This window comes from Musca domestica, unplaced genomic scaffold (genome assembly GCF_030504385.1).
Source record: "Musca domestica strain aabys unplaced genomic scaffold, Musca_domestica.polishedcontigs.V.1.1 9, whole genome shotgun sequence".
Taxonomy (NCBI): Eukaryota; Metazoa; Arthropoda; class Insecta; order Diptera; family Muscidae; genus Musca; species Musca domestica.
This window is the reverse complement of record NW_026712435.1, coordinates 6,780,217-6,852,305: the sequence shown is the minus strand read 5'-3', so window position 1 is coordinate 6,852,305 and position 72,089 is coordinate 6,780,217. Positions and strand designations below refer to the sequence as shown.

Below are 72,089 nucleotides of genomic sequence, written 5' to 3'. Positions count from 1 at the left end.
CGGTATTTTGATGATTTTACCCACATTTTTTCAACGGAATTGTCTGAAAATCCACACAAGGAGTTCCTTGTGGGTACTTTATACCTCGGCAGAGAATTGTCCATATAGGTCCACGATATCGTATAGCCCCCATGTAACGGAACCCCCCGATATTCGGTATTTTGATGATTTTACCCACATTTTTCAACGGAATTGTCTGAAAATCCACACAAGGAGTTCCTTGTGGGTACTTTATACCTCGGCGGAGAATTATCTATATAGGTCCACAATATCGTATGGCCCCCATATAACGGTACCCCCCGATATTCGGTATTTTGATGATTTTACCCACATTTTTCAACGGAATTGTCTGAAAATCCACACAAAGAGTTCCTTGTGGGTACTTTATACCTCGGCAGAGAATTATCTATAAAGGTCCACAATATCGTATAGCCCCCATATAACGGTACCCCCCGACAGTCGGTATTTTGATGATTTACCCACATTTTTGAACGGATTTGTCTGAAAATCCAAACAAGATGTTCCTTGTGGGTACTTTATACCTCGGCAGAGAATTATCTATAAAGGTCCACAATATCGTATAGCCCCCATGTAACGGTACCCCCCGATATTCGGTATTTTGATGATTTTACCCACATTTTTCAACGGAATTGTCTGAAAATCCACACAAGGAGTTCCTTGTGGGTACTTTATACCTCGGCAGAGAATTATCTATATAGGTCCACAATATCGTATAGCCCCCATATAACGGTACCCCCGATATTCGGTATACCTCGGCAGAGAATTATCTATATAGGTCCACAATATCGTATAGCCCCCATATAACGGTACCCCCCCGATATTCGGTATACCTCGGCAGAGAATTATCTATATAGGTCCACAATATCGTATAGCCCCCATATAACGGTACCCCCCGATATTCGGTATTTTGATGATTTTACCCACATTTGTCAACGGAATTGTCTGAAAATCCACAAAAGGAGTCCCGTGTGGGTACTTTATACCTCGGCAGAGAATTATCTATATAGGTCCACGATATCGTATATCCCCCATATAACTGTAACCTCCGATATTCGGTATATTGATGATGTTAGCCACGCTTTTCAATGGAATTGTCTTAAAATCAACACAAGTAGTTCCTTGTGAGTACTTCACCCCCTGAGAGAGAATTGTCTATACAGGTCCACGATATCGTATATCCCCCATATAACGGTACCCCCCCGATATTCGGTATTTTATGATTTGACCCACATTTTTCATCGGAATTGTCTGAAAATCCACACAAGGAGTTCCTTGTGGGTACTTTATACCTCGGTAGAGAATTATCTATATAGATCCACGATATTGTATAGCCCTCATATAACGGTACCCCCGATATTCGGTATTTTAATGTTTTTAGCCATATTTTTCAACGGAATGGTCACAAGGGGTTCTTTGTACACAAGGGGTTCTTTGTGAGCACTTTACCCACCGACAGAGAATTCTCTATATAGGTTAACGATAACGTATAGCTCCCATATGACGGTACCCCGCCATATTCGGTATTTTGATGATTTTAGCCACATTTTCCAATCGTATTGCCTGAAAATCCACACATGGAGTTCCTTGTGAGTACTTTACACGCAGACATAGATTTGTCTTTTTAGGTCCACAATATCGTATATCCCCCCATATATCGGCACCTTCCTATATTAGATATTTTAAAGATTTTAAAAGAATTTTTATTGGATTTTTTTTTTGAAAATTTTCTAATTCGTTCCAAATGGTGGAGGGTATTCAAAGTTCGGCCCGGCCGAACTTACTGCTTTTTTACTTGTTCTTACTAAATTTTAAATTCGCTCTACCATATTGTATAGTCCGCATATAGTAGTGCCTCTTTATTTTCGATATTTCACTGATTGCAGTCTCAATGAATTTTGCATTTTGAGTTTTCAATGGACGGATTATTGTCATATGAAAGAAGTAGGTACACGTTTTGATCTGAGCCCCTTACAGCTGCGTTGGTCATTTTTGTTTGTTTGAATGTGTTCTCGTCTTCCAGCTGAAGTACGATGTAGGACTTGTGGTTGGAAAGCTAGATGTCAGTTCTAGTCAGGAAAGATCGTATTGTGCACTTATTTCATATTATCCATTCAGCATACAGAATTCAAAAACAAAAAAAAAAAAAAAACAGTAACAATAACAATAACAAATGTAAACTTCAATATGTCATGTCGAAATGAAAAAAAACGATGCGTTATACAAACTTTCGAAAAATTAAAAAAAAAAAACATTTTTATTTGCATATTTTTACGCCTTTTTTTGGCTTTATCGTTTTCAAGAAATCATTCCGAAACGGTGTGAATTGTCAAAATCAGGACACCGTTCTTATGGTGAAAAACATTTTTTAATTTGTTCACAAAAACGATTGAATTCAATATGATAAGCCAAATTGAAAAAAACTCACATTATATAAAATTGACAGAAAAGAAAAAAATCTTTGTCAATAGAATGTACTATTATTTTGAAATTCGATTCCATTGAAAATTTTGTCTGGATTTCTTTCCCCGATTATATAATTTCTGCAGTGAGATAGTCTTTTTTTATTTTTTAGCGATTTTAAAAAAAGTACCTATCCTTTAACTTTGGTGTGGTCGCGTTAAATTATTTCGACATCATCAATTCAGTTTCGCCACCACATAATCCGGTACTACACCTCAATTTAACACGCCTGAAATTTCAGTTCTCAAGAAATCAAATCAATTAAATGAAGTTAATCTAATTAAAAAAACTGATGGAACACAATAAAATATTGATATTTTATAAATAACCCTTTTGTCCGTTGTCGCTTTATACTCCCCAAAAGGCTACAAATCATATTAGAGTTCAAAAAGAAAAACCCTACAAATGTACATTCGAAAATAGTATGTCAAAATGGAAAAAATTTATGTAAAATGAAACTTCACATTTTTACGCGGTTTTTTGGATTTTATCCTTTTCTGCCAAGAGACAATCCCGAATTTGTCTGAAACGTTAAAATCAGACCAGCCATTCTTAAGTTATAAGCGTAGTAACTAACACAACTGTAAGTTTTCAGTTAAAATGTATAACTTTATGAATTTCTATTCTTATCATATGAATTCGTATGCAAATTTTGTCAAATAGAATTCAATCAAAAAAGATAAATCTTAAAAGATATAATTTTTACAATTTCGAAAATATTTGTTTCAAATATGTAGTAAGATATATTTATGTGCTCCAATATTTCTTACGATGTATTCATAAAAATATTCGACAGCATCTTCCTTATTGACTGCTCGAACAAAACTAATTATTCTACCAAAATTATTTTGACAGAAAATTCAAAACAATTTATTTTTATACCCTCCACCAAAAAAAGTATGGAGGGTATATTAAGTTCGTCATTCCGTTTGTAACTCATCGAAATAATCATTTTAGACCCAACAAAGTATATATATTCTTGATCAGCGTAAAATTCTAAGACGATTTAGCCCTGTCCGTCCGTCTGTCCGTCTGTTGTAATCACGCTACAGTCTAAACGAATTAAGGTAGGAAGCTAAAATTTTGCACAGATCTCTCTTTTATCTGCAGGCAGGTCAAGTTCGAAGATGGGCTATATCGGTCCACGATATCGTATAACCCCCATATAACGGTACCCCCGATATTTGGTATTTTGATGATTTTATCCACATTTTTCAATGGAATTGTCTGAAATTCCACAAAAGGAGTCCCTTGTGGGCATTTTACCCCCTCAAAAAGAATTGTCTATATAGGTCCACGATATCGTATATCCCCCATATAACTGTACCCTCCGATATTCGGTATTTTGATGATTTTAGCCACTTTTTCCAATGGAGTTATCTGAAAATCCACACAAGGAGTTCCTTGTAAGTACTTTACACGCAGACATCGATTTGTCTTTACAGGTCCACAATATCGTATATCTCCCATATATCGGCACCTTCCTATATTAGATACTAGCTGAACCCGGTGCGCTTCGCTACCCCTTTTGATTTTATATGCATTCAAAATTTTATTTACGAATATATGTTGGTTAAAAAAAAAAACAAATTTAAAAATTATAAAAAAATATTGCACTACTTTAATGCGTAAATAACCAAAACCATTAGAAAAGCAGTAAAATGACGTACATAAACGAAGAGTTTGTCCTTCGGATTTATTTATTTCATAAGAAATACCAAGCGTGCAGTAAACTGCAATCTTTTGAAGTTGAGTGGCATTTTATTGCAATTAGTGAATTCGAGATAGCAACATACTTCGCCGTTATAAGCGTGCTTCAAATCAATTGTTGTGTTGGTTTTTAGTGTTAGCCTAAGGCGTTGTGGGTCAATGGTTCTTATTAAAATCATATCCCAATCTGATCCGATTTAAATATAATTTTAAAAAAATTACTTTTACACCAAATTCCGCCACACCTTTCATATTTCATTGAAATTGGTGCGTCAAATATGTGAAATAGGCCGAGAATATATATATGGGAGCTATATCTAAATCTTAACTAATTTCCAATTAATTTGTCACATTTATTATTGTAACCAAATTCCGCCACACATTCTGAATTTCATTGGTATCATGTTTGGTGCATAACATGTATGAAATCGGCCAAAATATATATGTTAGCTATACCCAAACCTCAACTGATTTCAATATAATTTGGCAATTTTTTCTGGTGCCAGATTTTGTCTCTCTCGCTTTGGGTGCATCAAATATGTGAAATCGGATGAGTATATATATATATATATATGGAAGCTATAATCAAATCTGAGCGTATTTGAATATAATTTGTCAAATTTATTTTTGTACCAAATTTAGCCACTCATGCCAAATTTCATTGGAATCGGAAATACGTATCGTGCTTTGTGCATCAAATATGTGAAATCGGCGGAAAATATATATGGGAGCTATATCCAAATCTGAACCGATTTTGATATAATTTGACTAATTTATTTTCTAATCAAAATCCCGTTACATATTCCAAATTTCTTTGGAATCGAACATACATATCGTGTATGGTGCATAAAATACATGAAATCGGTCGAAAATATATATGAGAGCTATATCCAAATCTGAACCGATTTTAATATAATTTGACAAATGTATATTTGTTTTAATTTCCGCTACACATTCCAAAATTCATTGAAATTAGAGATACATAGCGTGTTTGGTGCATGAAATACATGAAATCGGTCGAAAATATATATGGGAGCTATATCCAAATCTGAACGGATTTCAATTTAATTTGACAAATTCATTTTGGCTCCCAATTCCGTTACTTATTTTAAATTTCATTACAATTGGAAATACATATCGTGTTTGGTCCACCAAATACATTAAATCGGCCGAAAATGTATATGGGAGCTATATCCAAATCTGAACCGATTTCAATATAATTTGGGAAATCAATTTTTTAGATAAAATCTATCACACGTTTCAAATTTCATTGAAATTGGGGATACATAGCGTGTTTGGTGCATCAAATGCTTTAATCGGCCGAAAATATATATGGGAGCTATATCCAAATCTGAACCGATTTCAATATAATTTGACAAATTTATTTTCAGATCAAATTCCTTCACATATTCCAAATTTCATTGGAGTCGAACATTCATATTGTGTATGAGGTATCAAATGAACGAAATCGGTCGAAAATATATATGGGAGCTATATCCAAATCTCAACCGATTACAATATAATTTGACAAACTTATTTTTGTTCCAAATTCCGTTACGTATTCCAAATTTGGAGACTGTATCTTTAACCAATCAATAGATATGTGCATATAAAATCTAAATTTTTGGAAGGTACCTCCGATTCTGATGCTATATCTCCGGTTCCAAGTGGAAATTCAAAAATGTATATAGCCTATGTTATTTTCAGGCGATGTTGCAGTATATATGGAAATTTTCAGGAAAATCTATTCAGCGGTTTTCGAATCCATAAATTACAAACAAACAAACATACAAACATTTTCCTCTTTTATAGATATAGAAGAAGAGAAGAAGTACATTCTATTGACAAACATCGCAAGGACCTTTATACTTATTTTTTCAATTATTTTTTTTTATCAATTTTATAATAATAATAATTTTAAATGATTTTCCAATTTGGCTAATCGTATTGAATTCAATCGATTTTTTGTAAACAAAATAAAGAATTATTTTCACAATATAAAAAAAAGTTATGTTAGGTTCTACGCTTATAACTAAAGAGTGGCTTGACGGATTTTAACAATTCATACAATTTTGAAAAGGTATCCTGGAAAAAAAATCGCGGTAATATTGGCATATTTTATTTTAAAATGTGAATGAAATTTTTTTGTGTGATTTTTTTTTTTTTTTGAATTCTGAATGAATAGTATTAAAAATGAAATGTGTGACCAACTTCTTTCATATGACAATAATCTACCCAATGATAACTCAAAAAATGCAATTCATTGGGACTGCAATCAGTGAAATACCGAATACAAAGGGTACAAAATGGTAGAGCGAATTGAACATTTAGTAAAAAAGGATTTATATCCTTCCAGAAACACTTCCTAAACATTCAATCTATATCTAAAAAAGAGGAGAATATTTATATGTTTGTTTGTTTGTAATTTATGAACTCGAAAACCGCTGAACAGATTTTCCTGAAAATTTCTAAGTATACTACAACATCGCCTGAAAGTAACATAGGCTATATAAATTTTTGAAATTCCACTTGGAACTAGAGATATAGCATCAGAATCGGAGTTACCTCCCAAAATTTTAGATTTTAAATGCACATATCTATTGATCGATTACAGATACAGTCTCTAAATTTGGAATGCGTAACGGAATTTAAAACAAAAATAAATTTGGCAAATTATATTGAAATCGGTTCAGATTTAGATATAGCTCCCATATATATTCTCGGCCGATTTCATGTATTTGCTGCGTTAAACACGCTGTGTACTCCATATTTCAATGAAATCTGGAATGTGTGATGGAATTTGTCTAACAAATTTGTTTGCAAATTATATTGAAATCGGTTCAGATTTGGATATAGCTCCCATATACATTTTCGACCAATTTCGTTTATTTGATACACCAATTACGATTTGTATGTTTGATTCCAATTAAATTTGGAATGTGTGACGGGATTTTGACCAGAAAATAAATTAGTCAAAGTATATTTAAATCGGTTAAGATTTAATTATAGCGCCCATATATATTTTCGGCCGATTTCACATTTTTGATGCACCAAACACGATACGTACGTCCGATTCCAATGAGTGACTAAATTTGATACAAAAATAAATATGTCTAATTATATTCAAATCGGTTCAGATTTGGATATAGCTCCCATATATATTTTAGGCCGATTTTACATGTTTTACGCGATATGTATGTCCGATTCCAATGAAATTCAAAATGTGTGGCGGAATTTGGTACAGAAATAAATGCTGAAAATTATATTTAAATCGGTTAAGATTTATTTGGAATAAAGGAAGGAACAGAGTACATAAAATAGTCGAATTATATTGAAATCGGTTCTGATTTGGATATAGGGTCCACATATATATTTCGGCTGAATTTATGTATTTAAACACGATATGTATGTCCGATTAAAAAAAATCAGAATGTGAGGCAGAAGTGACGTAATTTAGTACAAAGAAAAATCCAAATTATGTTGATATCGGTTGAGATTTGGATAAATCTCCTATAAATATTTTCGACCGACTTCACATATTTGATGCAGCAAACACGATTCCAATGAAATTTAGAATAAGTGAATATCAGAATGCGTTGTGGAATAAAAATTAATTTTCCAAATTATATTGAAATCGTTTGAGGCTTGGATATACCTCCCATACATATTTTTGGTCGATTTCGTACATTTTATCAAAAAAAAAAAAAAAAAAGAAAAAAATCCACCAATTTCAATGATATATGGAAGGTGTGACGTACTTTGGTCCAAAAACAAACTTTGTCAAATTATATTGAAATCGGTTTAGTTTGGGATATTGTGTCCCACAACGCCTTTGCTATGGTATTAGGCTAACAGTAAAAAATTACACAAACATTTATTTGAGGATACGATTATTATGGGGAAGTATATTGCTACCTCGAATTCTTTAATAGCAACAGATATTCCACTCAACTTCAAAAGATTCCAGTTTTCTGAACGCTTGGCTTTTGCTATGAAATTAAAAAACCAGAAGGACAAACTCTTCGCATATGCGGACTAAATTTGGCATTTGCTTTTCTCATAGACTTCTGTGCGTGGCATGTTCACGCGTTGGTAGACCGATAAATACGTTTTTTATATTCTTGAATTTGTTTCATTTTTTTTGTATATAAAATTTTGAATGCATATAAAATCAAAAGGGGTAGCGAAGCGCACCGGGTTCAGCTAGTATATCTTAAATCGCTTTTGCAGGTCATGATGTGTGACCCTCGGTTAAGGGTACAGCCCGATTCCGAGTATTGTTTACATTTTAACCTTACCCATTTCAGCAAAGGTTAGTAATTTGAGAAGAAACCATCCTCGCAAAAAATGATTACGTTTTGACATTTTTTTTTTATTTTTAGGCTTTTATTTGGCATCTTTGTTCCTAAGGGGGGGGGGGGGGGGGGTGTGGAAAACCTCTTCTCATGAGATTTTCAATTTTCGGAGTAGGGTCCATCTTGGTCTTGACCACATTCATCAATTGATTTGGCTAAAAATTGTATTTAGGCACTCTGGGGTAGAGAATCATCTTACATTTAATTGTCCCCATAGGCATTTATTTAAGTATAGTCCCTACATTAGTGTACCGCCAAGTTCCCTTTCCCAACCAATGTGTAGTCAGAAAAGAAAAATTTGTATTCTATTGAATTTTTAACCCCCAAGAGAATATTGGTTGGGAACGTAGATTTGGGATGTACGTCTATATGACAAAAAAACGCTTTCAGTCGAAAATTCTGGCAGAAACATGAAAAAAATTACGAATATTATTTTCTTTGATCGTCATTGAATTATACTATGTTGAAAAATATGAACTTTATTGGGTCTCCAACACACAATTTAAACAAAACACACAATTTAAAAAAAAAAAAATAAATAATAATAATTCCATTCTTACTTAGTAAAAGAGTAATTTCCTTTGAGTATTCTGAAATTTCTCTGCACCTAATTATGAGGTGGCCAAAACTTAATACCACGCATCACGACATTCTAAAGGTTGCAAATACAAATTACAAAGGCTGCAAATACAAAAAACAATTTGAATGGTAAATGTTGCTAAGCTCTTTACAATACCAAAAATTAGGTTGAGGCTATTATAGATGTTCTATATCATAAAGCTTTTTAACAATCAAATTGAAGACTATGGATGAAAAATAAGATCAGACTATTCAAAATATCTAAAACCGATGATAGGTGAATATCTATTTTAATTTTTTGCCATGAATATTTATTTCTATTTAGAATTTACTATGGAGCCATTTCTTATAATTGAAATTGTGTCGTTTACATAAGCCAGATCTGTGATTTATTAGTTTTCAAAAATACGCATTAAAGACTAAAAGTTTGGGCCGGCAACGCGGACCGGGCCAGCTAGTATGATATAAAATGTTTTCATAATATTTTATTGACATCATCCAATTTTCACAATTACAATTTTCTCCCTTGAAATGCTCGTACAATCTTGTGATCTGTTGTTCATGGTTTGAACTTCCCGACTTCTATATACCACAAAAAGAAGCTGTAACATAAAGTAGTAGTGCGATTCTCTAACTCATTTTTTGAGTTACTGACAAAATCTTGACATATGAATTAAGTTGGATCGGTACAAGGAGGTAGTTTCGGAAATGTGTACCAAGTATACGAACTGTACTAAATTTTGTACAATTTGGTTTTGCATGAAAGGATGGAGCCGGAAATTTGAAATGTTGATATTGGGGTCACGTTTAAATCTGAAATCTGAAATTTGGCATCAGGATCGCTTTTCGTGCGGCGGAGTTGATGTTTGGATGTGGTTTTGGCATATAGTGTTGGAATAGTGTTGGTGTATTTACGAATCCATTGTATACATAGAAATCAGAGATGGGGACCTTATTCAGTGAAATTTGACAAGGTAAATTACAGAAAATGCAGAAATTGATATCCTAATTTGAAATGACTTTGCCTTCTTAATTTTACAATGCGTTTAATGAGGTAAAATTGGAAATGCGTAGTATATTGTGTACGAAAAGTACTAAATTTTGTATAGAATGTATAATCGTGCATGGTATTATGTTCGCTGCGTGTACAGCGCTTAGATAAGAAGGTGAATTCGGAAAACCGTAGGTAGTAGCTTCGTAATGTTCAACCGTTTAACTTGAAAATATTGCAGTTTCCCGAACGGTTGGCATTTTCTATGACAAACTCTTTGTGTATGCGTACTAAATTTAGCATGTTCCTGCTTTACTCATGGTCTGCTGTACGTGGAATGTTCATGTGAAGGTAATCCTACCGATTTTTTTTGTTTACGCTCCTGAAGGAAAAAAATATATTGAATATCCTAAAGCAAATCAATGCAACAATATATATATATATATATATATATATATATATATATATATATATATATATATATATATAAATCAATTGTTGTTCTTTGGTTAGAATCAGTTGAAAACGGCTGGAATGATTTGGATAACTTTTTTAAATGTTTTTTTTTTTTAAATGTGACCACGCCCAATTTCACGCTCATTTGTTCGATTTATCTAAAATCCTAATATTTGCCAAAATCATGAAGATATCTGTTTCACAGTTAGTATAGGACGTAATCTTGACCTGGGTTCAAAGGAACTGGCCACACCTACTTCTTTAAATCGACATGTAAACAGTTTAAATAACTACAGTAACACATCAGTTGAGAACGGCTGGACCGATTTGACTCAAAATTTTTTGGTTATTTGTAATTACAATGGAAACGTTTTCATGAAAGAACATTTTGAGAAAAGCCTCTGGAAAAATCGCGGAACTAAAAACATTTCCAGTTCTATTTTAATATGGAATTTTGTGCAGAATTGTTTAAGAATGCCTTTTGGAATTTAAAATTCTTATTGAAAAAACAAGTAAAAAAGCAGTAAGTTTTGCCGGACCATTTGGAACGAATAAGAAAATTTTCAAAAAATAAAATCCATTAAAAATTATTTTAAAATCTTTAAAATATCTAATATAGGAAGGTGCCGATATATGGGGGGATATACGATATTGTGGACCTATAAAGACAAATCTATGTCTGCGTGTAAAGTACTCACAAGGAACTCCTTGTGTGGGTTTTCAGACAATACGATTGGAAAATGTGGCTAAAACCATCAAAATACCAAATATCGCGGGGTACCGTTATATGGGAGCTATACGTTATCGTTAACCTATATAGAGAATTCTCTGTCGGGGGGTAAAGTGCTCACAAAGAACCCCTTGTGTACAAAGAACCCCTTGTGACCATCCCGTTGAAAAATATGGCTAAAAACATCAAAATACCGAATATCGGGGGTACCGTTATATGAGGGCTATACGATATCTCTGCTGAGGTATAAAGTACTCACAAGGAACTCCTAGTGTAGATTTTCAGACAATTCCGTTGAAAAATGTGGCTAAAATCATCAAAATACCGAATATCGGGGCGTACCGTTATATGGGGGATATACGATATCGTGGACCTGTATAAACAATTATCTTTCAGGGGGTAAATTACTCACAAGGAACTACTTGTGTGGATTTTAAGACAATTCCATTGAAAAATGTGGCTAACATCATCAAAATACCGAATATCGGGGGGTACAGTTATATGGGGGCTATACGATATTGTGGACCTATATAGACAATTCTTTTTGAGGGGGTAAAATGCCCACAAGGGACTCCTTTTGTGGAATTTCAGACAATTCCATTGAAAAATGTGGCTAAAATCATCAAAATACCGAATACCGTGGGGGTACCGTTATATGGGGGCTATACGATATTGTCGACCTATATAGATAATTCTCTGCCGAGGTATAAAGTACCCACAAGGAACTACTTGTGTGGATTTTCAGACAATTCCATTGAAAAATGTGGCTAACATCATCAAAATACCGAATATCGGGGGTACCGTTATATGGGGGCTATACGATATCGTGGACCGATATAGCCCATCTTCGAACTTGACCTGCCTGCAGACAAAAGAGAGATCTGTGCAAAATTTTAGCTTCCTATCTTAATTCGTTTAGACTGTAGCGTGATTACAACAGACGGACGGACAGGGCTAAATCGTCTTAGAATTTTACGCTGATCAAGAATATATATATACTTTGTTGGGTCTAAAATGATTATTTCGATGAGTTACAAACGGAATGACGAACTTAATATACCCTCCATACTTTTTTTGGTGGAGGGTATAAAAAATACCGAAATGTGGAGAAATTTAACATATTTTCTATATATGCCTTTATATGGTTGACATACCAAAATATTCAATTTTGATTAAAAATACTTCTCAAAGCATCAAAACATTTAAGATCGCAACGTACTTTTAAATTGAGGTAGAAATTGAAAGAAAAACATGCAAAAGGACGAATTTTTAGTGGTATTATTATACCTAAACGAAACGGATATATTCGAAATTTCTAGGAATATCTATAACTATAAAAGAGAAAAATGTTTGTATGTTTGTTTGTAATTTATGAACTCGGAAACCGCCGTAAGATTGTCCTGAAAATTTCCAAGTAGGCTATATAAATTTTTGAAATTCCACTTGGAACCAGCATCAGAATCGGAGTTACCTCCCAAAATTTTAGATTTTAAATGCACATATCTATTGATCGATTACAGATACAGTCGTCAAATTTGGAATAAGTGACGGGATTTAATCAGAAAATATATTTGCCAAATTATATTGAAATCGGTTCAGATTTGTATATAGCTCCCATATATCGATCGATTTCGTTTATTTGATGCCCCTAACACGATATGTATGTCCGATTCTTATGAAATTCCGAATGTGTGGCGGAATTTGATCAGAAAATAAATTTGCCAACTTATATTGAAATCGGTTCAGATTTGGATATAGCTCCCAAATATGTTTTCGACCGATTTCGTTTATATGATGTTCTAAAGACGATATGTATGTCCGATTCCAATGAAATTCGCCATGAGTGACTAAATTTGGTACAAAAATATATTTGCCAAATTTTATTGACATCGGTCAAATTAAATGGATTTTGGTACATACTAACGAATTCAGGCTGGCAGAAATTGTATTAAATTTGGTGAAAATCAGTTTAGATATAGCTGTAGGTCTCATATATAAGTTTCATCCGATTTTGCATTTAAGTCCTCCACACGTGTTAAATGCACCACACAAAAACGAAATTTGATGCCAGCTATCAGAAACAGTAAAATAACTCTGTTTAATTTTATAGAGATCGGTTCGCAGTTGAATATAGCTCCCATATATATCTTCATCTGATTTCATCCGATTTTATTGTGCCTAAAAATTTACTATCAGATCAAGTAGGAAGGATTTTGATGAATATCGGTCCAAATTCATCAATTCAGAAAGGGGATACACTTCCCATACAATAGTTCCTTTCGGCTTTAAATTATAACTGCTTTAAAGCAATAATACGCATTCCAAAACAATCATAGTGGGTATGATTTAATTCTCATAAATTCTCCATTAAAACGTTTATTTGTTGCGGGAAGCTCTACAAAATATGCAAAGTGGGTTAGGTTATCATAAAGCCGGCCCCGTCCGGCTTGTGCCTTTCTTTACTGGTTAATATTTATAATATAATGTATTTATATGGTGGAGTCGAACCTGGTACTTAGGTCAGATGCGAAATGGAAAATATTGGCCCACTCATTCGGTACCATCCCAATAAAGGGTCAACATTTTAATAATCATAACGTAAGTCAAAATTCATTTTATTAAACGGACATTGGCGGAGGGTAGAGATCTGCTGGCAGTAATCGTTATGGGGCTATCTACAACTAGGGCGTTTCGTTTATTCCATCCGAAATAATTTTAGGTCTTCAAAAAAATTTACCGGCTATAGCCTTTGTTTACTTGTTTTTAATGCTATTGATTCCACAATAATTTAAGTTTTCATATGTCGGAGTTTATAAAGCGTTCGGAATATAGCGTTAGTTTTAATTTGTCTGACCATAAATTGAATGATTCTACACTCAATGATTCCTAATACAAAATATGTTCCCATAAATATTTGGAACTTGCAGTAAACAAGTACAAAAATCTAATTCACATTTTTTGTAATCAACAGCAGATCTGACCACCAAAATACACACACAACGAAGACGATTTCGCTGCGTCGCATCCACAAATCTATTCGAGCACTTATACACCAAAATAAACAAATGGGAGTGAGTATTGTATACCACCCATATGGAGGCGCTTGGTGATCCGGCACTTCATCTGGTCTATGACAATGGGAATGCACAGTAATCGAATCGATTAAATAAACAAAATATCAAAATGATATTCAATTCTTGATTGGTCGAGTGCCACTTGTCGTTCGGATATGACCCTTGTGCGCTTACACACTGCCAGCTTGTGTTTGTGTTGTGTGGACGGCCGATTTGCAGTATCATTGCAAACGACCCGGGCCAAAAGGTATCCCTTCCACTGTTTGTCGGAAACTGTATCTTTATAAGTCGCTTTAAGCATCGACATGACTATAGGCGTCTATAGCTTTGTTTGTGTTATTTCAAATTCGTCATCGAGTGTTTGGATTGTAAATGAGTGTTAAGCCGTGACTCTTGTGGTTGTCAGATCGGTATAAGTGGTACAACGGTGCGTACATATGTGGTGCGTACGCACTCCTCCGCACAGCACGTGATGATTAAACCCTCATTTAGTTTGGTTGAAAGTCAAACGCTTTTAATAACATTACGGCGCTTTCCTTTCCACTGTGGAGAAACGCGAATGAATAATTGGCGTAACGATGATTAATTTGGATATTTGAACAAGAACGACAGTATGGTTATATCATAGGGTAATCTGTTTCTTAAACATAGCAAAATATAGCAAAGAATTTGAATAATTGTGGTTGAAATAAGAGTATGAAACTGAAATAAAAAATGACATGCATTGTTAGGCAGAGTAAAAATCTGAGAGGAATTGTACATGTCCGACTAAAATTATTATGTGATGTCAAATATTATGATGAGGATATATCGGTGCATGTTGTATTATAACGGTACCTCCTAATTTTGATTTGGTATGGGGAAGGAGTACAGAATGCGTTCGTCTGTTTTAAATCACCTGGAGTGCTCACATGTGTCTTTTACAAGTATGTCTTTCGTTTTCAGAATGATCAGGTTGGGAGACAACCATTGCATTCAACGTTTTTAACCTTCTCGCCGAGTAGTAGATTTCATTCGATAGTGTTATTTGGATACCACCCACATTTAGGATTCTTAGAATAAAAAATAATTTTTGGCACATAAAGGTCCTAGTTGGGAAATGTATATCTGAACGCCATCTGCATACACGTGCTTGCGACTATATGTTAATAGACAATGGGAGATCATAAGCGCATATGGAGAATATTAATAGGCTTAAAATGCAATGTTCGGGATTTTGTGTTACTTACGTCGGAGATGGTCCGTTTGACATTTTTTTTTTAGTTTTTCGACTGTCCAAAAGTTGTAAACGTAATAATATATGCCAAATTGTTCGATAATGATTGATGATGAAAATTCCTTGTGTAAATCTTCAAAATCTGGCAATGCTTTTTTAGAGAGCTTCGAATCTGAGGAATTGAGCACCTGTGTTTGGTTGTTGCAAAACTGCCATTTTTATTTAGCCATTTTTAAGTCATTCTAGCTTCTGTTTATGAAATGTATAGAAAGATTTCTCATATGATAAAAATGCGAACATTAACAATTTTAATAAGCTAGACAAATATTCAACCACATTGTTTCTGTCAAAAACTCTTATTATTTGCCTAGGTTTACGACGTTTTCGACGAATGTATGAAACGTCGGAAAAGTGAGTCATATACGTCACAATTTCTGACAGATCATCTAGGGCCTACGTAGACCGTTTGTGACCTATGTGTCAAGTAGAATATTAAAAGGCAAGTAGGCCTAGAAGCTTATCTGGTTCTTCAATATCTTTCCTGATAGACACTGTGACGTCTGTTAAAGCCGATGTATACTAAATACGAATAGCATATCGATTTGCGACGACTTACGAAGAAATGTAGCATAAAATGGCTTTGGGACAAAACTGCAGATTAGATCTTATTTAGAATGTTTCCAAATTTTGGGATAGGTACTAAATGTAATAATAGATTAAAAGAAAAGTAAGGTAAGGAAGAAAGCTGGTGAGGATGAGGCGAATACACTTCGGATGTACTCCACCGGGGCCAATGACATTGGCAAATCGGTGTTCTTCGATATCCAACCCATAACTAAATTATAATATTCCATTTATTTCAACAATCTACGCAGAACTAAAACGATTTTCAATGCAATTGTGCACAAAAATCTTTGTGTAGTTTAGGAAGTTGCATAGCACTTCCATGGAGAGCACATCCTATCCCTGATATCTAAACAAGTTTTAATTGAAGAATTACTAAGGTTTACTGTGTGAAATGGTTCTTTTTGTTAGAAATGTATTCACAACCTATTGACGTTCTTTTATGAGATTTTAGTTCAATTAACACATATTCAATCAGGTTTTGCTTTAATCGGAACGCGCAACCTGTTGTATCTAAATGCTTCATATGTGATTATAGAACTTGTGATGTCCCATTTTTGACGTATAACCCGAACAGTTAACTATTATAGGATCGCGGCAGCGAAGTCAACATATTGTGAGTAAATTTCTCTAAAGAACCTGTGTGTTGGGACTCATCATTTACGATTTCATTCAATTGCCGTGAAAATCTGCGTAAAATGAGTTTTTAAGAGCGGAATTGTATAAGCCACGGCGCGTGATCCACGGATGCGTTTTGGATCTGTTATTTGTACTGAAACAAATAAACTGATACGCACTTTAAATTCTAGTAAAAACAGATGTTTCAAATTTTTCTTAAGTTTAAGCGTGATGGCACATCCTCGGCACCTGATGGATCATACTGAAACGGTATAGAATGATTCATTTTTTAATAGTGCTTATTCAAATCGGATGCGCATAAAAAGCAAATGCACATTGTGGAAATTGTGACCATTTACCCTTTTTATACCCTCCTCCTAGAAAATGCGGGTACATAACCTTTGTAACATCCCTAAATATTCGTTGTAGACCCCATAAAGTATATTTATATATTCATCATCAGCATAAAATTCTAAGTCGTCTGTTGCAATCAAGATTTGATATAGAGCTTCAAAATTTGACACAACAATTTGCATTGTGGCTAGGATGGTTGGTATTGAAAATGATATATATATCGGTTCACGTTTTGGTATAACACCCATATAACGGTTTCTCCCGATATTCGGTATTTTAATGGTTATTTTGATTATCCTAGTCACATTTAGCGACGAAATTGTTTCAAAGGAACAAAAGTTCGGCCCGGCCGAGCTTATTGTTTTTACTTCTTACATCCTAAACTGCAACTGATGGCACATTGTGATCGCTAAATAGAATCTCAGAAAATGTATATCACTTAACAGGAATATATTCGTCGAAAAACGGATGCGCATCATGCCATTTCCACAATTACGACATGTATTTCCAGTATTGAAATATTCAAAGAATTTAATTTTTATTTTTGAGTTTTGCCTTATAAAGGTGAAGATCATATGTATATGATTTATGTGTTTATTTCTCTTTCGAGACGATCTTAATGATCTGAAATTTGCAGTGAAAAGGAAAGCCAGAAAGAGACTATCATACCCTCACACACTCACCACTATGCGACGTGTTTTGTCCTTGGTTAAGCGGCTCATCGGGCACATTTGGCTTGGATGATGATTTACAAGGGTCGTCCTCTGGAAAGTAGTATTTATTTCGAACTTATTGTGATTAAGCATATGCGAATTAAACACCCGAAACCCTCCAAGTTCGGCTCAAGATCTATTAGCAAATCCTTTTTCACAGCAAAGTTTGTTTTTGTAGTGATGGGTTTTTTGTCCACAACAATTTTTTATGTCAATAGATACATGCATGCATGGTAGAATAAAAAGGTGTGGTAGATCTACCACATTATTGTTCAATGCATGCATAGGGTAAGTGTACCAGTAGTCGGCACTTTTAGGATTTTCGCGTTTTTAATCGCTCACCATTCTGAGTGAAACTTTTCAATTATTACAAAGTTAATTGATTCAGATTCGAAATTTTGTATAGTTTTTGCTATAATAAATAAAGTTTTAATAAGTTTTTATTAAATTTCATAAATTTGTAGTTTTATTAAACCAATGCTTTTTTGCCAGTAGTCGACACCACTTGCCAATTGGCGGTATGGCATGTTTCAACAGTCGGCAAACCAAATTTTTGTAAGAATAATTAATAATAATAATAAATTAATTCATTAAAATATAATATTTTTGTTTAGTTAAACTGATACAACGTCTTTATTGTACTTTTCTTAAGAATATGGATTGTTGAGGACCTTCACAGACAAAAACTTAATTTTTATTAGAATAAATCTTTTCTTAGCGAAATTGTACACAAAGATAGCTGGCAATATATTTGAGGTAAACAATATACATTTAGTTATAATAGTTTCATTTATTTGGGCTTAAAAATAAAAAGTGCCGACTACTGGGACATGTCGAACTTAGGCACACTTACTCCATATGAAAAACAAAGAATGTCAACAGCAGAGTTTTCCAAAATTGAAGTATAGTCGTCTGGCTATATAGATTTTTAAAATTCTACTTGGAACTGGGAATATAGCATCAGAGTTGGAGGTACCTCAAAAAAATGTAGATTCTATATCCAATTTCGTTTATTTGATGCACCAAACGCGATATGTTTGTTTCATTCAAATGCAATTTGGAATGAGTGACGGACTTTTGTACAAAAATTAATTTCCCAAATGATATTGAAATCGGTTAAGGTTTGGATATAGCTTCCATACATATTTTCGGCCGATTTTATGTTTTCATGTACAAAACACGTCAAATTTCTCCAATTTCAATGAAATCAGGAAATAAATTTGAAAATTTATATTGAAATCGGTAAAAACTTGGATATAGTTCCTATATACATTTTTCGCATGATTTCATGTATTTGAAATTTGGAATGTGCGACAAAATTTAACTAAGTAGGCTAACATTAAAAAAACTGCACAATAATTTAATTGAGGCTACTACGGAGAAGTATGTAAATTGATATGTATTGCCACCTATAATCCTCTCATAGCTAAAACAATGCCCTTTAACTTGAAAAGATTGCAGTTTTTTCGGCTGGCATTTGCTATGACAATTAATAAATACCTGAGATAAACTCTTCGTCCATGCGGACTAAAGTTTGCATGTTCTTGCTTTTCTCTTGGTCAACTGTATGTGGAATGTTCACGATTTATTTGCTTACGCTCCGGAAGGAAAAAAATATATTGTATATCCTAAAGCATTATACATTTTTTATTTAAAAATAGCAAAATATTTCTGTATAATCATGTCAGGACATAGCATTATGTTGTAATTAAATAGACTTGGCGTTTTTATTGGGATTTCACGATTTTAGATAAATCGAAATAGTGGGCGTAAAAGCAGGCGTGGTCAATATTTTTTTTCTTTAAACTCGGGGACGTTTGACGAACGTTTGAAAAAAAAAAACTATGCAAATCTGTTCAGCCGTTCTCAACTGATTCCATTACCAACGAACAACAATTGATTTTTATATATTTAGATAACAACAGAGGTATTTTCACAGGGTTGGCATATTATGACTCTGCCTTGTCCTATCTTTATACTTCTATGACTTTGCATATAAAAGCAAAAGGGGTAGCGAAGCGCACTGGGTCCAGCTAGTTTATGATAAAAATTGAGCCAGATCAATGAATTATTAAGGTTCTAAATGCACGCATTAAAGACAAAAACTAAGGGCCGGCAACGCGGACCGGGCCTGCTAGTTTTAGAATAAAAATTATAAAGCAAAGTAAGTTTTTTCTCTTATTACCAAGTAATCTGAAACTCATTACTCATTACATTGTGGGCTTAAATCATGATTTTTTGTACTTATATTAGTAGCTAAATAATTACAACTTATTTTGGGTGATATGGCCTCACAGAAATAATGGATCAGTTGGATGAGTTGCAAACAGTTACGATTGCCCAAAAGTGCTCAGGAAACTCATTATTTGTTGGGATTAAATTGTATTATAACCCGTGTAAAACAGATACATATATCATGTACCGAACGTTTATATCCGTCATATCTAAAGGCAATCGATAAAATTGTGCCGTAATATTATAAAATCAAACCTCTCTGCTCGCTCTCCCTTCTGTTTTAATCGATTGCATTTATCCACAACGCGTTTGCATTCAAAAATAAGCACATCAGTTTTGAAGGATACACAATAATTGCACATGCGTGTTTTTTATGATTTAATGTATTAGGGGTTTCGCCTGAATAAGTTCTCTATGTTGAAAATCGCCATTTCCTTTCTTCTCATTCATTGCATGGCATTTATTGGCTGGCCCATTCTCGAATTATGTTCGTCCTGCAAAAACATCTGAGGACTTGCACGCTGGTTGTAATCAGCACATCAGCAAGATATCTTGTGTACCTCGTACGTTCTGCTAGTAGTTCTGAGAGTGCTGACCAGCGAGTCCGATGAAAATTTTTGCATTGGTAGTAGAGTTCCAAGCAAATTACAATCGGTGGCTGCGTGGAATGTTAGTTAGTCGCTTTGCAGCCGTATTTAAGATTACATTACGAATCACGATTTGATGATTGCTCTGCAATGCTTCGTCCCATTTGTTTTGCACTCGGGACACGAAAGGCAAGAACGTGAAAGCGAATGATCTCTTTTGAGACATCGTCATGTAACACTGGCATTGCACAGCCATGCAATGGGTATTGTGAACATACCTTGCAAAACCTAGCCCTGTCGGCATGTTTGTTGTCGCATCGTGGTAGTTGCTGTTTGTTTCTTTGCATCTCCAGGGGAGTAGTTTGTTGGCTATGCGTGTCGAGGTGGTTTGCAACTGTGGCAAGAGGGATGGATGGGCGAAGGGATGCATGGGCCATATGCAAACGAATTAACTTGGTCTGATTCTTATTAAAAAGTCGTTGGGGCAAATTAAATTTTAAGAATCCTGTTTACTTTGCATGTGCTTCTGGTCATGAGAATCTCCAAAAGCGAAGGGTGTTGCATGTTTCAACAACTCGCAGCGTCAATAACAACGGCAGCCGGTGACACGTTCTGTATGTTCGGATGCTGGACGAAGCTCGTTGTGAGTAGATTAGTTAGCAGTGTCCGTAGGTCTTCTTTTCATCTCAGTCGTCGTTTATGCAACTTCTTTGATTTTTTGATTGTCCATTCGGTTCTTTTAAGTCAAAACTACACGAATTCTCGTACAAATGTATGTACACGCTTATAATGTCTCATCACGAGTAAAGATCTACCAAATGCACACCGATGTGTGTTCGTGTGTATATCCTATTTTCAATATTTTTAATTTGTTTGGCACAAATTTGTCCCACCTTTGTCACCAGGAAAAGATATTGTTCCCTGATTATGTGATCCGCATTTCAAGGGTCTCTCGAAAAATATTACGAACTCAAATTTTACCAACGTACAATGGTTCTTAATGCAAATTCTCTGACCAAAAGTGAATTATAAATTTTTTGGAATGTGTATTTTTATTGAATTATGCATTTCTACACTTCAAAGTCCGAGTTTATACTAAACAATTTTACCTACGACAATCCACTGTTTGTAGAAGAGTGGGGTAAGGGGATTGGGGATTATACACCGTATACAAATATTTAACTTCCCGACTATGGCAAAATATCTCCTATTGTAGGAGGGAATGGAACGGAAAAATGCCCGTACTGGCAATTTCTTTCGTGTTTTCATTTCTACCTAGGCCTATATAAGGTCGGCCAGGAAGCGAATTGGTAAAAAATACAGCTCTGCCTGTGCCTAATGTCAATTTTTTTCTAGGCGAAAAAACTTGTTTTGCCTTGACATATAATAATCACGGCAAATTTTTTAATTGCCAACAAAGAAAAACAGAACCAAAAGGAAAACATCACGTATCAGAATGTCGAATGTTTTGTGTGGGAGACTTTAATACACCCTCCAGATTGTTTTCGCTATAATATTCTCTTCCAGATTTCACCACATGAACAACGTTGAAGTGTTTAGAGCATACATAAGACGGTGCTTAAAATTCTACCTGACAAACGTTACTCCATTCCGCCCTCGACACTTCATCCTTTGGAACCGAAAAAATGTACCTCTTCCTGGAACCTCCTTCTTTCTGTATCTTTGGCAAATTCTCATTTTCAAATTCACAAATTTACTTGTTTATTTATAATTTACTAGCGTAATTTTAGTCTTTAATGCTTATTATATCCTCCACCTTGGAAAGGAGGGTATATAAACTTTGTTTAAATTACGATACAGCCTACATTACTTGATGTAGAGCATCTAAATTTAGCAGAACAATTTGCATAGTGTATAGGATGGTTGGTATTGAAAATGATATATCGGTCCACGTTTTGGTATAGTCCCCATATAACGGTATCTCTCGAAATTCGGTATTTTGATGATTTTTGCCACATTTCTCCTCGGATTTGTCTAACACATATAACGAGACCCACCGATATTGGGTATGTTGATAATCCTAGTCACATTTACGCACATTATTGTTTCAAATTTGGTATCTTAGAAGGTTTGATAGATGACAATCCTTGAAGTATAAAACTGTCAACAGAGGTTCCCCTTTTGGTATGGCCCCATATAAAGGCCTCATTCATTTTATGGTTTTTTGATAAGTTAACTTTGACTAAGTTAACCAAACCATCTTTTTGGTATATGAGGTTTAAAGTGAAACACGCTTGAATTCAGAAGTAGTATGAAAATATGGTTAAAATGTATTATATTCTTGAAATCGGATTGTATCCTTATCCGGGGGTTATGACCAATATCATGAACTGCAAAAACGATTTAAGGTATCGTGAAAGTTTAGGAAGAATTTCTGAAAGAATAGAAATCCTTTTCCCTCTTCTTTTTGCTCCCTTTATATTCGGTATTTCACTGATTTCAGTCCCAATGAATTTTGCATATTGAGTTCTCATTGGACGGATTATTGTCATGTGAAAGAAGTAGGTAGGTCCCCGTTTTGAAATGAGCCCCATAACGTTCTGCCGTTTTTTTTTTTTTGTTTAAATGTGTTCGCATCTTCGAGCTGAAGCACGATGTAGATCCTGGAGTTGAAAGCTAAATTACAATTTCAGACATGAAAAATCGCTATTTAACATCGTATTGGGTACTATTTCATTTTTGATATTATTCATTCAGAATTCAAAACAATAACAAGTAAAAAAGCAGTAAGTTCGGCCGGGCCGAACTTTGAATACCCTTCACCATTTGGAACGAATAAGAAAATTTTCAAAAAATAAAATCCATTAAAAATTATTTTAAAATCTTTAAAATATCTAATATAGGAAGGTGCCGATATATGGGGGGATATACGATATTGTGGACCTATAAAGACAAATCTATGTCTGCGTGTAAAGTACTCACAAGGAATTCCTTGTGTGGGTTTTCAGACAATACGATTGGAAAATGTGGCTAAAACCATCAAAATACCAAATATCGCGGGGTACCGTTATATGGGAGCTATACGTTATCGTTAACCTATATAGAGAATTCTCTGTCGGGGGGTAAAGTGCTCACAAAGAACCCCTTGTGTACAAAGAACCCCTTGTGACCATCCCGTTGAAAAATATGGCTAAAAACATCAAAATACCGAATATCGGGGGTACCGTTATATGAGGGCTATACGATATCTCTGCCGAGGTATAAAGTACCCACAAGGAACTCCTTGTTTGGATTTTAAGACAATTCCATTGAAAAATGTGGGTAAAATCATGAAAATACCGAATATTAGGGGGTACCGTTATATGGGGGATATACGATATCGTGGACCTGTAAAGACAATTCTCTTTCAGGGGGTAAAGTACTCACAAGGAACTACTTGTTTGGATTTTAAGACAATTCCATTGAAAAATGTGGCTAACATCATCAAAATACCGAATATCGGGGGGTACAGTTATATGGGGGCTATACGATATTGTGGACCTATATAGACAATTCTTTTTGAGGGGGTAAAATGCCCACAAGAGACTCCTTTTGTGGAATTTCAGGAAATTCCATTGAAAAATGTGGCTAAAATCATCAAAATACCGAATACCGTGGGGGTACCGTTATATGGGGGCTATACGATATTGTGGACCTATATAGATAATTCTCTGCCGAGGTATAAAGTACCCACAACGAAATCCTTGTGTGGATTAATTTTAGCTTCCTATCTTAATTCGTTTAGACTGTAGCGTGATTACAACAGACGGACAGACGGACGGACAGGGCTAAATCGTCTTAGAATTTTACGCTGATCATGAATATATATATACTTTGTTGGGTCTAAAATGATTATTTCGAAGAGTTACAAACGGAATGACGAACTTAATATACCCTCCATACTTTTTTTGGTGGAGGGTATAAAAATGTACACTTCTAGGTTTTAAATTGAAAAAATTTTACGCCAAAAGGATTTTTTCTTTTATATTTTTATTGGCATGTTGCCCAATATTTCATTCCGAAGTTGTATGAGTTGTGAAAATCCGTCAAAACGTTCTTGAGTTATAAGCATAGTAACTAATAAACAAATTGAAAAAAAATCTTCAACTTGTTCGCAGGTTTTTTACAGCGAATGTTTAAAGGTCCTTACGAAGTTTGGTCCTTACTATTATTTTGACATTTGATTCCATTGAAAAAATGTTCTCTATTTTTTCCCGATTTTAGAGTTTTTGCAATGCAATAGGCTCTTTTTTTGATTTTTTAGCAATTTTGAAAAAAAGTAATTATTCGTTAACTTTGGTTTGACCACGTTAAATTATTTTGACATCATCTATTTAGGTCCACCACTGCATATTTGTCGTCGCTTTATACTACCCAAAAAGACTACACATCATATAAGTTTTTATAAGTCAGTTCCTTAGCCCCCAAATAAATCCCTAGGGTTGGAGGGAAAGTCAACAGTATCTCGTGTAATAATTTTCAAACCGATATCTTCATTATCTGGCGAATATAAAGATTTTAGATAAATCAAGATTGTGGGCGTAAAAGTAGGTCCACAATATCGTATAGCCTCCATATAACGGTACCCCCCGGTATTCGGCATTTTGATGATTTTAGCCATATTTTTCAATGGAATTGTCTTAAAATCCACACAAGTAGTTCCTTGCGAGTAATTTACCTCCTGAGAGAAAATTTTCTATACAGGTCCACGATATCGTACATCCCCCATATAACGGTACCCCCCGATATTCGGTATTTTGATGATTTTACCCACATTTTCAACGGAATTGTTTGAAAATCCACACAAGGAGTTCCTTGTGGGTACTTTATACCTAGGCAGAGAATTATCTATATAGGTCCACAATATCGTATAGCCCCCATGTAACGGTACCCCCGATATTCGGTATTTTGATTATTTTAGCCATATTTTTCAACGGAATTGTCTGAAAATCCACACAAGGAGTTCCTTGTGGGTACTTTATACCTAGGCAGAGAATTATCTATATAGGTCCACAATATCGTATAGCCCCCATGTAACGGTACCCCCGATATTCGGTATTTTGATGATTTTTGCCACATTTTTCAATGGAATTGTCTGAAATTCCACAAAAGGAGTCCCTTGTGGGCATTTTACCTCCTCAAAAAGAATTGTCTACATAGGTCCACGATATCGTACATCCCCCATATAACGGTACCCCCCGATATTCGGTATTTTGATGATTTTACCCACATTTTCAACGGAATTGTCTGAAAATCCACACAAGGAGTTCCTTGTGGGTACTTTATACCTAGGCAGAGAATTATCTATATAGGTCCACAATATCGTATAGTCCCCATGTAACGGTACCCCCGATATTCGGTATTTTGATGATTTTAGCCATATTTTTCAACGGAATTGTCTGAAAATCCACACAAGGAGTTCCTTGTAAGTACTTTACACGCAGACATAGATTTGTCTTTATAGGTCCACAATATCGTATATCCCCCCATATATCGGCACCTTCCTATATTAGATACTAGATGGCCAGGTCCGCGTTGCCGGCCCGTAGTTTTAGTCTGTAATGCAAATTTTATATAACATAATCTTTCACAAATCTAGTTCATAAAGGTGAACAAATTTTAAATTGCGCATTAGCGCCAATCGGTAAAAATCACTATAGATCGGCGGCCCTGGGGACTATATGGGGACTGTACCAAAATATTTATGTTTGTTGACATTTTTCTGTAAGATGGTTCTCTACTCACAAAGTAGCCTAAATACAGCAACATCGATTGGAAAATGTGGTCAAGGCCCTCGAAATAGAAAAGCCAAGAGGCCAAATAATGGCCAAATCAGTTGAAAAACGTGGCCAAGACCACAGTCATAGCTGGAATCAGGGATACATTCATATGAGGGTTATATCAAAACGTGGCCCAACCAACATTCTCTTGGAGGTTACAAATTCAATAGAATACAAAATTTTCTTTTCTGACCACACATTAGATGTGAAAGTGGACTTGGGGATACTCCAATGTGGGGGCTTTTCTTAAATAAATTCCTATGTGGCAATTATCTGTATGATGGTTCCCTACCCCAGGGTAGCATAAATAATCTTTTTAGCCAAATCAATTGATGAAGGTGGTCAAGACTAATATGGGCCCTGCTCTGAAAATTTCAAATTTTATGCGAAGAGGTTCTCTACCCTTAGAAACAAAAATGCCAAAAAAATCATAAATCATAGACGGTTATATAAATATGAAATCGGGTTGTACCCTTATCCGTGAGTTATGATCGATATGAAGACCTGCAAAAGCGATTTAAGGTATCTTGAATGTTTGGGAAGAATTTCTGGAAGGATATAAATCCTTTTCTTACTAAAAGTCCGATTCGCTCTACTATTTTGCACCCTTTAAATTTGGTATTTTACTGATTGTACTCCCAAAGAATTTTGAATTTTGAGCTCTCATTGGATGGATTATTGTCTCATTGGATGGATTATTGTCACATTGAAAGAAGTATGCTTTGAAATGAGGCTTATTAGACTTTTTCGGTCATTTTTGTTTGTTTAAATGTCTGCGCATCTTCCAGCTGAAGCACGATGTAGGCCCTGAGGTTGAAAGGTAGATGTCAGTTACCATCGTATTTCTCACTTATTTCATTTTTTTGGTGAAAAATTGTATATAGTGAAAAATTATTCTTGATTTTGTTCACAAAAAATCCACTGAATTCAATATGATAATACAAATTGAAAAAATTGACAAAAGAAGAATAACAAATTGAAAAAATCTTCAACTTGTTCGCTGATTTTTTACAGCAAATGTTTAAAGATCCCTACAAAGTTTGTCAATAGAATGTACTTTTGTTTTAAAATTCAATTCTATTGAATGTTTTTTTCGATTTTTTCCCGATTTGAATAATTTTGCAATGAGATCTCTTTTTCGTGATTTTTTAGCGATTTTGAAAAAGTAATTATCTTTTAACTTTGGTGTGATCGCGTTAAATTATTTCGATATCATCTATTCCGTTTCGCCACCACATAATTCGGTACTACACTTCCATGTAACCCGCCATCAATTTTAGTTCTCAAGAAATCAAGTCAATTTAATAAATTGGTATTAATATTCGAATTCAAAAATAAAATATACAAAACACTACAAATGTACATTAGAAAAAAGTAAGTCAAAATGGAAAAAAAAAATCATGCAAAATAAAACATTACTATTGTACATTTCAAAAGTCAAAATAAAAATGTTAATATATCACATTTTTACGCGATTTTTTTGGATATTATCCTTTTCGGAGAGGAGACAATTCAAAATTTGTGTGAATCGTTAAAATCAGTCCAGCGGATCTTAAGTTATAAGCGTAGTAACTAACACAACTTTCTTTTATATATATAGATTTGAAAGATTTTAAAAGAATTTTTATTGGATATAATTTTTTTGAAAATTTTCTAATTCGTTCCAAATGGTGGAGGGTATTCAAAGTTCGGCCCGGCCGAACTTACTGCTTTTTTACTTGTTATAGATATAGATTTGTCTTCAAATTCCTTTAATAATTTAAATTATTTCGAAATTTTTTGATAAGAACGTTTCAATAGGGCGAATTAAAAATATATTTTGACAGAAAACTAGGTCGTCAGATGGTCTTACTGGTCGTCCTTATATAGGCCTTGATTTCTATATAAAAATATAAGTAACAATGACAGAAAAGGCAATGATGTCAAACGAAAATTGTTAAAAAAATTGCTTTATGTCAGAGTTAGGCAGAGAAACTTTTTTTTATTGTATGTGTAATAACACTATATTGCAAGCGTTTTTTTTTGCCTCTCTTTACACAATGAGAATTAATTTGTTATCTTTAAATTTTTAGTTTAAAATTTTCTGTTAAAATTTAAAATTTAGTTAAAATTTTCAACTCTAACTTTTATAACTTATAGTTTGGATTTGCTTTGTTTTTAACGTGAATTTTTAATCAAAATTCGTTGGTAGAAATTCGGAGCTATATTTACACAATTATTTCAATTATGATTCATTTTAAAAGAAAATAGATTATATAAATGTCCTCCAAAAATATATATGTTGACATTTTCAGAAATTTTAAATAATTGTGAAAAAATTATGTTTTAATAAATATGTTTTTTATATTAACATAGTCCTGTATGAACTATTATTCTAGATAGTATAGACACAAACCATTTTCTCAGAATCATTTTGTCTAGTCGTTACCGTTTTAGATCTTTGAGCAAAGGAGTTTTAGTTTGAGTTAGTTCAATTTTGGCCGTACATTTCTTTATTGTCTTCCAAAGAAGCCAGTCGATGACTTAGCCTTAGTCAAAAAAGCCTTCTATGTATTCCCACCTTTAGGTTCGTCAATTAAAAGTTAATCGATAATAGTAAATATGAGACATTACAATAAATCTACAATTTCCACCGTTGAACTCAACGAAGGTGAATATTCTTGCCGGGCTACAGGTTGGACACATGACATGTAACGTATTCGTATTTCTTGTTCATCAAAATATTTGTACACCCAACCAGACACAGTTGTTCGGCAGATTGCTAAAATGTCCAACTTCAAATACCAGTAAAATGATGTTCGAATCTCGCTGGCTTCATTCAGTCAGTCACCCAGTCAGGTTGATCGCCGTCGTTCGAATATAATCGCAGTCAATTTGAAAGTCAGTTTTCGTTCCATATGAGTATTGTGCCACATTTAGTCAGACAGACAGACCGTCAGACGGACGACAAACAAACATACGAACAACCGACAGCAATCACTGGAATTGCAAATGAAACCAAGCAAAACCCCAATAGTAAAAAGTGAAGAAAGCAAAAAAAAAAAAAAAAAAAACACGAGGCGAGGAACAACAAAAAGACTTCAAAGAAGACAGGTATGAAGAAAAGTTAGGCATTCGCCAGGCAATGAGACGAGCATATTTGACAGACTAATAGCTGAATTCCTACTGTTGCCTGATGAAATTAAGCTTCTGTTTAAGCACCAGTGTTACACATATCACGCAGGTATTTGTTCGGAAGCTTCGAGTTGGGATCTAAATAAATGAGGACCTGTCGTGATTTGCACATCAATCATGTTTTGTTTGCGTTCGGATAGTTGTGCGTGTAGGAATATGAACTGGGCACAATTGTGCGTGTGTGTAACAGCACGAAGCAGTCTACAGGAATACCCAATATACATACATATATGCATACGCATTCATACATACACACTCACAAAGGCTATTCGTTGTTGGCTTTCAGGTCACTCCGTGTGGTTTTCAATTAAATTACACAATTAGCAGCAGCAACTGACCCTTATTTTAGCTATTGACGGCTTTAATGTGGCTAAACCAAGTTTTATTTTCATGTGAACAACATACATATGAACGTATTCTCATTGCAGATCTTTTATAATCGATCGGCTAGTTATAGCAAAAGCAAACCTTGGAGAAGCATTTCAATTTCCGATGGACTAAAATTTCTAGATAATAAAACTTTAAATTCGATAGGGAGTCTAAATCGCCAAAATAATTTTGCACCTTATGCAGTTGTTGTTTTTATGAGTTCACTTCTCGCCTTTGAGGTAATTTCGTAGCTAAGCAATAGTCCTTGTAATTGTATTAAGACATTTATTTATTTTTATTATAATATCTACAGATTTTTTAGCCCTATTTTCAATACATAGTTAATAAAGAAGTCCTGACTTCTTCAATATTTGAGTTCCCAAATTGAACCCCATAACATTTCCGACAACATTAAAAACAACATGAGCTGGAAAATTAATTAACGAAAAGTTATAAATTTTCGTTCAGATCATCTTAATACGTAATGCCAGAGAGCATGCATGCGAAAGAGACTAGACATACCTAAATTATAACAGTAATGGGAATATCATTTAAATGAATCGGTTGGTCATTATTTTCAAACGGCATGATTCAAATTGCAAATACAACAATGCGAATTGCAAATGAAATAATTCGAATTTCGTGTGGAGTTTTAGGAATTACAAATGCATTTTTCGAATTACAATTTCACAAAGAATGTGACAAGTAAAGAAACATTACGTTCGTCCGGGCTGAACTTTTAATACCCTCCATCATAAGGATTAAATACATTTTTAAATAAAAATGTCTGGATTCAAACGTGTTCCACAAATGCGACAAGGGTCATAAAAATATCGAATATTGATAGGTACCGTTATATGGAAATAAGTGCCGATATATTGGGGTGACATACAATATTGTGGACCTATACAGACAAATCTACGTCTGGGGGTAATGAACTTCTTGTGTGGAATTTCAGACAATTTCATTGAGAAATGTGGTTAAAATCATCAAAATACCGAATATCGGGGGTACCGTTAAATGGGGGCTATACGATATTGTACATAAACCTATATAGACAATTCTCATTCAGGGGGTAAATTGCTCACAAGAAACTCCTTGTGTAGAATTTCAGACAATTCCGTTGAAATATGTGGCTAAAATCATCAAAATACCGAATATCGAGGGGTACCGTTATATGGGAGCTATACGATTCGTGGACCGATATAGTCCATCTTCGAACTTGACCTGCATGCAGACAAAAGACAGATCTGTGAAAAATTTTACCTTCCTATCTTTCTTCGTTTTGACTGTAGCGTGATTACAACAGATGGACGCACGGACAGGGCTAAGTCGTCTTAAAATTTAACGCTGATCAAGAATACATATACTTTGTTGGGTCTAAAATTATTATTTCGATGAGTTACAAACGGAATGACGAACTTAATATACCCACCATACTATGTATGGTGGAGGGTATATAAATGAAACGTACATTGTGAGGTTTGTATCAGTGATATTAACAAGTTTTACCAAAGAATTAAAATATTGAAAAGTTTTGGTCAAATTTATGAAAGAAAATTCAGGCATTTCATACATCTTTCCCGATTGTTAACTCATTTTAAAAATTAAGAAAATTATCAAATAATCGAGAACAGCTTGTTGCATGTAATTTTGAATAATTCTCATAGCCTCAGGGCTATGAAGGTAGAACCTTCATACAGTGCATATTAAGTATGGTTTCATTCACAATTCAATAAAAGCCAGGAAACCAAAGGCAATAATAAATAAATCATGTTACTATGAATGACAAACAGTGTCGTCTGAAGGGGCTGAGGCGTGAATCAAAACGATTTAAAATTGTGCCAAAATCATGTTAGAATAAGGATGGTATTTTTATATAAATATACTATAACAATTTTTCTAAAATTTAATTTTTGAATTATATAAAACTAGCTGGCCCGGTCCGCGTTGCCGGCCTGTAGTTTTTGTCTATTATGCATATTTGTCAAAGTATAATAATTCAAAGATATGAATGTTGTAAATGTTCACGTACTGGTCGATTAGTTTTTAATTTTTAGTCAAATGAGCAGTAATTTGGAATGTACACCTCATAATTGAGGGCTAATTGATTTAAGAATAGCCAAAGTTAATTACTTTTTTAAACCCATTAGCACCTCAGATTGTGCATTAGAGTCCTCATAAGTCCCCCTAACCATGTCGGTCTGTTTGTCCGCCAAAAGGTGGACTTGAGGGGGTACTATTACATGTAGAAAATTCTAAAATTTGTAGATATGTTGAAATTTTTGTGTAAGATTTTCACCCCCAAATACACATTTTTAGCAAAATCCTTTGAAATATGCTAAAATGCGAAACATCGACCTACATTGAAAACTTTCTTCACCCCTTATAATCCAGGATGACAAATAGAGGCCAAATCGAAAATATAGCAGAACAACATAGCATGTCAAACTGAAAAAAAATCACGTGATTTAAATAAGTAAAAATAGTTTTATCCACCTCATAATTGAGGTCAGACTGATTTCAGAATAGTCAAATATAATTACTATTTTACACCCATTACCGTAATATGGGAACTAATTTTATTTGTCATTTAAATTGTAAATTGGAGACCCCATAAAGTCCATATTTTTCATCATAGTATAATTCAATGACGATTCAATAAATATTCGGTACCGTGCTACTTTCTTATATTTGTAATTTGTTCATGTTTTCACAATTTATTTCATATAGATGTACATCCCAAATTTACGTTCCCAACCAATATACTCTTGGGGGTTACAAATTCAATAGAATACAAAATTTTCTTTTCTGACCATACATTAGATGTGAAAGTGGACTTGGGGATACTCCAATGTGGGGACTTTACATAAATAAATTTCTATGTGGCAGACTCCAAAAATGGCTTTAATCATACGATGGTTTGAAATAAGCCCCATTAGTCTTTTTCGGCCATTTTTGTTTGTTTAAATGTGTTCGCATCTTCCAGCTGAACCACGATGTAGGTCCTGGAGTTGAAAGGTAGATGTCAGTTACCATCGCACTTATTTCATTTTTTGGTGAAAAATTGTATATAGTGAAAAATTATTCTTTATTTTGTTCACAAAAAATCCACTGAATTCAATATGATACTACAAATTGAAAAAAAATTGACAAAAGAAGAATAACAAATTGAAAAAATCTTCAACTTGTTCGCTGATTTTTTACAACAACTGTTTAAAGATCCTTACAAAGTTTGTCAATAGAATGTACTTTTATTTTAAAATTCAATTCCATTGGAAATGTTTTTCGATATTTTTCCGTTTTGAGAATTTTTGCAGTGAAATCTCTTTTTTCGTGATTTTGTAGCGATTTTAAAAAAGTAATTATCTTTTAACTTTGGTGTGACCGCTTTAAATTATTTCGATATCATCTATTCCGTTTCGCAACCACATAATTCGGTACTACACTTCCATGCAACCCACCATCAATTTCAGTTCTCAAAAAATCAAGTCAATTATTTAAATTGGTATTAATATTCGAATTCAAAAATAAAATATAAAAAACACTACAAATGTACATTAGAAAAAAGTAAGTCAAAATGGAAAAAATCATGCAAAATAAAACATTACTATTGTACATTTCAAAAGTCAAAATGAAAATGTTAATATATCACATTTTTACGCGATTTTTTTGGATATTATCCTTTTCGGATAAGAGACAATTCCGAATTTGTATGAATCATTAAAATCAGTTCAGCGGTTCTTAAGTTATAAGCGTAGTAACTAACACAACTTTCATTTATATATATAGATGTCAAAGTTATAGTTTTCCCACCTTAAAGATTGGCGTATTGCAGAATTGTAAGTTTGGATTTTCGCGACATTATTCACCGAAATTGCGTCAAATTTCTTTTTTGAAGTTCGTAATGGGTACTACAACCTATGACGGAAAATGGTCTGCGCAGGTCCTCGTCTTAGTATAGCCTCCATACAACGATACCTCCCTTTATTCGGTATTTTGATGATATTAGCGACATTATTCACAGGAATTGTTTCGAATTTCGTATTTGAAGTTCGGAATCGTTGCTACAGTCTATGACTTCTTCGTATGGTCCCCATATAATTTTTGGACGGAATTTTTTTTTCAAGTTCCTTCCGAATGCTGGATGGTGTACATAGTTTGGACCGACCGAACTTAGCGGCTTTTTTACTTGTTTACTCTCGTGTTCGATATATTTACTTCACGTTTCTTTTCAGTACAGATTTCATTGTAGAGACTTGTGTGAATATTTAAGTCAGTTTATCAACCTATTTTTCTGAATACTTTCTTACAATAAATTTTCATTAGATATCACATTCGGTTAATTAAGAACAGATTGAAACCGGTTTTCTATGCAGTTAAATTGCCCAAAATGCAGAGCTATATATGCTTATTAGACATTTGTAAAAAGTTATATACAAAACAACTCAGACCCATGAGTAATCATTGAAAGATTTACTTTTGCCAAAAGTATATTTTTCTGAATTAAATTTGTCTTTCTCGGATATGGAATAAATAAAAATGTTCAAGCTTCAGAGAACTTAAAATAATTTTTATTTGAAAATGTCAGGCTCGAGCACAATGGAATAAGGGCTACCCATGGCACAACCAGAAAGGTAGTTTAACCATAGACAAATTAGGTATAGACTAAAAGGTTGTCTCAACTGTTATCTGTGAAAAAAGTGCTTCAATAGATGTCGTTCATGCTGTGAGAGAGGTTCAGTAGACTCACTCAATTCTATCAAAATACAAAATATTAAATATTTTTATGATTCTTTATTATTTATAAATTAAAAACGAAACATAGACTTTGTTTACTTTTACATTATCCAAATATGTCGTGAAGTATAAAAATATAGAACTTAAATAGCAAATAATAGAGACTGTTTTCGAAGTCGAGTGACTTCCTAGCCCTGAGTGACTTGACTGGCCCAAGTTTAACAATAGTGACATCTGCCGGAAGGGGAAATTTTAAAACTTTTTAGTCTATACCTTTATTTGTCTATGGTTTAACTTCAAAGAATATAGGAAAATACAACTCCGCAATAGGACCTTATTGTATCAAAAGGACTTTTAAAGCATGAAAGAAGTTAATTTTATTTACCAAAATTTGAAAATGTTGGGCCAAAAAACAGCGAACTGTTGATGCAACTGATTTTAAGATAATTTCAAATAGTTTTCTTTGTTACTCAAAACAATGAAAATATATATACAAAATGTGAATATATTTTGACAGAAAAGTGACACAATACAATAAGTGAATAAGCAGTATGGCCGGCCCATACTTTAAATTTCAAAAACATACGCTCAAAAATGCCTCGTAAATTAATAAAATGTGGTACAGTAATATGTGACTATAGGAAATCGTGGACCGAGGCAAAATACCGAATACCGAAGTTACCATTATTTGATTTCTTCACTTAAACAATTATAATGGTTCCAGTTTTAAAATAGCAGTGGTCCAGACCTATTCTTCAGATTGACTGTAATTTCAAAATATAAATGTCAACCGGGATCATGATCCGCTTTAAGACACGGGGATTTAATTAATTAATTTACAACTCTAAAAGATAAGGTACTTCGATATAATTGGTATGTCCACGTTTTATCGTGTAACGGCACCACTCAATTCTAGGACGGTAAAGATTGAAGTTTTGCAATTGATTGGGATATAATTTGGTTAAATCCAAAAAAAAAAAAAAAAATTAATTTGTAAATTTCCATTCATAATATTGGCTTTATTCCAGAACTGGAACAATGTAAGAATTTTTACTACGATAACCGAGTTTTCCCTTATGATATCGAAAAAAATTGCAAGAGTAGTAGATTCTTGAAGGTTCTGGAGCAGAGAAATTATGATTGTTTTTTTTTTTAATGTTATATTTTCAGTTTTCATTCGAAAAATCGAAATAGAGAAGTTTGAGTTTATATCATCTTAAAAAATCAATTTTTGAATAACTGTTACCTAAATCCATTGGATTCTAGTTAGGTTACATTGGTTGTAACCACCGTTAATTTATATGGGTATAGACTTTTAGCACGGATCGGAAAATTATTCTGATATAATTATTTACACCCACATGCATACATATTTGTGTATTTATTGACCATGTATAATTATAAATGGGTACATACACCCATTTATAGGAGTTTAATTATCCTCAACACTTGAAACGAAAGAAAAACTCTTAGTTGTCCATGGCTATTCCTCAGATGTTACAGTTCGTAATTGTGTTTTATTTTCTCACAGACACATACCTCCTTTACAGACACATATATACTTTCAGGAGCATTTGTGTTCATGAAATTAATTGATACAAAATGTCAGTACGCCATATGCAAACCCCCATCCCTCCGTGGGTACGTACTATTTCCATTCTAAAGGGACTATATGCACTCAGAACGGCACCGCTGGCAAACAAACTAATAGGAAACTAGCTGCAAGGCACACAGATACCTACTAAGTACGCAAATGCACATACATACACGCTTGTGCATATAGCATATACTTATCTACATATAGATATCTCTTCATACACCACATAATGTACGGACTGAGGGGAGGATAGCTAAATTGCTATAATCAGAATTATCGGGTGTTTTTGCACAGTTTGTTTCTTGTAGCTACGTGTGCAACGAAGTGAAGAATTTGCAAGTCGGTGTAACTTTAATTACCCATCCAATTGTGACCATCAATTGTAGTAGGTAGTTGGAGTAGCTCTGTACACGAACTGGCAGCGGGCGCGGGAACACTTATCGGTAAGTGTTGCTTTATTTATTCGATTATATTCGATTCTTATGAAAGTATGAGCGAGCAAAAAGGTGAGACCAAATGATTGCCCATACACTCATACGTTCATTAACTAGCTTATTCATTCAGACGTTCGCTTCGTTATTCGGCAGCACACACAGGCGTATCTATTCCGCGGGCAAGCGTGTACGTCACATCCACATTCAGCCACCCTTGGAATGGGCTATGCTGTTTGGTTTCTCGCACATTCCCATAACTTATGTGTACACAATTGAAATCACGCACACACACACACACCTCAATACCCGCACCAATAACTCAGTAAATCGGTGGTAGCAATGGAAAGCGGTTCTTGTTGTTGGCTGCGGCGCATTGTTGACATTCAGAAAGTTAAGCATGTGCAACTGGCACTGCCCACTCGAGATATTACAGCAGCGATAATTGCTGTTAGCGGCACACAGTGTGGGAAGGGCCTCGGAATGCTATGAAGGAAAAAAGCAAACGAGAGCTTGTTGTCTCTGTCACACCCTTGCCTATCCGTTATGTCTGATAAATGAATGTCTGATAAATGAAACGGAACTTTGCTATAGTTGAAACCTTGCGAGCGTGTGTTTGTTGTGTGTGTGTGTGAGTGAGTGAAGAGGAACCAGTTGTTGCTTTAGTCATTTTTGAATGGAATGCCGAAATGAGTGAATGAGCATTCAGAGTCACTCGAAACGTAATAAAGTCACTTTAAAAAGCAGCACACACTCACACACATACACACAATTTGATTGTCCCACCAGTGTGGAGCCAGTGAGTGAGGAAGCACCGGTACACTGTAACAGTGGCTGGTGACGAACGACTCAACGTCAGCTAGCTGAGAGTGAATGCCTCAGTCTGATAACTGGTGGTTTCGTGTTTGGATCGTGATTGCGCTTCAATGAAATTAGAGAACGACGGCAGCGGCGACGACGAGAACGGAAAAGAAGAACAATTCAAGAAGTTTGACTTGAAATCGGGAAGCGAAGAACATGTTTTCGGCATCTCAGTTCAGTTGGGCTGTTTCTGTGTTAATGACGGTTTCAACAAATAAATGTGTCTCATAAATTAGTGAACGAAACGATTGACTAGCTAAATTGAAATGACCAGTGAATTCCAAAATAGAAATAATTAAATTCAAGAAACACAAGGGTTTCAATACCAAAAACAAAGAAAAAACAACAACAAATAAAACCAGCTACGAAAAACAAAAGAACGGTGGCATTAAACGTCAACGCTTGAACTATTTACCTAATATCCGTGTTAAGCTACTTGCTAATAAAACCACTTTGACTCTTGACAAACGCAGAAATAGAACCTTTAACCCTTCAACTAGTTATTGCCAAGCTCCGTTCACAAAAAAATACGCTTTACGCTGGAAAAGCGAAACAAATAAATTGTCATGTTGATTGAATCGGGTATCAATCGCGACTTTGGATCTATAGCACCAGGCAGTTTCAATATACCAGCACACTGGAAGATGGATCCACCCCGAATTCCTGCACTGAATACTCCCGCAGCTGCAAATGTAGCGGGTGCAATGCCACCTCTTCACCCCAACGGTAAGTGCAGCCACCAACACCAACGAAACCAAGTGTTTGAGACAAATCAAAAAATAGTGAAGCACATATTCCGACGGCATTCAATGATAGAATTCTGGCGAGTGTGCGTGTAACTATGATCGACGAGTTTTCGGTCGGTGTCGGTGTTTTTGTATGTGTGTCTACTTCTTCGAAATGAGTCCATTATATTCTGATATTTTGTTCTTATCTTGCAATTTTTTGTGGGGTCAGTAGTTATATATGTAAAAAATCAGTGCCAAGCATATTCTTGTAGTGAACTGAACCATAAGCCCTAGTATTGGCAGTTTTCGTTGAGAATCAGCATTTCAAACTGATATAAAGTAAAATGTAACATTTGACTATGCGCCACTTCATGAGACTGCCTCGTTTTTCTGCAGACGTGAAATTTAGGGATGATTTTAGGAAATTTGGCAAATAGCTTCAAATTTATGTGGTTCTTTGAGAATATCGTTCAGTTACTCCGAACTTCGGAATTTTAATGGTAACAAACGCTTTATGCAGATATACATAAAAAAGTTAAATTAATGATGTTAAAAATTGAAGAAATGCCATAAGCAATTCTTCAAATCAGGAAAGGAATAAAACATTTGTTTTAGATACTGTTGCTAAATGTGGTCGAAACCTTTAAAATGGGGGCTACACCAAAATGTGCGAACCTTAAAATTACCTCAAATGTAATGGTACCGTTAAATGGTGGGCTATACTAAAACGTGAACCAATGTGTTTCATTTTCAACCACATAAAACGTAAACACAAAATTTGAGCAAAATTTGATACATTTGGTCGATTGTTTTGATGGTTTTGAAATGGTACGACAAACTTAACATAACTTTTAAATGTTAAAGACGTATAAGAGCAATGGAGTTTAGTTTGACTCAATTCGATTTCGGTCCATAATTTTAACTAGTGATTTGTTCTTTTACGAAAAGGCGAACTTGAACTACGACTTAAGCATCTCATGTATTCTCTCCTTTAATTATTTCTCGAAAAAAGTTTTGTTCTTTGTATTTGCTGTGTGGGCATATTAAAAAGTGCAGAATGTTTGTAGTTCTCATAGCATAGTTGTGTTTTCGGTGTTTCGCCTCTTGATCGACTTATGTATCGAGTCGATTTTAATCTTAACTCAGTACTGGACACAACAATCTAACTAGATAGACATGGGAAAAGTGCGTCAAACTTTGATCGAAATACCTACAAGTTACGTTTATTTTCCTATACTCTTAAAATTGGCGACATTTTTTTTACCAAAGAGCAATACATGCACAAAACTGGAATAATTAGTTCATATTCGGAAATTATTAAGACCATATAGATTTAAACAAGCAGATACGTAAAATAATTTGTACTGGCGACTTGTTTTTCGTAAATGAAAAAAGAAGCGTAGGGCGATGAAGTGTAAATTATGGTCTGAAATTTAACTAAGTCAATCTAAAATGTCTACCTTATTTTACAAAGTAGACAGTCTATGACTTAAGACAGTGTAAAAATACTTTTCTGTATTGGTACCTTAAAGCCAAGAAGATGTTCTATATCATATAACATAAAATCAAATTTATGTTCGAATCTGACCTGCGAAAATGCCAAATGACTCATTTATAGCGCTCTTAGGAAGCATGGTGTTAAAATGGACGACCACGTTATATAACGTAATTTCAATCAAATTTTTCGGTATTTTAATGCTTTTGCTGCAACTCAAATCTACTTTACATTTGAATGAATTAAGATATATTATCTGTATGTTTTCACAAATATTAATCTATTTGCGAACCAGGACATTATTCTAGAGGGCAAGTAATTTATAAGACGCTATAATAGAGCTATAAAGAGTATTCGAATGACATCAATTAGATGTTTGGCAACCCACTCACTCGCACGAATTTGGCAATAGCGCCGATATATTCCTTGGTTCTTCTCCTTTATTATAGCCATAATAAGTGTTCCACTCCATTTATTTACCTGTTTTAAAAAATAAAAACCCCATTCCCTAGTTTGCATACCGAAATGTTTGGGGATGATTGAAAATTGTATTGATATATGTAACTCGTATTGATAAGAATATTAGGTGTGCTCTCACCGTTGTTGTTGGAGAGATTACAAAATATATATTTCTTTAATTTTTTCCATAACCACATTTTTCACACAATTTTGGTATGTTGTTAATGATGGGCCACAAATAAACGAGAATCTTTCTCTCCTTTGAGTTTATGACTAGACGTGATTACCTTAATAAGAATATTCCGATTTTTATTATACCTTCAGCCATATGGCTACAGCCAAAACGTGCCTCATCGAAATGACGGTTTTAGACACTAGACCTATTTGGCCAAATTAGTTTCAGGACATTTGAAGTCAATTCAGCGATGTCCGTCCGTCTGTCTATCTGCTGGCTGGTGCGCACGATAGCTCTCTAAGGGAGCATCCGATTTCGTCCATACTTGGTACATCGTAATATTATTATCAATTATTAGATTGAATTCGGAGATGGGCGATATTCGCCCTCTCCTTCCACAAAATCTCAACATTTTCAAAAATGTATTTTACTGCACATGAAGAGAAAGGATAATTCGATTTTGCTCCAACTTTAAGTAAATCTTAATATTTGCATTAGTGCCCGGTCAGGTGAGAAAATGTACAATATCGGTCCACTCCATCAAGTACCACCCCCACAGAGGACCAACATTTTGAATATTTATCACTCTTATAAAATCTGATGTAAAAGTCCGATTGTCTTCAAATTACACACATCACAATAGTTTTATTAATCCAAAGTCTGTTGTGAAGATGATGTGAAGATGGAATATATCGGTACCTCTCTCACAAAGTGTCAAAATTGCTCATAAAACGGGAAATTAACAATTTTCAATACTTTTATCTGTCAAAACTTGTGAAAAAAGTCAGCGATTCCTTACAACTTGCTATATCTAAATTCTTCTCTCAACCAGAGACCTAAGATGAATATGAAATTTTCGATTTCGCATAAAATAAGATACAAATTTTTTTATCTGTATTAGGTGAAGTATGAAAATGCAATACTTCGGTCGAGTTTATCTGGTACCTCACTCACATTTTAACATTTTCTAAAAATTAGCTCATATGACGTGAAGGAAGTAACTAATATAGTCCAAAGCTGGCACGTCGCAATATTTATATCATATATATTTAGGTCCCATGCGAAATTCGTAAATTTCGAAATTCCTTCGTAACCCACCCCATTACGGGTCAACAATAATCATAACAGAATATATTTAAATAATCGAACATTGGCTGAGGGCATACATATGTCGGCTATACCGATTAATTAATTCAACTTTAAAATATTAATTTTTAAAATTAATCAAATAATAAATATAAATCCCCATAAATTTAGACGTCGGAAAACTTAAAAAATAATTTAAAAAAATACAAAAATTGACATATCGTACACAAATATTCCACTTCTCCACTATGGTAAAATATTTTGTACACAAGGTTTATATCTTAAAATTTGCCAAAGTTGGAGAAATTGTTAATTGTCAAAAATTCACCCTTTTTGTATTATTCGTTTCTATTTTCAACACACAAATTTCGAGCGCTCGACGCATTCGGTAAGATTTTTTAAATACATGTTTTTAGCTTGTGTGAGCGTCGACTGGATACGTCAAATTTTAGGTATATATGATCTCTGACTTATCAACGACTGATAAAAGCCGCCGGTTATTTGTTTTAAGGTATATGAAATGTCTCGTACCAAATATTATAGACTTCGGGAGCAAATTATTGAATTTCGTATAGTTTAAAAGGCAGTTCTGCCAATGTGCATTTGGGCATATATCGTATAAATACGTATTACATGGGAGTCGGAGCGCTGGAGTCTAACAAAAATGGATCGAAAAAAAAAAATGTGCAAAAAAAAAAAGATTTTTATTATATTTTTTTCATAGACCATAAAACCATTTAGAGTTGTCATTCTAACTATGTTTTTGCTCCTTTTCCATGATGGACATAAAAAATGAATAAAAATGCAAGAATTTAACTTAATATTTATTTTTACTTTACTTGTAATGAGTTGATATACCGGGAAATTTAATTGGATATAGTTTTCAAACTAACTTCTTTTATTCTCTCTATCAAAAAACATTATTTTGTCATTAAGCACCATATACTAAAAGTGTTAACATATTTTATACTTTCTTCCACAATAATATATATCCCCTTCAATCCAAGGCCAAATAAAAATGTATTACCTATGGCAAAGGTAACATAGATTCCTTGTTTGATGTACATCATCAGATGAGTGTGGTGTTGTGAAACTATTCAGTGGAAAACTTCATTTAAAACAAATGTTATTTTATGTTACTTAGGTTATTACACAAAAACATTTTACTTGAAGTACAATCCTAGAGGTTTCGAAAATAGTGTGACCTTTAATATAAATTCTAAACTATATTTTTGAATTATATACAATGGAGTTTTCAACTTTTTTTTTCATGGAATACCAACAATTATTTTCAAAGATATTGTCAATTATAGAAAAAAACTCCGACACCTCATCTAATGGAACAATTTATGCTTAGTTGAAACCGGCTAAAAATTAATTTCCTAAAACTAAATAAGTAAAGGTGCTAAAGCGACCGCTATGTTACTTTTTCAAAAGAAATAGTGTCATTTCAAGCCAGTCTGACAACGGGAACTTCATAACAGAAAGTAATTCTTTGAGATCTTTTACAATCTAATCGTTTAGCACTGTCCAATCATCTATAATGGTACAACTTTAATTTTCATACCCTCCATCACTAGAAATACATAATTTCCAATTTGTTCCGAAAATAGAGTTCAAAATACCGGAAATTTAGCTCGATCTAATATGGTCACGCACCATTGTATTACCATTAAAACTAAAATATGGGTCAAATAACCCATTTCAAGGCAATGTAAACAAACTATTTATTGCATTACCGTAGGTAGAAAATAATGGGTTATTTCATAAAAGCTTCAACGCAAAAGAGCTTACCAAATAATCAGTAACGACACGGAGTGTGCGTTTATGGCTACAGAGGTAATGAGTTTGAGACTAAACGTCGGCAATTGAAAAACAGAAACAAAAATTGGTTTGGTTTTCTGGGTTGAATATATCGGGTGTTTAAAAAGTGCATCTCAATTTCATTACTTAGGGCATACGTGAGTTATATCTAAATCTGAAACGAGAACAATCGGTCTCATCTGTAAATATAAAGAAAAACGGTATCTCATCTCTATCGGACGCTAAATTCACGATGTAATTTGATTAAAAAAATGCATCTGTAAATTGACTCAATAAGGAATTCTGAGATGATCTTTAAAGGTAACTATCGGTTTACTTTGACTCCTTCTTCCTGCTGGATATAGATGCACAAAGGCACCATAAACACACTAGTAAAAATCCTTCAAAATCTAAATATCAGCCAATCAAATGAAAGATGGCAAAATCTGAAATTTAGTTCGAAAAAATTCGATTACAAGGTGGCAGAAATGGTAACAAATTTACATTACACCTACATTGGGTAAGTGGGCCTAAGTTACAAGGCATGACGCAGTAGTCGGCATTTAAAGAAATAAATAAGATTTTGTATAACTGAGTGCAAAAATAAATATATAATAGCTTCGGATATTATATCAGCTACTTTTGTGTAAAATGTTGCTAAGAAAAGTTGATTTATTCTCTTAAAATTTACATTTAAGTCTGCGAAGGTCCTTCAGTGCGAACGAGACAATGCACACATCTTTAAAAATGCGATGAATTTATTTTTTTAAATTGTCTTATGGATTAAATGTACAGCAACAATGTCGGAACAGTTTTATTAAGTAAAAATTAGTATTTTTTTAAAAACTTATTATTTTTTGCTTACAAAAAATTGATATGTTGACTATTAGAAAGTGAGGCCGACTACCGGCAAAAATAAAACATTATTTTAATAAATTGCAAATGTTACAAATTTAATAAAAAGTCATCCAAGCATTTTTTTAATATTTAGAACACGAAGAAAATGTCGAATCTGAGCAATGTTAACGTTGTTTTAATTGAAAAATTCCTCTTAGGATGGTAAAAAATTGAAGAAACGAAAATGCTAGAAGTGCCGACCACTGGTTCCTTCGGGTGTTTTATTATTGGATGTGTATCGAATGATTGACACATATGTATGTTTCAATATTGACCTCAATAATATTGAAAGAAATGTTCTTCAAAATATTGGATATTGTGACTATTACGTACATATTCATCCATACATACTTGTCTATGCACCCATTTATGGATACTTTTAATGTGTGTGTGTCGTTAACAATGACTCATTGAACGGGGACTGTTCACAGCGTCGATTGTGAATGTTTGAGCGTTTTTGTTTGATCGGCGCGAGTAAAGCAAAGCGTATTCAGTTGATTTGTCTGGAATTGAATCGACATAAATTATTTTGTGTGTGACACAAATTATAGGTATTCAATTAAGTAATTATTTATTGTCATAATTTCTTATACACACCGACATAAACACTCACTCACACAACGACACACGCACGCACACACACATCAATTTTCATTCGTGTGGTGACACGCAACGAAAGTTTTGTTGAGTGTTCATACCATGAGTGGTGCATGTACAGCGGGTATGAATGGGAAAGCGTACGTACTGATCCATACCTATATACATACATACATACATACACATACACGAGTCGAAGAGGGCAGTGAGCGGACGCATAAGTGTGCGTGTTTTTTGTGTGCGATGGCCTTTTGTAATGAGGGTGTTTCATGTTTTTATTTTCTACATTTTCAGTGGGACTGGTACCCTCCGGGCAAATACCGGGATCTGCAATATTCACAGGCGGAGCCAATGGCCAACCATCCCCCAGCACGCTGAGTGCTCTGGTATCTCAACAACGACTATTGGAACTATCACGATTCAGTGGTTTACGAGGATATGATATCGCCCAGCACATGCTGACACAACAGGGTGCGGTATCCAAGCTATTGGGTAAGTTTATACGATTTTCAATAACCACATTCACGAATATTTTGTTGGTTCGTTTGTCTGATACTGAAACATGGTGGTGGGTGAACATTCATTATTTATGCACTGCTCGAAGGGCGGCAGGCGGTAGGGCAAAATGGTGGACACAATTAGAATGAATGTGTCCGTCTACTTATTTCATTCTAAATTAAGAATGTCGAAAAAACATTACACAACGGTGGCAGCCACATGAGTTTGTTAATTGCCAGAAGATATCAAAACTGAATAAAAAATGGCGTGTCTGTATGTTGTGTACCATCATTTTTTACGAAACAATTAAGATTATATGTATATATGTAAAAGTATTTATTATGATCTGCTAACACAATTGTCTAAAGTACTGAGTGTGAAAAATATTCTTAATTTCGTCCATTTCCAAACGTCATATACCTGCATAAACCGTCGAAAAATTATGAAACGTCATACACTTTTCAAGTTGGTTGACAAACGTTTAGGTCGAAGAATTGAATCCTCGCTGATCATAACGATGATATTTTTCTTGTTTAAATTTGGCAATTCTGGCAAAGTTACATTAGAGAGCTTAAAACCTAAGGATGGATTTTTGTTCTATGTTTTGTTGTTGAAAATAGCCATTTGTATCGTTCTAGCTTCACTCCCTGTAACAAAACCGAAGGCTGCTGTTTATGAAATGTCAGTTTCTCAGATGGTAAAGGAAATAAGATTTTTCTTTTAAATTTCCATTTTTGGTCTGTAACGCTCTATCAGCATGAATTTTTAAGAAACAAGTATGAAAGCAGTTAGTTCGGCCGGACCGAACTTTAAATACCCTTCACCGTTTGGAAAAAATTTAAAAATTTCCAAAAGAAAAATAACTAAATAAAATAAGTTGAAAAATACTGTTAAAATCATGAAAATACCGAACATGGGGAGTTACGGTTACATCTATACGAAGACATGGACCCGTATAGGAAAGTTTTGTCATAGACCCCTACAATATTCAAACACGAAACTAAAATAAAGCCGGTGAATAACGTCGCGAAAACATCAAAATACCGGATATAGGTAGGTACCGTTATATGGGGGATATACGAAGACCTGGACCTGTATAGACAACTTTTGTCATAGACTGTAGTACCCATAACGAACTTGATATACAAAATTTGAAACCATTGCGGAGAAACGTGTCGCTACAAAATACCGAATAAAGGGACATTTATATGGGGACTATAAGTAAACGTGGACCTATAAAGTCAATAACAAAAGTCCTGCAGATGAAATACACATTTGAGTAAACTTTTATGAACCTACTGATCAAGAATATATATATATATATATATATATATATATATATATATATATATATATATATATACTAGCTGAACCCGGTGCGCTTCGCTACCCCTTTTGATTTTATATGCATTCAAAATTTTATTTACGAATATATGTTGGTTAAAAAAAAAACAAATTTAAAAATTATAAAAAAATATTGCACTACTTTAATGCGTAAATAACCAAAACCATTAGAAAAGCAGTAAAATGACGTACATACACGAAGAGTTTGTCCTTCGGATTTATTTATTTCATAGCAAATACCAAGCGTGCAGTAAACTGCAATCTTCATCACTCATGCCGAATTTCATTGGAATCGGAAATACGTATCGTGTTTTGTGCATCAAATATGTGAAATCGGCGGAAAATATATATGGGAGCTATATCCAAATCTGTACCGATTTTAATATAATTTGACTAATTTATTTTCTAATCAAAATCCCGTTACATATTCCAAATTTCTTTGGAATCGAACATACATATCGTGTATGATGCATAAAATACATGAAATCGGTCGAAAATATATATGAGAGCTATATCCAAATCTGAACCGATTTTAATATAATTTGACAAATGTATATTTGTTTTAATTTCCGCTACACATTCCAAAATTCATTGAAATTAGAGATACATAGCGTGTTTGGTACATCAAATACATGAAATCGGTCGAAAATATATATGGGAGCTATATCCAAATCTGAACCGATTTCAATTTAACTTGACAAATTCATTTTGGCTCCCAATTCCGTTACTTATTTTAAATTTCATTACAATTGGAAATACATATCGTGTTTGGTCCACCAAATACATTAAATCGGCCGAAAATGTATATGGGAGCTATATCCAAATCTGAACCGATTTCAATATAATTTGGGAAATAAATTTTTTAGATAAAATCTATCACACGTTTCAGATTTCATTGAAATTGGGGATACATAGCGTGTTTGGTGCATCAAATGCTTTAATCGGCCGAAAATATATATGGGAGCTATATCCAAATCTGAACCGATTTCAATATAATTTGACAAATTTATTTTCAGATCAAATCCCGTCACATATTCCAAATTTCATTGGAGTCGAACATTAATATTGTGTATGAGGCATCAAATGAACGAAATCGGTCGAAAATATATATGGGAGCTATATCCAAATCTCAACCGATTACAATATAATTTGGCAAACTTATTTTTGTTCCAAATTCCGTTACGTATTCCAAATTTGGAGACTGTATCTTCAACCAATCAATAGATATGTGCATATAAAATCTAAATTTTTGGGAGGTACCTCCGATTCTGATGCTATATCTCCGGTTCCAAGTGGAAATTCAAAAATGTATATAGCCTATGTTATTTTCAGGCGATGTTGCAGTATATATGGAAATTTTCAGGAAAATCTATTCAGCGGTTTTCGAGTCCATAAATTACAAACAAACAAACAAACATACAAACATTTTCCTCTTTTATAGATATCTATATATATAAAAGAAAGTTGTGTTAGTTACTACGCTTATAACTTAAGAATCGCTGGACTGATTTTAACGATTCACACAAATTCGGAATTGTCTCCTCTCCGAAAAGGATAATATCCAAAAAAATCACGTAAAAATGTGATATATTAACATTTTCATTTTGACTTTTGAAATGTACAATAGTAATGTTTTATTTTGCATGATTTTTTTCCATTTTGACTTACTTTTTTCTAATGTACATTTGTAGTGTTTTTTATATTTTATTTTTGAATTTTTATTTTGAATTAATTGACTTGATTTCTTGAGAACTGATATTGATGGCGGGTTACACGGAAGTGTAGTGCCGAATTATGTGGTGGCGAAATGGAATATCGAAATAATTGAACGCGGTCACACCAAAGTTAAAGATAATTACTTTTTCAAAATCGCTAAAAAATCACAAAAAAGAGATCTCATTGCAAAAATTCTCAAATCGGAAAAAAATCTAAAAAAAAATCATTGGAATCGAATTTAAAAATAATAGTACATTCTATTGACAATCTTTACAAGGATCTTTAAACATTTGCAGTAAAAATTCAGCGAACAAGTTGAAGATTTTTTCAATTTGTATTATCTTATTGAATTCAATGGAATTTTTTGTGAACAAAATAAAGAATAATTTTTCAATCTATATAATTTTTACCAAAAAATTAAATAAGTGCGAAATACTATGTAAACTGACATCTACCTTTCAACTCCAGGGCCTACACCGTTTTTCAGCTGGAAGATGCGAACACATTTAAACAAACAAAAATGACCGAAAAAAACCTAATGGGGCTCATTTCAAAGCCTGGACCTACTTCTTTCATGTGACAATAATCCGTCCAATGAGAGCTCAAAATGCAAAATTCTTTGGGAGTGCAATCAGTAAAATACCAAATATAAAGGGTGCAAAATAGTAGAGCGAATGGGACTTTTAGTAAGAAAAGGATTTATATCCTTTCCAAACATTCAATATACCTTAAATCGCTTTTGCAGGTCATGATATCGATCATAATTCTCGGATAAGGGTACAACCCTATTTAACCCATATTTATATAACCTCCGTATGATTTAAGATATTTTTGCGGTCTTGGCCACTTTTTTCTTTGTTTGGCCCTTATTTGGCATCTTTGTTTCTAAGGGGTAGAGAACCTCTTCGCATAAAATTTGAAATTTTCAGAATAAGGTCAATATTTGTCTTGACCACATTCATCAATTGATTTGGCTAAAAAATTGTATTTATGCTACTCTGGGGTGGGGAACCATCATACAGAGTGCCACATAGGAATTTATTTAAGTAAAGTCCCCATATTAGAGTATCCCCAAGTCCACTTTCACATCTAATGTGTGGTCAGAAAAGAAAATATTGTATTCTATTGAATTTGTGACCCCCAGGAGAATATTGGTTAGGAACGTATATTTGGGATGTAGATCTATATGAAATAATTTGTGAAAACATGAACAAATTACAAATATAAGAAAGAAGCACGGGACCAAATATTTGTTGAGTCGTCACTGAATTATACTATGATGAAAAATATGGTCTTTATGGGGTCTCCAACTTACAATTTAAATGGCAAATAAAATTAATTCCCATCTTACGGTAATGGGTGTAAAATAGTAATTATATTTGACTATTCTGAAATCATTCTGTCCTCATTTATGAGGTGGATAAAACTATTTTTACTTATTTAAATCACTCGAATTTTTCAGTTTGACATGCTATGCTGTTCCGCTATATTTTTAATTTGGCCTCTATTTGTCATCTTGGATTATAAGAGGTAGAAGAAAGTTTTCAATGTAGGTCGGAGTAGTGCCCATATAAAGGTACCTCCTGATTTTACCATATTTCTAAGGATTTGGCTAAAAATGTGTATTTGCGGGGTGAAAATCTTACACAAACATTTCAAGATATCTACAAAATTTTAGAATTTTCTCCATGTAATAGTACCCCCTCAAGTTCACCTTTTGGTGGACAAACAGACAGACATGGTTAGTGGGACTTATGAGGACTCTAATGCACAATGTAAGGTGTTACTGGGTTTAAAAAAGTAATTAACTTTGGCTATTCTTAAATCATTCGGCCCTCAGTTATGAGGTGTAGAAAATACAGTAAATTCCAAATTATTGCTCATTTGACTGGAAAATTTTGCTACGATTTTTACCATACTAAAAATTAATTTAATCCCTTACATGGGGATACGATTAATATATACTTTTTAATAGATTTGTACATCCACACATTTGAAGCCCTCGGTTTAAATATGAAAGCCCACGGCTTAAATATAGGCACAGGTATTTCAAAACACTTTTAATCGACCAGTACGTGAACACTTATATCAGTCATATCAGTGAATAATTATGCTTGGGAAAATATGCATAATAGACAAAAACTACGGGCCGGCAACGCGGACCGGGCCAGCTAGTATATATATATATATACATTGTGGGGTCGAAAATGTATATTTCGACAAACTTAATGCCCTCCATATTATGGTAGAGGGAGTAAAACTTAGTTATGACGTCACATTTAAGACTCATATGTATGTTAAAATTAAAAAAAAATAAAGGTGGCTTTGTGAAAAAAAAATGAAGAAAAAGAATTAGGAAAGATTAGAATATTATTATATACTATTTATAATTATGCAATTTTTTCTGAAGCCGCACTTTAGAATACAAACAATTTGGATTTTCTAAAATCGGCATATGACTGGATAACATACATTTTGGAACTTATAACTAACAAAAAGTTGAAAAATAAATGTGAAAAAATACTTTAAAATATTATTAATTAACAAATAAACTGATTTTGGGGTGTTTATCTATAATTAGGAACATTTAAAAACTGATCTACATTCATAAATGAAAACCTGTCGATAACAGCTGTCTTAAGATCGGCAGACGTTGACAACCTTAAAACAGCGACGTATTTATTTACTGAATTATTTGATATATAATGGATTAAAATGTACAGCAACAATGTCGAATGAGTTTTATTAAATAAAAACCAACAAATTTTATTACAATTTTTTCCTTTACAAAAAAAAAAAAAAAAACATCGATATGTCGACTATAGGAACATGTCAGACCGACAATTAAAAAGTGGTGCCGACTATTGGCCCTATTTTAATAAAATTGGAAATTTTGCAATAACTATTGACACTGAATATATTAAGTTTGTTATAATTGAAAAAAAAAAAAACACTCAGAATGGTAAAAGATGTATACCTGAAAGATGAATACCTGAAAGTGCCGACTACTGGTATACTTACCATATAAAGATATTCTGATTTCTTAATGGATAAAAGGAAAACGTTTCAGGATCTTAAATAGCAGACAAATTAATAAATTGTTTTTGAAGTCCATTGACTTTACTAACCCCATGACTGACCCTGGTGACATGTGACGGGAGCGGTAAACATAACATGACCGTATTTTTGATCTTTAATGCATAATTTTTAAAGCATAGTAAATCACAGATCTGACTTATGTATGTAAACGGCAACGGTATTATAAGTACTGACTCTGTAGTAATTTCTAAATAGAAATGAATATACATTGCAAAAATTATATTAGATGTTCACCTACCGTCGGTTTTAGACATTTTTATAGCCTAATCTTATTTTTCAGCCATAGGCTTTTATTTGAGTGTTAAAAACCTACCTGATATAGAACATCTGTAATAGCCCCATGTGAAAATTCACCTCAATTTTTGGTACTGTAAAGAGCTTAGCTACACTTTTCCATTCAAATGAACTGTAATTTGGAATTTGTATTTCCAACATTTAGAATACCGTTAGTATTTACTTTTGTCCACCTCATAATTGAGGGCAAAATGATTTCAGAATAGTCAAAGATAATTGCTCTTTTAAACCCATTACGGTTAGGTGGGAATTAATTTTTTGTCTTTTATTGTGCGTTGAAGACCCCATAAAGTCCATATTTTACAAAGACGACTTAACAAATGTTCGGTCCCGTGCTACTCTTTAATATTCGTATTTTTATGTTTCTGCCACGATTTCATTTCAACATTTGCCAAAATTAGTATGGCAAATATGGTTAAAATGTAAAATATAATTGAAATCGGGTTGTACCCTTTTTATGACCCATATCAAGACCTGCAAAAGCGATTTAAGGTATCTTGAAAGTTTAGGAAGAATTTCTAGAAGTATATAAATCATTTTCATACTAAATGTCCTATTCGCTCTACTATTTTTGCACCCTTTATATTCGGTATTTCACTGATTGTAGTACAAACGAATTTTGCATTTTGAGTTCTCATTAGACGCATTATTGTCATATGAAAGAAGTAGGTCCACGTTTTGAAATGAGCCCCATAACCCTTTGTCGGTCATTATTGTTTGTTTAAATGAAACACGATGTAGGTCCTGGAGTTGAAAGCTAGATCCCAATTTTAGACATGAAAGATCGCCATTAAACATCGTATTGCACCAAGATGCCAGTCCGAAATTGTATGAACTGTCAAAATCCATCAAGCCGTTCTTGAGTTATAAGCGTTTCTTTTATATACATAGATATACATTTATTTTTCCTACAAATTATTATGGCATTTTAGGACAATTATGCTTACGATCTCACTTTTTGTGTTGACATCTGTGTGCGTTTGTGTCTTCATCGAAATTGCTCAATTGACGAAGTGATGTTCCGAGAAGCACTCCGATGTGGAGTTTCTGCTGGCTATTCATTTGTTTGAGTAATTGTTTCTGCAGGATCAAATGAATTTTTTGCCATTTGAGTGGCGATACCCGTAGCAAACCTGTATTTAACCAATCCACGGTCAAATAACCAAACAAACACACCGAAATAAACAAAATAAACACTTATTCATGAGCCGTGTATTTACCTTTACGCCAAGCGAATTGCATTCATTATCTTAATTGCGGGTTTTGTTTTCAAGCGACCAATCCAAACATTGGCTCTCTTTATGAGGCGGTGCGGCGTTCGCCCGGCTTGAGTAAATGAATTATCACACGATGTTGGTCATTTCATAAAAAAGGAAGCGAGAAATTATCTTGTCTTCTCTACGGAAGTGCCAAAGGAAAAATAAACACAGTTTGTGTATTTTAATTGTCAAACATGAAAATTTATTCCAACACAACCAAGGGGTTGCCAGTTGGTCGGGACGGCTATGCAGTCGGCTGACGAGCAGACACTCTACACGCTGTGAAGATGTACCAAACAAGCACATTCATTTTACATAAGTATGCATCTACATTCATTCATACACATCTACGTGTACAGACGAAGAACTTGAAATGAAACACGTACCGCAATCATTTATCAAACTTAAATCATCATGTTCAGCTTCTGCGGCTGGAATGGGTTGCCGCAATTGCGGCTGCCGTTCGTAAATTGTCCATTGTACGTTGTACACTACCGTTAAAAGAATTCCAAAAGGAAAGCACCAATCTTAAAATCTTTCACTTATATGCCACAGTACACATGTTCAACGTAGCTACATACATACATATTCCGTAGACACTAGGGAAATAGGGCGATTCCATCAGAGTGATACAAGAGAATTGATAGTGATTTTTTTGGAATATCTCAGAGTTCAGTTTATACCACTATTGGCTTCTGAAATGTAATAACCAAATTCGAAAAATGAATGAAAAATACAATTAATCTAAGTGCAACACCCTCGATGAAATCCACTGCAAAGTACAGAACATACATATATAATCTATGTAGTCCACCTTAAAATCACTCATGCTGTTGTCGTGGAGCAATCCATGGCGAATTGAGGTTGGCATTCAGTGAGTCGGCAAGTAGTGTGCTGGTCTGCAGCTCACAACATATTGGCCGACACAATGCGGCTAGAAGAAAGCATCAATCTTTGTGTACATTGCGAACAAACTGATGGACGAAATATGCGCCGGCGCAACAACTTGAACAAATTGTTACTTCAATACGCAACAATGACTGGTGCAAATGCCTGCAGTTCATTAATCAAAATGTTTGCTTTAAACGTATCTGGTCTTAATACCAGGGTTTAAAAGATGAAGTGTAAACACTGATCGTGTCCGCCCCTAAAAAAATATATGTACACTGAAAAATATGAGTTATTCATAGCATTTTCAAACCGAATGTCAGCGAAATGCAATTTTAGTAGTTGGGACAAATTTGGAGCGAAGAACAATTCTACAATAGCTCGTGATTCAAGCAACATATTCAGACTTATTAAAAGGAGGATATAGTTTCCGATTATAAGTAATAATCTTTATTGCCACTCGAAAATGAGCAGCGCGTTCGGCAAACTCAATTCGAACATACTCAGTGAGAGCAATTCTTCGTCTATACCATTTTTTGGCCATGGTTGAATTTTGAAATGCTTGGAAGTGCTTGTAATCCACGTCAATGAATAGCTTCCCCTAAAACAAAGCATACACATTTGAGAGAGAAACAATCTCTAGTCCAAAAAACACTTGAAATGTGACAAACACTTTTTCTTTAACAGCTAAAATATTTGTAGATTTTTTTATAAATTGATGTTTTTAATAATTGCAATGGAAGAGAACTTTTGTGTAGTTCAAAAAACAAAAACAACAAGTAAGCAAAGGATATAGTCGTTCGGGGCCGACCATGTGATACCCTACAACACTACAATATGTTCGAAGTCCCTTTATATGCAAATCCATTTTGGAAGATTTCGTTTTTGAAATAATGCTAAAGAGCCCTGCCCAGAGGTTACCCTTAGGTTTTTGACCCGGAGAAGTTGGCCAATATTTACGCACTCCGTAGTATTGCGAAGTATCCAAACAATTGCACACGAAAGTTGTGGTCCATTTTACAGCTAAATATAATCCAATGGTCATCAAAAATGCTAGACTTCTTCTCTGTTCTCAACTCTCTTCCGATGCGAAATTCCGTGTCGATTAGTTTTCAATTGTGGCCTATAGAACGAGTGCAAAATTAGAAAAATTTAAAATTTTTTATCCATTTAAACCTTTAAAGGCACATCCTAAGAACAATAGGCTTAAATTCCGACCTACACCCATGCAAAATTTCGTGAGGATCGGACAATAATTGCAACATACATATAATACCCTCAAAACGTAGTGTTGGGGGGTGTAAAAATTTAGAAAATTTAAAATTCAGAATTGTAAGTCAAATTGAATGAAAAAATCGCATGCGAAAAAAATATGACAAAAATGGAAAAAAATGAAACGAAAGATATACATTTTTTATTGGTATATTATCCCGCGATTTTCTTAGATTTTGTCCTTTTCTGGCAAGAGACCATTCCGAATTGATGTGAATTGTGAAAATCGGCCCAGCGGTTCTTGATTTATAAGCAGAATAAATAAGATCAATTCTTTTACATATGTATTGTACCTATTTTGCTATATTTCCGATTTCTTGGCTATTAGCATCACTGTAATGGTCAGAAGTGATCTTTTAATGTATTTGTGATTTGGCTGGGGTTAAAAATATTCGCGGTTTAGTGGAAATTTTCCTATTTTCTAACATAAAAGTTAGGGTTAATTTACCCGCTAATTATTGTCCAATGGCCGCTCAAATTGGTAGGTTTCTGCCCAGTCCCAAACTCTAACTCCATATAAATTTTTAGCGCCGATTGGTTCATAATTGTGACTCAGGAATCAGGAAAATAGGGTTCTATTCTGACTCTAACCCCACCTTCATTTTTAATTTCGTGAGGATCGGTTCACAATTGCGACCTGTAGCTTGATTACAAATTAACATGGACATGAACGGATCGACTCAGCTCGGCGAGCTAGGAAGACCCATATATACTTTTCTATGTGGGAAACCAATATTTCGAGGTGTTACGTAATTTTTGGCCCAATCAAACTTATAATACCCCCAACACATCGTGTTGTAAGGTATAATAACAAAAACGATAATGAAAATACAGTTTCAAAAAAAGTCAAATATGTTTGTATGCATATAGAGCATTATGTGATAGAGGTTAACAACAGTTTCAAAGTTTTACCTTAAAAAGAATTGAGGTTTACGCGTTGTTTATGCGTTTCCCTATTTATGGCTAATCAATGCAATACTCAGTTCAAAAATAAACGAAAGTTTTTCGCAATTTTATTTTATTGACAACTTGTCCGGGGATATGAGTTCTTCTAAATTTTAAAAATCTGCAAAAAATGTGTTGGAAGTATAGCATTTTGATATGTCTCTTTGACATTTGGTAGTGTCACATCAGTCATAGTATGACTGCAAGTGTCTGTCTGATGATATTTTTGGGTATACCATTCAATGCCTCCAATATCTAAGATATAGCCATTTAAGTGCCTAAGCCAACAATTAAATAACAACTAAGAGTCCCTAATGATTTGTCTTGACCTATCCTTATATTCTATGTCTTTGATTTTTTGTGAAATAGTGCATTTATCTAACCCCATTTTTTATGGCATTTTCATGCTTCGTTTCCGGAACCGGTAGATAAGTACCATCACAAAAAGATTTTTTGACGTGAAAATGTTCTACAAACATCTAACCGATGTTCGACTCAAAGAGAGTCAAATCACAATAGTGAAATTCTACTACGTTTATTGTCAAATTGTTGTCAACAGTAGTCTTCTTAGCTGACCTTATACACTAGAGCCCCGAATTGCGTCGTTAATGGGGATCGGAGAATCGCGACGCATCACCTTTTTCTATACATATACAAAATGCACTGAAATTTCATTTACTGGGGAAAATATTCAAAACAAAGCAAAAAAATTTTATATTTTTGAAAAAAAAAAAAAAAAAAACAAGTACGAATACATTTTATTTCTTCCATTTACTTCAAAAAATCTTTATAATTATTATAAAGAAATAACAGGCACTGCAAAAACTAGTAATCCACAATAAAGCTCGGACTGACGCAACTTGAAATTGCAACGACACAAATCGAATTTTCTGGTTTTTGAGAAGCGACGCAACTCGAAACGACGCAAGTCGGGGCTCTAGTGTATATGCCTTGATTGAAATATGTACATGTATTTGATATTTGTGCCGAATAAAACCGTATGCACACACAGCCATTTCGATAGTAGCCGTATTATTTGTCGATTCTCTCCACTCCACTCTAATAAAGACATCAACCGATCGCAAGAGTTTTTGAGAGTGTACTTTTAAAATCACGCACCTTAAACGATTTGCAATTTCGCATCGCAGATCTCGATGAAGCTATTTTAGCGGTTAGTAAATGTATTGGATAAAACTTAGAATATCTTTTAAAATCTTTCCTTGCCGTCCTGCAATTACACCCCATCGGCGGTTTTTTTTCTTGCCAGGGGACATTTCGTCCAGTGTTTCAGTTCCAACGGAAGACGATAAACAATAAACATCTAATTGAGCAAAAGAGATAAATTGATATACATAATTTGCTTTGTTTACAGGTTCCTTGCGACCACCTGGCCTAATTGGTGGCTCGAAGCCAAAAGTGGCCACTCCAACAGTGGTGTCCAAAATCGAACAGTACAAACGGGAGAATCCAACGATATTTGCATGGGAAATACGAGAACGTTTGATATCCGAAGGTAAGTTGCCTCAAACCCCAACTCCAACTCCACTGACAAGCTTTAAGTCAAGCCGAAACAAAGCGGACAGAAAGTGGACAGTGGACATAAAAGAGCATAGAAGCAAAACGTCAAATAAAATATTCCCACACACTTGGAAACATTTCATGTTTCTTATCCGACTTTGTAATCTTTTTGATACGTCCTTCTTGCTTATTTGTCCGTTTGATATGGTGATTGATCGCGGTCGATTAGTTGGAAGCTTCATTCAATCGAAATCCACACAACCACACAAGAAAGTACATCGGCCACAAGGCTGGGCAAATGAAATGCATGCATGTGTGTGCGTGTGCGTGTGTAAGCGCATGAGCATTTGCTTTGCCGGCAGATCTTCTGTGATGTTTAGCGGGCTTTGTGGTTAAACGCCGTCATTGATGAGATTTGAGATTATCGGAATGATCGCCTTAACGATTCATGGGTGAATTAACGACAGACGTCAGGGGCTTAATATTTCTAATAACCTTTGTTTTTCTGCCCATTGCTGACCCTGAATAAGCGCTATTAGTAATAGATTTCTGTTTTGTTCTTGTTGTGCAATTTTGCAGGTGTTTGTACCAATGCTACAGCGCCCTCAGTATCATCCATAAATCGAATTTTGAGAAATCGAGCAGCGGAACGGGTTGCAAATGAGTTTGCTCGCACTGCGGCCTATGGACTGTACCCGCCTCATCCGTATGGAGGTTTCTCGTGGCATCCAGCAGCTGCTGCAGCTGCGGCATCTACGGGTGGATCGTCACCACACTTTTGGTCGCCGGCCATGAGTGCAGGACCTGCTTTAACAACGATGCCTCCTGTAAGCCATTCTGCGTCTGTCATAAATGTCAACAGCACAAGTAGGGCAATTTCTCCCAGTTCTGGCAGCCACGATACGTTGGAGTCGCCGGACGACAGCCGTCACATTGATTCAGATTATTTGGACGATGACGACGAACCGAAATTCCGAAGAAACCGCACCACATTTACGCCTGAACAACTTGAAGAGTTGGAGAAGGAATTCGATAAAAGTCACTATCCATGTGTGAGCACCAGAGAACGTCTATCCAGTCGTACATCACTAAGCGAGGCCAGAGTACAGGTAAGATAATCCTGGAGACTATATCTGTAGTCAGATACCCCGACTTTTTTCCTGTTATCAACAAAAGTTTGTAGTATTAAAATGCAAACAGAAGCACTAACCTGCCTTTACAGTACATCAGTACAGTACATCAGTCCGAAAAACCTGATAGGCTCACCCCTTTTTACTACTACAGATAACATACCTACCTAAAATTCCAAACTTCGACTTTCGCACTATGGTAAAGTACATTGTACGGAAGTATTACCCAAATGCGTCTGGTCCATATCTTCAGACCTACGACATTATACCGTCGTATAAATTAATCATTATTAACATTTCACAAATTGTTTTAAAATTTCCAATATTATCCGATTCCTACATACAAATAAAGTTATTTTAACGTCGAACTTGTTCAACTAAAACTTGTATGATGAAAACCTATTCGAACAAGTCAGGCTTCTGTATTCAAATTTCCAATAAAATTATCATATATGACTTTCAAATAAAGGATTTGTAAGATTTGTGAATCTTTTTTTCATCCGTGTTGATGAAAGTGCTTTTTCCAGCATTTATAAATGAAGGTATCTGCATGTTACTTGTACTTTTCCCTTAAATTGTTCTCAGTAACATGTTTGCGGGAAGAATATATATATATATATATATATATATATATATATATATATATATATATATATATATATATATATAAATACTTGCAAGTGTAACTGTTGAGAAAAAATGACTTTTCTGGAAAGGCAGTTTTGATTTTCACTGCCTAGAAAATGTATTGTCGAAAATCAGTTTGCAAGTAAGCATGTTTGGACGGATTTCCATTTTTCGAGCTGTAACTTGCATTTTTAAAGGGTATAGGGTAGCTGCGTACTCGATATTGTCTTTTCCCCTAAAGTTGAGTAAATTAGGTTTTTTTGACAATAATTATTCTGAGGATGGAGAAAAAAATATTGAAAAAGTTGTTCAGTAACACACATGTGGATTCTATTTCCACACAATTATAAGTCATATCTCTAGTTACAATAATAAACCGTTAAAGTCTTTCGAGGGAGCCAAAAAAAATCTGACTAAATCGTTGAAACCTCTAGGAAAATCATTCAATTTGACTGGGAAATTTAAAACTGTGTCTACAAAATGTGTTGAAAAGGCTATCTGTTTGAACTTAAAAAAAACTTTTCTGAATACATTTTTCCAGTATAATTGTTTCGTTCTCTATATAAAAATGTTAAAAAATATTCCTTAATTCAGCCTCAAAAAGACAACCTCAAGTAAAATTTCGTACAAATTTTTCGAGTACGCGGATACAATTTATTTCAATAGAGTGAAATCAGCAAGGACTTGAAGTTTTAGTTTTTATTCCATTTTAATTTATATCCGTTTTGGTGGAATTAAGCAGTTCATTATTGTTTCATTTTTATTTTCAAATTCTTTTCTTTCACACTTATATAGGTTTGGTTTTCGAACAGAAGGGCAAAGTGGCGTCGGCATCAACGCATGAACCTCTTGAAACGGCGGTCAAGTCCCACTGGCAACACATCGACCGCACACTATTCCCAACAATCGCTTGAAACTTGCAGCAATCCTACATCGACATCTCCTACGCCCAGCACAAACAGTAACGCCTCGACCTGCCCGAATGACCAATCATCGAGCATAACACAACAGTCACATTCAGCTCCCCCATCTTCGGACCCTTCCTTGCTGCCAGGTCATCAAGCTGGCCAGCCTGTTCAGCCACAGCCTTCACTTCAAGCTCACATGTCCAATATGCATTCCCATCACGGCGATCCGCAGTCTGCAGCTGCCGCTTTACTGCTCAACCATTATCACCAACAGCACCAACAATTAGCTAAGGGCCAATCGCCAAACTTGGCCATGCCGGCGACGTCCTTTGGGGTGCTGGGCAGTGAGTCGCACCAACAATTGGCAGCAGCCATAGCTACAGGATCCCCCACTCTCTCCATGGGAGGAGAACACAGTGCTTTCAGGTCGTTGGTTAGCACGCCTTCGGCCGCAGCCTTTGCCCTTGGCCTGGCCCGTCAGTATGCCGTAGCTGCTTCTTTATCAGCCGCTGATAATGGAAAGCACTTATCTGCGACCAGCGAACAAGCGTCGAAGCCAGTTTCAATTAATGACTCCGATTCGGACGATGAAGAAATAAATGTACACGACGATTCTAATGACGCCGAGGCCAGTTTTTACTCTTCGGCATCTGGTTCCGAGGCCAATCAACAACCTAGAGTTCCTATGCAGTTGGTCAAGCATGAACGCTGATTTAAGGGTGCTTACGGCAATGCGGAATCTGGTGCTATGAACCCCGAATAGAAGCAATTGTCAATGTGCAATCATACGCTTATAAACGATATCTTTACCAAAGTTTTTCCAAGACTTAACTCATAAAGTTTTCTTCATGCGGCATCAAACGCAAACACCCAGCCTTGTCCTCTTTGCAGATCGCCCCGACCCTCTTAATCGTAAATACACAGCTCACACGCTGACTTGTACTTTAGTTCCCGAATGACAAGAGCGTTGATCGAACCGGACAATAATGTAAATGGCGGCGGCAAAGGCGGTATAGAAACAATGGGAAATTCGCCCGAATTACTTAATATGACTTAGATGCAATCACGTCAATGATGTACAGTAGAATACAAATGTTTCAATTACAATTTAACTAATTACGTATTGAATTTAAATTTAGTCTTTCTCTCTCTCTATTTCTCTCCCCAGACTTCTTATCAACTCATTTAAGTAGCAATTGAATAAACTCTCTACTTTCAAAAAAGATGCGATTTTTTATTTGGTAGGTTTTTGTTTAGAGCGTGCCGTAAGTATTTCTAGTGGCGCAGTGTGGGGGGGGGAGTGTGGTGTGGTGTGGTTGTGTAGTGACAGCATACTGTCTGACTGTCTGGGGGGTCAATGGAACCAGCCAGTGGACGCTGGGTCAAAATAGCTAAAGTAATCATCACCGATTCGCATATGACATGAATGTGGTCATTAAACGAATTTTAACGATGCTCGGACGATGTTTTGTTGTGATTAACATTCTAAGTCTGCCGTCTTATGTGGAGTTATGTTGGCAACAATGTTGATGCTTAGTCGTTGTTGTCGTTAAACGAAGATTTTTATGTTCGCGCAGAGCAATTTTTACTGCCTTTGACCACATAAAACAGAGCAATATCACCAACTACTCCCCAAATGTAGTCGTTTGGACCGGGGCCATGATATTTGTGATGGACCATAAATGCAACATCCAATGCCCAGTGCCCAATTACTCAAACTGATTTGAAAAGTTGAGTAAACATTGTTGCAGGATTTTATGTTACGTTACGTTGTGCGCTAACAACGGTGCGCACAGCAAACGTTGAAGCAATGATTTGTAACAACAATACAAAATACGATGGCCAAGTTGTAAAACGCTTGCTGTTATATGACTCAGTTTAGCGCCGCTGTTGCAATGCTGGAATGTGAACACGCCGCAGGCAATGATCCCTTAAAGGTTATTGGTTGACTGGTTGCAGGAATGTCTGTCAGACAAGCACAAGATTAACCCAATGGGTTGATTAGATCCAGTGGGTTAATCTTGTATGTTTAGATCAGGGGTGCTCAAAAAGAAATATCTCTTTTCAGTCAAATTTCTCTTTGCTTATTTAAATCAAGAACAAAACAGTGTTAAGTCATTATTTATACAAATATTTTGTATCCATTTGTTTTATAAATTACTAGCTGGCCCGGTCCGCGTTGCCGGCCCATAGTTTTTGTCTATTATGCATATTTGTCAAAGCATGATTATTCAAATATATGAATGTTATAAATGTTCACGTACTGGTCGATTAGTTTTTAATTTTTAGTCAAATGAGCAGTAATTTGGAATTTACTGTACTTTGTACACCTCATAATTGAGGGCTAATTGATTTAAGAATAGGCAAAGTTAATTAATTGTTTAAACCCATTAGCACCTCAGATTGTGCATTAGAGTCCTCATAAGTCCCCATAACCATGTCGGTCTGTTTGTCCGCCAAAAGGTGGACTTGAGGGGATACTATTACATGGAGAAAATCCTAAAATTTGTAGATATGTTGACATTTTTGTGTAAGATTTTCATCCCCAAATACTCATTTTTAGCCAAATCCTTTGAAATATGGTAAAATGCGAAACATCGGCCTACATTGAAAACTTTCTTCACCCCTTATAATCCAAGATGACAAATAGAGGCCAAATCAAAAATATAGCTATTTTACATTCATTTCCGTAAGATGGGAATTAATTTTATTTGCCATTTAAATTGTAAGTTGGAGTCCATATTTTTCATCATAGTATAATTTAATGACGATTCAACAAATATTCGGTCCCGTGCTACTTTCTTATATTTGTAATTTGTTCATGTTTTCACAATTTATTTCATATAGATGTATATCCCAAATCTACGTTCCCAACCAATATTCTCTTGGGGGTTACAAATTCAATAGAATACAAATTTTTCTTTTCTGACCACACATTAGATGTGAAAGTGGACTTGGGGATACTCCAATGTGGGGACTTTACATGAATAAATTTCTATGTGGCAATTATCTGTACGATGGTTCCTTACCCCAGGGTAGCATAAATAAAATTTTTTAGTGGTCAAGACCAATATGGGCCCTACTCCGAAAATTTTATGCGAAGAGGTTCTCTACTCCCCTTAGAAACAAAGATGCCAAATAAGGGCCAAAAATAGAAGAAAATGGCGAAGACTCCAAAAATGGCTTAAATCATACGATGATTATTTATGATCGATATCATGACCTGCTAAAGCGATTTAAGGTATCTTAAATGTTCAGGCAGAATTTTTGGAAGGATAGAAATCCTTTTCTTACTAAAAGTCCCATTCGCTCTACTATTTTGCACCCTTTATATTTGGTATTTTACTGATTGTACTCCCAAAATTTTTTGCATTTTGAGCTCTCATTGGACGGATTATTGTCACATGAAAGAAGTAGGGCCACGCTTTGAAATAAGCCCCATTAGTCTTTTTCGGTCATTTTTGTTTGTTTAAATGTCTGCGCATCTACCAGCTGAAGCACGATGTAGGCCCTGGAGTTGAAAGGTAGATGTCAGTTACCATCGTATTTCGCACTTATTTCATTTTTTTGGTGAAAAATTGTATATAGTGAAAAATTATTCTTTATTTTGTTCACAAAAAATCCACTGAATTCAATATGATATTACAAATTGAAAAAAATTGACAAAAGAAGAATAACAAATTGAAAAAATCTTTAACTTGTTCGCTGATTTTTTACAGCAACTGTTTAAAGATCCTTACAAAGTTTGTCAATAGAATGTACTTTTATTTTAAAATTCAATTCCATTGGAATTTTTTTTCGATATTTTCCCGTTTTGAGAATTGTTGCAATGAGATCTCTTTTTCGTGTTTCTTTTTAACGATTTTGAAAAAGTAATTTTCTTTTAACTTTGGTGTGACCGCATTAAATTATTTCGGTATCATCTATTCCGTTTCGCCACCACATAATTCGGTACTACACTTCCATGTAACCCGTTATCAATTTCAGTTCTCAAGAAATCAAGTCAATTAAATAAATTGGTATTAATATTCGAATTCAAAAATAAAATATAAAAAACACTACAAATGTACATTAGAAAAAAGTAAGTCAAAATGGAAAAAATCATGCAAAATAAAACATTACTATTGTACATTTCAAAAGTCAAAATGAAAATGTTAACATATCACATTTTTACGCGATTTTTTTGGATATTATCCTTTTCGGATAAGAGACAATTCCGAATTTGTATGAATCATTAAAATCTGTTCAGCGGTTCTTAAGTTATAAGCGTAGTAACTAACACAACTTTCATTTATATATATAGATTTTGGCAAACATTCGTGTTTAAAAACAATTAAATAGAACCGTAAAATATAAAGAAAAACAGAATTTTAATTTTCTCTTAAATTATCTCTTTTTTCTCTTCATGTTCTAGAACACGGTTTTGAGCACCCCTGGTTTAGATTCACCCTTAAGGTGTAAGTACGACAAGAGCTTTTTGTGATGGCTGAAGTCATCGTAAACGATCAATGGAGTTTTAGGTTGACTTAGTTCAATTTCGCCCCATAATTTTGCAAAGAAGTCAGCCGATGACTTAGGTCATTCAGAAAAATTCTCACCTTTAGGAGGATACATGGTAGAAGATGCAAGAATGCTTGGAACATTGATATGTTAAAAATTTTTAAACGTTTCTTAAAAAATAAGTAGATTTGTATATGTTTTCCTATACGACGCCAATCGGCGGTTGTTTTGATATGCATTTTTAACAATTTTTTTTTATTTTCATTGATGTAATAATTTTTCCTTCAAAATTTGTTAATTGTTCGTTGTCCCAGCAGCTGTGTTGATGCGACTACCTGTATTCTTCTAATATGGGAGGATATAACTGTCGGTCAGCTGATGTGTGTTTAGGTATACATACACAATCTAAAGAGAATACCAACAAGTAAAAAAGTTGTAAGTTCGGCCGAGCCGAACTTTGAATACATTTGGTACAAATTTGGCAATTTTCAAAAAAATAAAATCCATTAAAAATTCTGTTTAAATCTTAAAAATACCGAAAGTAGCCGTATATTAGGGTCTATACGATGACGTGGACCTTTTGTCATAAGCTATTACAATAATTGAAATAATTCCGGTAAATAATGTGCTAAAATCATCAAAATACCGAATATCGGGGGTACCGTTATATACGAAGACGTGGACCTGGGCAGACAATTTTCTGTCATAGGCTGTAGTATCCATTACGAACTTCAAATGCGAAATTTGTAACATTTCCAGTAAATAATGTCGCTAAAATCATCAAAATATCGCATATTAGGAGGTACCGTTATATGGGGGCTATACGAAGACGTGGACCTACATGGCCCATTTTCAACACCAAACGTCCTGCAGACATAGTACACATTTGGGTATTTTTTATCAAGTTATTTTATTTCATTCGGAAGCTAGAGTGATTTCCACAGACGGATAGACGGACGGACATTGCTAAATCGACTTAGAATTTTATGCTGATCAAGTATATATATATTTTGTGGGGTCTAAAATGTATATTTCGAGGTGTTACAAACGCAATGACCGATGGTCGCTCTCCGCTCGTATTAATCGACCGTGGCATCAGAATAAATGCCGAATATTATCGCTAACATATTCTGGAGGGTGTATTAAAGCCGCATGTATTTGACCGCAGACCTTGGAATTCCAACAGAACTCAGCACGCAACACCCAAGAATGGTTACAACATGAGGTTCCGCGCTTCATTTCAAGCGCATAATGGCCACCAAAATCTCCGGATACCTATCCGTTGGACTATTGTGTCTGGAGTATTTTGGAAAGCAAGGTTGTCACTAAAAAATACCAAAGTGTCGATTATCTCAAGCAAGTGCTTCGACGCGAATGGACCAAAATACTGCAGAGCAACATTCGGACAGCGTGTGACGGTTTCATTGGCCGTTTGAAGGCCATAATTCGTGCCAAAGGTGACCAATTCGAACAAATCTAAACTCATTCTAAAATTTGATGCTATTTCCGATTTTTTTTTACCCTCCACCATACTATGGAGGGTATATTTACTTTGTCGTTCCGTTTGTAACTCCTCATTCTTGATCAGCGTAAAATTTTAAGTCGATTTAGCGATGTCCGCCTGTCTCTCTGTCTGTCTGTCTGTTGTAATCACGCTACCTTTCGAACGAATTGAAATAGAAGCCTAAAATTTTGCACACATGTTAATTTTTCCAGTAGGCAGGTTAAGTTCGTGAACGTTTTCATATAGCCCCCATATTAGGGTACCTCCCGATATTCGGTATTTTGATGATTTTAGTGATTTTATTCATCGGAATTGTTTCAAATTTGGTATTTGAAGTTCGTAATGGGAACTATATTCTGTGACAAAAAATTGTCTATGCAGGTCTTCGTATAGCCCCCATATATCAGTACCCCATATATCAGTACAGTGCCTCACCCCCTGTTAAACATTTCCATCGTTCTCCAATAATAAACGGTGTTTTTATAATAACAACAATAATGTGATTAAGCCTGACTATTTTGTAACAACAAAATACTATGTTAAGAAGCAAACTATTTTTTAAAATATATATTTTTCCTTACAAAATTGTCGGTATGCAAACTATTTGAAACGATCATGCCGACAATTGGAAAGTGGCGCCGACTATTGGCGAAACGGGAACCTATATAGGCCATTTTATACTTTAAGGATTTTCATCTACCAAATCTTCTTAAATATCAAATTTGAAACAATTTCATGGGCAAATGTGACTAGGATTATCAAAATAACGAATATCAGTGGTATCGTTGTATGCGCGCTGTATCGTGCTTTCAACGGACAGACAGACAGGCGGACATCGTTAAATCGACTTAGAATTTTATCCCGATCATGAATAAATTTACTTTATGTGGTCTACGACGAATATTTAGGGCTGTTATAAACGGAATGACAAAGTTAATGTACCCAATATCTTCAAGGTGGAGGGTATAAAAAATCCACATTAAATGCTGAAAGACGTAAGTAGCGAAAATTCTAAAAGTGCCGACTACTGGTGCACTTAGCCAAGTTGATGTAAGTAGACACTACCACAGAGTTGTATTTTTTCTATATTGTGCGCTTGTACCATGGTAAATATAAACCAGTACGGAACAGTTAAAAGGAAGGAAAGAGTAATAAACGAATTTATTTGAAGTATATCATACCACCTACCAACATTTGGCTTTAGAGCAGTTATAGTTTGGTTTTAGAGTGAGGCATAACTATGGGAGTCTTATCCAATTCTGAATCGATTTTCACTAAATTTGACGGAGACATTTTAATATTTTCTACCAAATAACAATGTTATAGAGTGCATAATATCACTTCGAGAAGGATTATATCAACAAAATATTTATCGGAGCCGAGTTCCACAAAGTGGAAAGATACGTCCCGAAATTCACTCGATTTGGGCTGATATTAGCCATTATTTGCACAATAAACCTAAATCGAATTAAGCATATATATGGGAGCTATAATCAAATCTTAGCCGATCTCGATAAAATTTGGAAAAGGTATTTCCTAACTCTATAAGTACCAAACATCATTCTAGTGGCATGCATATTATAAATTTGGGGGACTTAAACGACAAATCGGATGAAACATATATATGGATGAATCATATTTGATGTATTTGCTTTTAGACTGAATTCGGTTGAATGTACCAAAATTCAGGTCATTTGGACTTATATTGGTCATTTGGTGCATAATCGGTTGAAGATATATGGGAGCTATATCTAAATCTGATCCGATTATCACCAATTTCAATAGGGTTCGTCCATGGGTCAAACAAATATTGTTTGGAAAATTTTATGTCAATCGCATAATAAAGGCGACCTGCATTTTGTTTAAAAGAATACATGGACAGACGGATGGAGGGACTGGCATGCATAAATCGACTCAGAAAGTGATTCTATGAAGGTCCTCAAAAGTAACTATGGGTCTATCTCGCTTCCTTCTCCATGTTACAAACAAATGCACAAAGTCATAATACCCTTACCACTAGGTGGTGTAGTGTATAAAAAGCGAAGAAGTATTCGCTAACATCAGACAATTCCAAGGGTCTTATGCAAATGTGTTTGAATTCAGCGAATACTATTTCTTTTTCCAGCAGACAAATAAGCCCAATTTAATAAAATAAAAAAAGTACCTATTCAGCTTTGATTTGTTCTGTTGCAATCAAACCTAAAATGGAAACGCCAACAGAGACGACGCTTGCTTATTTGGCTGTGTGTGTGTTTTTTTAATTTATGTGGATTGATCATTTGTCGGAGTGGAATGCGCTGGACGCTGCAGTGATGGACTATTTCTAGTTGATTGTGTCCAACTTATAGCCCTGTGCCTGCCGTCTACACTGCAGCGTTTTGAGCCGTAGACTATAGCGTTCCGAGCTTATTGCTGTCGCAGGCAATGGACTATATACGACAAGAGTATTATCGAAGTGTCAAATATTAAATTATGCCACAATTATACGGGCGACTATGCGGCTAAAACAATCCTACGCACATGCAGCGTTGTTGGTGTCTCTCCACAGCATTGGTTCAATTTACAGTTTGCAGAAAGTGTGAAAATCCAGATGTGCATTAATTATGGTCGTCGGACTGGTCGTCCGGCTGGATGCCTAGATGGCCGAGTTGCAAACAGTCGGCAATTCACGCCTCAGGCCATGTAAGTATTTGGGATCTGTGGCGGTATTTATGCACACATGATGAACACACCGGTCGGCCGGATCACAACGATTTGTGGTCCCCTTCTCAGTCTTTCAGAGCAATCCGTATGCGCTGTGTTGTGCTGTGCTGTGTTATGTGTTCGATAAGAGATAAATATAAAATTTATGCATCCATTTAGCATAAAGCTCGAACAAAGTAAGCCATTGGGGTCCTAATTTAATCAATCGATCGACAATCGGCGAAGCGGTATCATAAAAATCGGTATTGCTATTTATTTCCGAAACGCTTGCTCAACGAAACTACTCATTTCCTTGGTTGTCTGACTAGAATGACTATCGTCGGGGCAGTCAATGTTGCCATGTTTAGTTGTGAATGGGTCGCAACATCGTTTTATGTTGAACGAAACTCGGTATTCCATTAGTGGTCGACGCTGCAATTATACACAACTACAGCTACGATCGCATGAGCGAACATAACATGGCACATCTGGAGAATAATGGGTGTGACAAAATGTGCAGAGATACTTTTGTGCGAGTGCAGACAAATATCAAGAGACGAACTTAACAGTACTGCAAAAAAGTATGTGCTATGTTTCAGAACCTATCACAAGAATCTACCAGTATTGCTATTTTTTAACGATATCGTAAAGTAATAATCAGTTATCATAATTGTTTATAATTCTTGCCATGACCCAGTTATAAGGGGAACTTATCCAAGCCAACTGACTACCAAATTTAAGTCAAAATACATTACTGTAATTGAAATTACAGGGCATAATATTATCTCGTGTTTAAAAACATCTACTTATTTCCCATATATTTCCCAAAATAGCAGCGATTAGCTGTAGATTAAGGAGAATAACAAAGATAATATAATGAGATTTGTTGTGTAACCAGTTATAAGTAGGAGTAACTACTGACTTATTAATTTAATTGATAGTCCAATGTTTTAAGATGGGGATCTCATAGTAAGAAGTAAGTACTCCCTTGTAGGTACATTGTAGGGAGGAACTAGTCCATGTGTTCAGATTCTTTTCAAGTAAAAGGAACTGGACACGTGTACAGTTTCCAAGCGGCTGCACATCCATTGATTTAGTATATGGTTTCTGTTGTTGTTCGGAACGATACTATAATCGGTTTAATTGTGGGTTTCTTATATAAGGCCTACTTTACGTTGTAATTCATATTCTTCGATATTGTGAAACTTTCGTACATTTCATTTCGGCCATGAATGTAGACGTTTATAGCGAAAAAAAAACCGTTGCTGATATGCTCTTACAACTTGGTGGGAATAATTTCAACAATAGTTCACTCAATCTTAACATGGTTTAGTGGATATAATGCTCAGTTTTTTAAAACCTAGTACAAATTTGAAGCCGGGCAAACATTGATATTATTGGGTATAGAAATCTATGATAATGGACTACGTAGACCAAGCGGGTTTGATGAGTAGAATAATCGACCTCGCTGACATTTTAAAATCCTTAAAATAAACGGTTTACCAAATGTTACATCTAAGTAGTGTGCGACTACTTCAGTGGTTAAAGCGATAATAATTATTACAAATTCGGAAAAAGTAGATTTTGTAATGGAGTCAGAATTCAAAATTTATCAATTGATGTAACGAAGCCAATGATAAAAAAATTAAAACAAACAATAAACCCTTCCATTTTTATACCCTCCACATTGGAAAGGAGGGTATATTAACTATGTCATTCCGTTTGTAACATCCCTAAATATTCGTCGTAGACCCCATAATGTATATATATTCATAATCATCATAAAATTCTAAGACGATTTGACGATGTCCGTCTGTCTGTTGAAATCACGATACAGCCCACATTATTTGACGTAGAGCGTCAAAATTTAGCAGAATAATTTTTATTGTGTCTAGGATGGTTGGTATTGAACATGAGATATATCGGTCCACGTTTTGGTATAGTCCCCATATAACGGTACATCCTGAAATTCGGCATTTTGATGATTTTTGCCACATTTTTCATTGATTTGTCTAAAAATTGGTATTTGTTGGTCATAATGGGTTCTAGCTCCCGTGGCGAAACTTTGCATGTATAGGTCCACGCTTTGGTATAACCCCCATATAACGGTACCTCCCGATATTCGGTATTTTAATGATTTTTGTCACATTTTTCATGGATTTGTCTAAAAATTGGTATTTGTAGTTCATAATAGGTTCTAGCTCCGGTGGCGAAACTTTGTATGTATAGGTCCACGTTTTGGTATAGCCCCCATATAACCGTACCTCCCGATATTCGGTATTTTGCTGATTTTTACCACATTTTTATACCCTACACCACAAGGTATACCCTGATTATGTCTTTGTGCATTTGTTTGTAACAGGCAAAAAGAAACGAGATAGACCCATAGTTCCTTTTGATGATCTGCATAGAATCACATTCTGAGTCGATTTATGAATGTCCGTCCGTCTATCCATGTATTTTTGTAAACAAAGTACAGTTCGCATTTATTACCCGATCCAGATGAAATTTTGCACAAATCATTTGTGTGGCCCAAGGACGAACCCTATTGAAATTGGAGATAATCGGTAAAAATTTAGATATAGCTCCCATATATATCTTCGCCCGATTTGCCTTTTATTGTGCACCAAACGTGTAATATCAGCCCGAAAAGTATGGAATTTTGCACATACAACCAAATTAGGCATGAAAATATGTATGCCAAATTTGATCGAAATCGGTTCAGATGTAGCTATTGTTCATCCGATTTGTTATTTTTGTCCTCCGCAGCCGTATTGTGCACTCTGTAACAACAATATTTGGGGAAATATATCAAATACAGCTCAGAAATACCTTTGCTAAATTTTATTGAGATCGGTTCGGAGTTGGATATATTTCCCATATATAGCTTCGACCGATTTATGTTTTACTGTGCACCAAACGTCTAATATTTGCCCAAATGGGATGAAATTTGGCACTTACGACCGAACTGAGTCTAGAAGCTGCTATGT

The 72,089-nt window shown here is 34.6% G+C and overlaps 1 protein-coding gene across 2 annotated transcripts; it reads left to right on the top strand.

The window, feature by feature from the left end:
* The first annotated feature begins 36,711 nt into the window (after nt 1-36,711).
* On the top strand, nt 36,712-61,636 carry LOC101900039 (paired box protein Pax-3-A). 2 transcript variants are annotated; one of them, XM_059131620.1, is made up of 5 exons: nt 36,712-36,826; nt 45,210-45,407; nt 57,603-57,743; nt 58,328-58,857; nt 60,301-61,636. In XM_059131620.1, exons 2-5 carry the CDS (start codon nt 45,371-45,373, stop codon nt 61,123-61,125), a joined length of 1,533 nt encoding a protein of 510 aa, XP_058987603.1. In that variant the 5' UTR covers nt 36,712-36,826; nt 45,210-45,370; the 3' UTR covers nt 61,126-61,636. The 2 variants fall into 2 exon arrangements, with proteins under 2 accessions (XP_058987603.1, XP_005185444.1); XM_005185387.4 differs by lacking the exon at nt 36,712-36,826 and adding an exon at nt 37,636-38,401.
* Nucleotides 61,637-72,089: the final 10,453 nt, after the last annotated feature.

Coding starts and splice junctions, on each gene's coding strand:
- LOC101900039 (XM_005185387.4), top strand. CDS start 38,242: ATGTTGATTGAATCGGGTATCAATCGCGACTTTGGATCTATAGCACCA. Junction 57,744..58,327: donor AGAACGTTTGATATCCGAAG/GTAAGTTGCCTC, acceptor GCAATTTTGCAG/GTGTTTGTACCAATGCTACA. Junction 58,858..60,300: donor TAAGCGAGGCCAGAGTACAG/GTAAGATAATCC, acceptor ACACTTATATAG/GTTTGGTTTTCGAACAGAAG.